This window comes from Salvia hispanica, chromosome 6 (genome assembly GCF_023119035.1).
Source record: "Salvia hispanica cultivar TCC Black 2014 chromosome 6, UniMelb_Shisp_WGS_1.0, whole genome shotgun sequence".
Classification (NCBI taxonomy): Eukaryota; Viridiplantae; Streptophyta; class Magnoliopsida; order Lamiales; family Lamiaceae; genus Salvia; species Salvia hispanica.
Genome location: NC_062970.1, coordinates 19,929,224 through 19,995,158, shown reverse-complemented (window position 1 = coordinate 19,995,158; position 65,935 = coordinate 19,929,224). Strand labels below are relative to the sequence as shown.

At 36.2% G+C, this 65,935-nt stretch overlaps 5 protein-coding genes and 2 long non-coding RNA genes across 8 annotated transcripts in view; 3 read left to right on the top strand and 4 right to left on the bottom strand.

Moving 5' to 3' along the window:
• Nucleotides 1-5,792: 5,792 nt before the first annotated feature.
• On the bottom strand, nucleotides 5,793-6,967 carry LOC125191847. Its single transcript, XR_007171264.1, has 3 exons — nucleotides 6,865-6,967; nucleotides 6,623-6,772; nucleotides 5,793-5,933 (listed from the first exon to the last, which is right to left on the bottom strand). It is a non-coding gene; the product is annotated as an uncharacterized LOC125191847 (long non-coding RNA).
• Nucleotides 6,968-12,675: 5,708 nt separating this feature from the next.
• Nucleotides 12,676-19,317, top strand: LOC125194376. 2 transcript variants are annotated; one of them, XM_048092559.1, is made up of 12 exons: nucleotides 12,676-13,081; nucleotides 13,175-13,276; nucleotides 13,367-13,447; nucleotides 15,397-15,494; nucleotides 15,656-15,791; nucleotides 15,882-15,980; nucleotides 16,988-17,096; nucleotides 17,176-17,579; nucleotides 17,659-17,835; nucleotides 17,917-18,114; nucleotides 18,552-18,878; nucleotides 18,998-19,317. In XM_048092559.1, exons 1-12 carry the CDS (start codon nucleotides 12,812-12,814, stop codon nucleotides 19,088-19,090), a joined length of 2,094 nt encoding a protein of 697 aa, XP_047948516.1. In that variant the 5' UTR covers nucleotides 12,676-12,811; the 3' UTR covers nucleotides 19,091-19,317. The 2 variants fall into 2 exon arrangements, with proteins under 2 accessions (XP_047948516.1, XP_047948515.1); XM_048092558.1 differs by having other exon boundaries at nucleotides 15,397-15,506.
• A 1,834-nt stretch (nucleotides 19,318-21,151) lies between these two features.
• LOC125197160 (heat shock factor protein HSF24) lies at nucleotides 21,152-25,784 on the bottom strand. Its single transcript, XM_048095870.1, has 2 exons — nucleotides 25,258-25,784; nucleotides 21,152-21,973 (listed from the first exon to the last, which is right to left on the bottom strand). Exons 1-2 carry the CDS (start codon nucleotides 25,459-25,461, stop codon nucleotides 21,353-21,355), a joined length of 825 nt encoding a protein of 274 aa, XP_047951827.1. The 5' UTR covers nucleotides 25,462-25,784; the 3' UTR covers nucleotides 21,152-21,352.
• A 15,216-nt stretch (nucleotides 25,785-41,000) lies between these two features.
• LOC125194878 lies at nucleotides 41,001-42,038 on the bottom strand. Its single transcript, XM_048093097.1, has 3 exons — nucleotides 42,018-42,038; nucleotides 41,439-41,664; nucleotides 41,001-41,284 (listed from the first exon to the last, which is right to left on the bottom strand). Exons 1-2 carry the CDS (start codon nucleotides 42,036-42,038, stop codon nucleotides 41,461-41,463), a joined length of 225 nt encoding a protein of 74 aa, XP_047949054.1. The 3' UTR covers nucleotides 41,001-41,284; nucleotides 41,439-41,460.
• A 4,351-nt stretch (nucleotides 42,039-46,389) lies between these two features.
• On the bottom strand, nucleotides 46,390-47,677 carry LOC125192793. Its single transcript, XM_048090446.1, has one exon. The coding sequence runs from the start codon at nucleotides 47,646-47,648 to the stop codon at nucleotides 46,506-46,508; it is 1,143 nt and encodes a 380-aa protein (XP_047946403.1). The 5' UTR covers nucleotides 47,649-47,677; the 3' UTR covers nucleotides 46,390-46,505.
• Nucleotides 47,678-52,684: 5,007 nt separating this feature from the next.
• Nucleotides 52,685-53,700, top strand: LOC125193180. Its single transcript, XR_007171542.1, has 3 exons — nucleotides 52,685-52,716; nucleotides 53,109-53,177; nucleotides 53,669-53,700. It is a non-coding gene; the product is annotated as an uncharacterized LOC125193180 (long non-coding RNA).
• Nucleotides 53,701-56,010: 2,310 nt separating this feature from the next.
• The window catches only part of LOC125194877, a 12,859-nt gene continuing 2,934 nt past the window's right edge, over nucleotides 56,011-65,935 (top strand). Inside the window, exons 1-2 of the mRNA XM_048093096.1 lie at nucleotides 56,011-58,749; nucleotides 58,843-58,988. Of these exons, the coding sequence (XP_047949053.1) occupies nucleotides 56,011-58,749; nucleotides 58,843-58,988 (2,885 nt within the window). The remainder of the gene's footprint in view (nucleotides 58,750-58,842; nucleotides 58,989-65,935) is intronic.

Below are 65,935 nucleotides of genomic sequence, written 5' to 3'. Positions count from 1 at the left end.
ACTCATGAGTAGACGAATGAGGAGTATCGTCTTATGGATCATGATGATGATTTTAACCACCAGTACTTACTTGGAGCCCCAATGTTTTTCCTCTTTCTGACAAAGAATTTGATTGACTCGTATTTCGAGAGTATTGTACCATTTTGTTCATTTCTGTATGCACCAAGTGGTGGTTCATCTTTTAGTAAGCATAAGTTTGAGTCTTGCCCTCATCTTTTCAAACACCATTGATTGATGTCAATATTCTTTGACTCGTTCCTTGTAAGAGTAGTGACTTTCATGAGTTTTACCAACAAATATCATCTCTGAAACAATTATGCTTCTCAGGCAATTAACTTTCAAAAATAGCTTATTACCCTTGAATATCTCATTGATCGTACTATTTCTCAATATATGATTCCTAAATACTTTTCTTACAAATTTAAGACATACTTTTTCCACAAGACTCTTACACGTATCGTCTCATGTTCAAATTTTTCTGCAACTCCAAGTTTAAATTTTGAATTTTACTTTCTCCCTAAGAGAGTTGATTTGATTACCTATGAAAGACTTGGAAAGCCATCAAATTTATTTTCATTATTCCATATTATGATGTGAAGAATCAATAGTCGATACAACTTCACAACAATTGTCTTTTTTTTTTCAAATTCTTCCATTAATTGGTTATGTCGGGGCTTACTCTGATAGATACATCCTCCAATGTTCTCTCAACTCTTTCAAACCTGTTTGGTCAACTGAATTGACAGTCAACTTTGAGAAGTCCTTCATAACTTATTTCATCTACCAATCTTCCAGAAGAATTTTCTACTAAGCTTTACGGATATAGCTTAGACCTTGTGAAAGTATTTGTCTTTGCTGAATAGATGTGATGAGCCCAATTGAACCTAGTTTTTGCTCTGTTATTGAAAATCAGTAGTTGCAAGCTACATGTAAGAGGTTGTTACGAAAACCCATGATCGCTTGATCAGACTAGTGACAGTCATTTTATTCTTCTAGATAACCTTGAAATTATTTCAAAATTCCAATCCCCTTTCAGTATCAATTCACTTTATCCAAGTTAAGACTGGTAAATCCCTGAGTTTCCTACATGAGGAATGCACGAAAAACAATGCTTTAAATCTTTTAAGATTCATAAAAGAAGGAAGTTCCCTTAGGCAGACATGCACAAATGTGATGCACCGACCAGAAGGATCGACATAAGTAGGACATCAAGTTTTATATATATTCCAATTCATGGCCTATTAGAAGTAAAAGGCACTCTGGTGGGATCTTCACGGACAGAAAATTGATTTAGTCCATTTGATAATGATCGAGTTGTTTCGTCGGCCCGAACCGAGGAATCCCTTAGATATGATGCAAAACGGATCTTGTTCTATCCTTAATCTAAGATTCCTTTATGAAAATTTTGAATCGGAGTTTGAAGAAGAGGAGAGGCAAGGAGCCCTTGACCTGCAATAGATAGATGAAGATTTATAATTAAGTACCACTTTCGATGACCCTCTAGAAGAGCGAAAGCACGTTATAGTACGCTTTAAAAAAAAAATGTAAAAGTCCTCATAGATCCTTACATCTCGTAGATCCCTACATGCATAAGTAGTTAATTTATCGATATGTGGATGTAAATCATGTCAAAATAAAGTTCAAATGGAAGAAATCGACAAGGTCGAAACAACCGGCACAATGCTCACAACCACAAGTAATGGAGATGCAACCTTAGCAGCCTCCCCCACAACTACCTTAACTGTCGCAGCAACAACAACCCCGATGACCGATACTACCCTTAAAGGCTCACGCACATGGTATGAGAACAAAAGAAGCCAAAATGGGGCCAATGGAAGCAAGAATGACCATACTCCTCGATGTATCCATTATTCTCTTATTTGTACGGGTGCATTCCACTTTTTCGTATCAGCACCCTGCATAGAGACTTTAAACATCCAAATGAAGCAAGCTAAACATAAAATTTGAATGTCGTTGCCAATAAGAGGAATTGTAGAAATTAAACGTGTTTGCCCGAGTGTAGAAGTCTTATGGGAGAGCTTTAGATCATGACCAACAACATGAGTGTCATGTGAATGTGGAGCACCGACATGATCCTGTGCATGATTTGACTAACCGAGGACTACGCTGCTATACTATGCAACCACGACCAATTTCTTTCCAAATCCCAGGAAAAGAACCAGCACGCTCCCATGGAATCACCAGGGATAAGCAAATATCCCTAATAACCGCGACAGTCGTGCGGATAAGTTCACTTGGGCTACCCTGTTTACCTAAACACAAAAAAAAAAAAAACGTAAGGTAAATAAGTGGAGTGTATGTTTCCAGATGTGTTTCCCGCCAATCTACTTGGCTTAGCCCTAGATTAGTCTTTGGAGTTCGCCATCGATCTTGATCCCGGACCTGCACCAGTGTCGAAAGCTCCGTATCGGATGGCTTCTAAGGAATTGGAGGAACCTAAAGCTGCAACTTCAAGAACTTACGAATCTAGGTTTCACTAGACCGAGCGTCTCACCATGTGGAACACCAGTACTTTTGGTGAAGAAGAAACATGGGTTACTAATAATGTGACTTGACTATTGAGAGTCGAACAATTGACCTTAAGGAACAAATATCCGTTGCCAAGAATTGATGACTTGTTCGACCAGCTCCGAGGAGCTAGTGTCTTCTCAAAGATGGATTTAAAGTCAGGCTACCACCAACTGAAGATTCGACAAGATGACATTCCAAAGACGGCTTTTCGAACGCGGTATGGCCACTACGAGTTTGTAGTGATGCCCTTCGGCTTGACAAATGCACCTGCGGTTTTCATGGATCTCATGAATCGAGTCTTCCACCCCTATCTTGACAAGTTCGTGTTGGTATTTATAGACGACGTGCTCATCTACTCAAAGGACAAGAAGGAACACGAGGAACACTTGCGGATCACTCTGGAAACGCTAAGGGCCGAGAAGCTATACGCCAAATTCAGCAAGTGTGAATTTTGGCTCAACGAGGTGAATTTCCTCGGTCATGTGGTGACTGCCGAAGGAATTCAAGTAGATCCAGCAAAGGTGGAGGCCGTGCAAAATTGGAAACCTCCTGGAACACCCAACGAGATACGAAGCTTCCTGGGATTGGCAGGTTATTATAGGAGATTCATCGAGGGCTTCTCAAAGATTGCAAGACCGATGACGCAACAACTCAAGAAGGGCACCAAAGTTTCGTGGACCCCAGAATGTGCAGAAAGTTTTGAGTTACTAAAGAAGAAATTGACCACCGCGCCAGTTCTGGCCGTCCCAGATCCAACGGTAGACTATGTGGTGTACACTGACGCATCAAAAAGTGGTTTGGGCTGCGTCCTCATGCAAAATGGCAGGGTGATAGCTTATGCATCACGACAGCTCAGACCGCACGAGCTTAATTATCCTACCCATGATTTGGAGTTAGCCGCAGTAGTGCACGCACTAAAGATTTGGAGGCACCATCTCTACGGAGTTCGGTGTGAGATTTTCACGGACCATAAATGCCTCAAGTATTTCTTCGAACAAAAGGACTTGAACATGAGACAGAGGAGATGGTTGGAGCTAGTGAAAGATTATGATTGCGGCATCAACTACCATCCCGGCAAGGCCAATGTGGTGGCCGATGCTCTAAGCCGAAAGACTCAGCGCTTGACAGCCATGTTCACCCACGAGGAGAAACTACTACGAGAATTTGGCAAGCTCAACATGGAAATGATAAGTGCCCCAGAAACGGTAGAAGCAAGGATAGCTACTCTAGTGGTGGAGCCAGATTTGAGGGAGCGTATCATCGCTGCACAGAGACAGGACGAAGGTCTGGAAAAGATACGAGCAAAGGTGAGGACTGACGGACATGAGACCTATCACGAGGAGGCGGACAACGCCCTCACTTTCGGAGGGAGGCTGTGTGTGCCCCAGGATGAGAAACTGAGAGATGAGATCTTGAGCGAAGCTCATGACACACCTTACACCGCACACCCTGGAAGTACCAAGATGTATCAAGACTTAAAGCGGAAATTTTGGTGGGATGGCATGAAAAGAAGTATAGTATCATTCGTGGAAAAATGTTTGGCTTGTCAACAAGTCAAGGCTCTACATCAGCGACCGTACGGAAAATTGCAACCCTTAGAAATTCCTGAATGGAAATGGAAACACATAACCATGGATTTTGTGACGGGCTTGCCAAAGACCAAGCGAGGAAACACTGCCATCTGGGTGATCGTGGATCGCCTCACTAAAAGTGCCCACTTCCTGCCAATTCCAATCACTTATGGATCTGAAAAGCTGTCTCAACTTTATGTGCGAGAAATCGTACGCTTACATGGTATCCCAGCCTCAATCACGTCAGATCGAGATGCAAAATTCACTTCAAATTTCTGGAAGAGCCTGCAAGCAGAACTTGGTACGAAATTAAATTTCAGTACCGCGTTCCACCCACAGTCTGATGGGCAATCGGAAAGGACAATTCAAACGCTGGAAGATATGCTCCGAGCCGTCATACTTGATAGAGGAGGAAGTTGGGAGACAATCCTACCCCTGATAGAATTTGCCTACAACAACAGCTATCAGGCAACCATTAATATGGCACCTTACGAGGCGCTATATGGGAGGAAGTGCAGATCGCCCCTATACTGGGATGAGGTCGGTGAAAGAAAGATGTTGGGCCCTGAAGTGGTCGATGAGATGGTCGAAATTGTGCGCCAGATCAAAGGTAGAATCAAGGAAGCACAAGATAGACAGAAGTCATATGCAGATACTCATCGGACTGACCTGCAGTTCAAGGTAGGAGACAAAATCTTCTTGAAGGTGTCCCCTTCTAAATGGATAATACGTTTTGGGGTGAAGGGGAAGCTTAGGCCTCGTTTCATTGGCCCCTACGAAATCCTGGAGGAAATTGGACCCGTCGCATATCGTTTGGCGCTGCCACCAAGTTTCGGAAGCGTGCACAACGTCTTCCATGTTTCGCAGCTGCGGAAATATGTGTACGACCCGAAACATGTGATCCACCATGAAGAGATGATGTTAAACCCGGACTTGAGTTACGAGGAGAAGCCAGAAGCAATCTTAGACCGGAAGGTGCAACAACTAAGGACAAAATCTATCACTTCGGTGAAGGTCTTGTGGAAGCATCATGGATACGAAGAAGCTACATGGGAGCTGGAAGACGAGATCAAAGAAAAATACCCGAAACTGTTTGAATAGACCCTTACAAATTTCGGGACGAAATTTTTTGTAAAGGGGAAGGAATGTAACACCCCGACTTTTTACCCTAAGGCTTAGAACAACAATCTATATATATATATATATATATATAGGGATGTACTAAGATGACAACCCTCTTTATTGTAACACCATATCACCATTTTAGGCCATTGGATCTAAAAATCGTGTGCTTGTCATGCTGCCACGTGTAAAAATACGGAGGGGTAAAATAGGAAATTTTTAATTTTACGTTACCAGATTGCAGTGTTGTTCATTGAATATTGCAGTCTTACTACAACAATGTTGCAGTTTACCACGAATGCAATATCTAATACAGTAGACTGCAAACCCGTGTTTTTTCACGAAACTTAATCCTAGGCGTCCATAGATGAGATCTAACGGACTATATTGATGGTATGATGTTATCCTATCTATGGTGGCACCCTAGTGCACCCCTATATATATATATATATATATAAGTTTCGCGACTAAATTTTTTTTTTATTACTTCTTGTTATGATTAATCGTTGTGAAGTATATTTTGAGTAGTGAACAAAAATAGTAATATTCAATATAAATGTTTGCTCTAATAAAAGTCCGTTTGTGAAGACCGAGTTTCAAATAAAAGTCCGTACACGAGTTCAACGTTTAAGTAAAGATTAATTAAAAATAAAATACTCTCCATGCCCTTCGGATCTTGCTCAATAGTCACGCCTTGAATCCCGATACCTACACGAATGGATAAGAAGCGTGTTAAATCAAGACGAGACGATCGACGAAATCAAATCACATCAAACACGCAAATCAAACGGCGGCTCACGTTTTCCAATTGACGGCTCACGTCTTTTTAAGTGACGAGACATAATATTCTTGCCATTTTAGGAAAAAGAGATGTTTGACAAGACAACTTGCCTCATTTGGCAAAAAGTCCCTACCCTTTGGACAATACATTTCCTCCTTGAATCAAGTTTATGACCAAGCATTCCCATGCACCCATTTTCTCTATAAATACCACTCCATCTCCCCTCTTGATCCTTTTGTTCAACCATAAAAATTCTCTAAACAAAATTCTATCAAAATGAGGATGCATATAAGTGTTTGAAGAAGAGGAGTCCATTTTCCTACTCACTATCATTCTTCTCTTCCTTTTCTCAAGGTAATTCTACTAATAACTATTCTTGCTACATAGCCATTTTCATAATCATCCAAGCATGAACATTAGGAAATTTACATATTAACACCATATTATTTTTGTATGCTTTTCCCCTTAATGGTTCTCCATAGCAATCATGCATATGATCTTTTTAGAATAGATTTTTGCATCAACTAATGAAAGCCAAGACATGAAATCATTTAAGGAAATGTCCAAGTTCTTAGACAACCACATCGTACAATAATAGCGATCTTGGAAAGCTTACCTCGTGAGTGAAGAAGCTGCCGGATTCCGGAGATTCTACCCGGCAGCGGCGACAGTAGTCCGGCGACTTTCCGGCAGCATTCCGGCGGCTGTCCGGCGATTCGTGACGAAATTAATCTCTTTTGACCACCTTTTCACGATCTATCCAAATCTTCACATTTCAAGACTTAATTGTTAGTCCTAAGCCTTCAATTTAAGAAAATAAAGAAGAAGAGAAAGAAGGAGAAATGGGGGAATTCCTACCTCTCTCGGTCGACGGCGATGAGACCGCCGTGTACCCAGCGGCGACGGCGGCAGCGGCCCACCAGCGACGGCAGCAGCGGCCCGGCGGCGAGGTGGTGGTTCGTGGCCGAGGGAGAGAGAGAGACCGAGAGAGAGAAAGAGAGTCGAGAGGTGTTGAGGCAGAGAGATGGAGGGACGAGGCGGCGGCCGGCGTCGCTCGCCGGCGACGCCGTGGGCGGCTGGACAGTAGGGAGAGAGAGTGAGAACGTAAGGGAAGGGGGGGAGGAAAGAGGCGCCCCTTTTGTTCAAAATCTGATCTTGAGTTTTAGGGTTTATTTGATTCAAGTTTTTGGGCCTCCCCTTTGGGCCAAGTAATTAATTTAGCAAGATGGTCTCTTATTTATTCTATTATGGGCCGAGAATTTAGAGGAAATGAGAATTTTGGGCTTTGAAGCATAAGTAATAAAATGAACCTTATCTCTTAATTTTGGATTAATATTTCTTGAAATGTTTGAAGCTTTTAAATAATTAATCTTATGATTAATTAATATCTTACCCTCCTTACTTAATTAATTTCTTGAAGTTAAGAATGTAGAAGCTAAATGAACCATCTCCCAAGTAATAAATTTTAAGGTCTCTTATGAAATAGAGATCCACTTTTTAAGTGGAATGAAGTTATATTGATCGAACCCCGAACGTAGGACGCATACTCCATGTAGGATCATTTCATGTCATGCACCTTATGTATGTTCATAAAAACTAATTTAAATCATTATACTCTTTCAAGAAGGGCGTGTTCGCGGAGTTTGATTACCCAAGGTCGAGCTTTTGTAGAGTTTTACTTGGAAGCTTTGAGGTGGGCTTTATATCCAACACATTAAGTGTGGATAAAATTATCAAATATATGAAATGATTTTTGTTTGATAAAATCGCACTTACTTTTTTTTCAAATGTTATCGTGCCATAAATTATTTGTTTTATGATGCCTATCTGCTTGGCGATGCCAAATGAATGAATGAATGAAACGAATTCGGCTCCAATAGGACCAAGATCCTATTCGAGTTAGTGTACACAAAGGAATGGACCGTGAGTCATCGTAAGGGTTGGCCGGTCAATGTGATCGTGGAAGGTGGCCACCTTCCCGACACACAATGAACTATCAGATATGGCGGATTGATGGAATGAACTTAGCTTGATCAAGCGAACTTTATGAAAATGAACTTAGTAAGCTCGGGCCTTTAAGAAAAACCCCCGCGTGTTACTGTGATGGCATGATAATAACTTTTTCTTATATGTGTATCTTTCGGCAATGTGTTCACTGAGTACCCCGTACTCAGCCCTGCATGTATTTCTAAATGTGCAGGTTGAGCAAGTGATGAACTGGTGGCTGAGTGGAGTTGGTGGTCGTCTCATCTCTTTTGTAGGATTTTCGTGGCATGTGTCTTCATACACATGACCATATGGTTACAACTCCTTCCGCTGTGCTTATGTTGTAGTATTTTGTACTAATGGGTCATAGGAACAATGATTAGTAACGAGTGACCTATGTTAAACACTCTTTTAAATCCTCATGATCTTTCGTTGTCTTGTGAACCTCTTTTATCTTATGAAGAAGTACTTGCATGTCTTATTGTAAATTCTTTCGTCCCCTTTCTATCCCCTCTTCTTAATTCCTTCCCCTGGTCATGATTTACCGAGCAATGCTATCCTTAGCAAGGTGCGGTCGTGACAAAATTGGACTCAAATAACTATTGTATGTCATAGCTAATTTCTTTTTAGGAATTTTGTGTAAAGTTGTAGAGTATACAAGAAAATCAACGTAATGATCAATAGTTAGTTGGTTGATAACATTGAAAAATTAAATATATATACATGTAGTCGTTTTTATAATTTATATTCATAAAAATTATTTAATAATAAAATATTTGAACAAGAATAACTATTATCAATTAATTTATTTTTTAATATTATACATCATATATAATTTCGTTTCAAGATTTTTACATGGAAATGTATAGTATACTAGGAAATCAGTTAATTGATCTAATTTTAAGAAGGTAAGTATATATCTATATAGTCATTTAATTTATAATTAATAATGATTTAAAATAAAATAATTGGATGTGAATTAAAATTTTAATTTTAATTTAATTTATTTTATTATACATCATATCTAATTTATTTTTAGATTTATGCGTGAAGATGTATAGTAAACATGGAAATTGACTTAATAATCATAAATTATTTAAGTGATAGTACATAGGCCTGCTTATTCGGCCGGTTTCGGTTTTAATAGGACCGGTTGACCGGTTAACCGGTTTTAAATATTCATAAATCCTAGAACCGAACCGGAACCGATCGGTTCCGGTTTGGAACCAGGCGGTTAAGAACCGGTCGATTCCGGTTTCGAACCGGAACCGATGTGTTATTTTAATTCGAATTAATTTATAATTTTAAATAGTTTAATACTTAATAAATAACAATCTAACATCTAGAAATATAACAAATAATACCTAAAAATTTAAATAAATACACAACAAATACAAACCAACAACACAATAATTTCATATATGGATAAGGGTGATGTATAGTAGGTCGGATTAGTTTATGTTAGCAATTTTTTAATACAAAAATAAGAGTTCTAAACTTTAGCAAAAATTTTTAAAAGTGAGAATTTCATTTTCCCTTTTCTGGCTAAACAAATATTCATTGGAATTTCTGATACTAATTGATCTTGTTGTGACTTTTTGGTTTATAATGAAACAGTTAATAAATTATTCACAAATAGGTTAAAATCGTATGTTAAATGAATTGTTACATAAATTTGTTATAAAGTTAAATTTCTATCATATGAAATGAATTTGTATTTGTATAAGTTCTTTTGAAAATTTAAAACAAACTTATGATGTCATATTCATTGCAGTTAGTTTATAAAAAATGGATTAGGGAAATAATTGTAGATTCAAAGTATCACGGTTTAAACATTTTAAATACATCAGAAAATAGAGCTCGCAAATCTAACAATGTTTAAATTTAAAAATCACTAAATGTTTCAAATTATTTTACTTTAATTCAAAATTAATTCAATGAATTAGATTATTAGTATATTAAATTATTAAAAATAATTGAATTATAATCCGGTTCCCGGTACGGAACCGGACCGGTTTTATTTAAAAAGTAGGAACCTGTACCGTTCCTTAATTAACCGGCCGGTTTCGGTTCCGATTCCGGTTACCCGAGAACCGGAGAACCGTTTAAGCACCCTTAATAGTACTATACACCTGTACTTCCCCCGTCCCACTTAAGATGACACGTTTTCCTTTTTAATTTGTTCCAACTAAGATGACACATTTCTTTTTTTGGTAACTTTCTCTCTCCAATTAATACACTCAACCACTTTTTCTCACTCCTATTAAAATATCTTTTTTATCTCTCTACTTTAATACATACACCCACATTCTCTCTTTCCAATTAAATACCTTAACCAATAACTCCTAAAATCTTGTGCCGACTAAGCAATGTGTCATCTTAGTCGGGACGGAAGGAGTAATTGTTTTTATAATTTACAATCTTAAAAATTACTAATTAACAATAAAATAATTACACGTGCATGAATATTATGAATTTAATTTGTTTTTATCTATTATATTATCATATCTAAAATTTTTTTTCATGTTTTTGGCATGGGTATGAAATGAAATAGATTTAATGATAATCAATTGATTGGATCATCAATCTACTCAATTGAATTGGCACTGAGAAATTAAGTACTACTCTATATAAATCTAATTTCGTTTCATTATTTTTGCGTAAAGATGTAAAGTATACGAAGAAATCGACTTAATAATCATCTATTGGTTGGATGATACTCCCTCCGTCTGTGATTAGGAGTCCCGGTCACTTTTACGCACTCGCTTTGTAAAAATGATAATAAATAGTTAAAGTGGAGAAACGGTAAAGTAAGAGAGAGAATAATGTTGAGAAGAGTCTTATCTAGGTTATTATCTCTCTTACTTTACCATTTCTTCACTTTAACTATTTATTATCACTTTTACAAAGCAAATGCGCAAAAGTGACCGAGACTCCTAATGGCTGACGGAGGGAATACTAGCAATGGAAAATTAAGTATATATACAAGTAGTTATTTTTTTTATAATTTACAACTTTAAGATTTATTTAAAAATAAAATAATTGGATCCGGATTACTATTATAAATTTAATTAGTTTTTTTTCATTATAATGGAGTATATCATATTTAAGTTCGTTTCATGGTTTTCGTGTGAAGAAGAAGATGTAGAGTATACGATGAAATCGAATATGATCATCAATTAGTTGAGTGATACCTACAGAGAAATTAAATATACATATATATAGTAATTTTTATAATTTACAATCTTAAGATTTACTTAAAAATAAAATAATTGGACACGAATGATTATTATCAATTTAATTTATTTTTCTCTATTTTTATTTCATGTTTAGTTTTGTTTCATGATTATGTGAAGATGTAGTTTATACAATGAAATTGACTTAATGATCATCGATTAATTAGGTGATACTATACATACATGTATACGTTTTTATAATTTACAATCTGAAATTTTATTTAAAAATAAAATAATTAGACATGCATAACTATTCATTTTAACACATTTTAAAATAGGAATATTGGCCCCTTATACGATGGAACTTTCAAAAGTTGGATTTTTCTCATTAACTTTGATATTGGCAAATAATATCATGAATTTTTCCTTTGGGTTTGTTATTTTCCATCAGTGAAAAAATTCCGGCTATATTAATAGTTTGAATAACAAATTTGGAGGGTGTGTTTCAAGAAAAACTAGTTGTCGAGAAATCACGAGAAAAATCATTATCATGATATATTAATTGCCGGAATTTTTTCATTGGTGGAAAATAACTAACTCGGGATAAAATTCGTGATATTATTTGCCAATTTTAAAATTCGTGGAAAAAACCTAACTTTTTGAAAGTTCCACAATATTAGTCGCCAATATCCCTTTAAAATATTACATACACTCTGTTTAGTTTGGTTTCAAACGATTGAATAGATATATATAATATATAAGTAAATTGATTTAATGATTATAATTAATCACTTGGGATAGCACTTAGAAAAATATATATATGCATGTAGTATTTTTACAATTCATACTCATAATAATTATTTGATAATAAAATAGTTAATTTTTTTATTATTGTATTACATATTTGTTTTTGTTTTATAAAATATAACAATAAGAAATGAGATTATCGAATAATGAATTAATAAAAACAAAGGCCGTTTATACTTAAAGTGAAAAATAATAATTATTTGATAATAAAATAGTTAATTTTTTTTATTAGTGTATTACATATTTGTTTTGTTTTATAAAATATAACAATAAGAAATGAGATTATCGAATAATGAATTAATAAAAACAAAGGCCGTTTATACTTAAAGTGAAAAATGCTTACACCATTCCAATGATAAATATATAATTAATCTTTTCCTAAATTTGTTCATATTCAGTTTGGAAACTTAATATTTGGCTAAATGGTCATGTAAAGGTAAATATGTAATGTAATAAATTCATGAATCATTATAAATTTATCCCAAAATAAAATACCTATAATGTCCTATTTTGTAATTTATCACTAAGAAAACTAACAATAAAAAGGACGAAATGTAATACTCCGTAAGTAGTAATTTGTGAGTGGGTTAATTCATTTTATTGAATGCCGACGTGGCACAACAATCGCCAAATTTATCCATCGGTCGGCGCCGCCTCACTGAAGCCAATTTCCAATTTCCCCCAAATCCAAATCCCAAAACCTATTTGCAGATTTCATTTCTATCTATCTATATTCAACATAAAGATCACGCCTTTCTCAATAGTCACACACACCAGAGAAAGAGAGAGAGGGCAATGATACCGCACACACACTCAATTCAATTCTACTAGATGCGATGGATTCCACGCCTGTAAATTGGGAAGCGCTCGATGCTCTCGTCATCGACTTCGCTAAATCGGAGCGATTGATCGACGACTCGCCGCCGCCGCCGCCCTCGCCGTCTTCTATCTCGTCCTCCTCCTCCTCCTACCGCTGGCGCCTCCTGATTTTCCAGATCAGGCGCTCCGTCGAGTCCGGCGACATCGACTCCGCTATCGACCTCCTCCGGAGCTACGCCCCCACCGTGCTCGACGATCACCGCCTCCTCTTCCGTATGCAGAAACAGGCACGCGCTCGCTCTCACTTTCGCTTCACTTCGGACTTTTTGCTTGCTGTTACGTTTTGTAATTCGGTTTTTTTTTTTAAATTTTGGAATTAGAAATTCATTGAGCTGTTGAGGAAGGGAACTTCCGGTGACCGTGATTCTGCGATCGACTGTGCGCGGAAATCTCTCGCGCCGTGTGCATTGGATGCCTATCCGGTACCTTTGGTTATCCGTGCTAGTGAATACTAATAAGTTGAGTAGTGAGGAGTTAGTCGGTTGCTGATTCAATTTTGTTTCTAATTGAAGGAAGCATATGAGGAATTTAAACATGCTCTTCTCGCCTTTATTTATGACAAAGATGATCAGATGTCTCCTGTGGCAAATGAGGTAACCTGAAATATTTCGTTATGATAATACTGCATCCTCTCATGTGACAGAACATGCTATTTATTTAGTTTATGTTCATAGTTGTTGGAGGACAGATTGATTTAAAGAGTTTTTATGTATAAATCTTCAAGTACTCTGCATAATCAGTGTTCCAGAATGTGGCCAGGCAGCCTCAGCCTCAGCAAATATGGCCCAGTCGGCCTTAAAATGTGGCAAGCTGCCTAGGCGGGCAAGGTGGGCTAGGCTCCCATTAGAATTTTGATTCAAATTTAATGACCGAGACAGTGTTGCTCTAAAACTTGTTTTTATTGATTGGCTGAAGCCAGAGCAATCTTATTTTGGGACATACTTTCTTTTTTTTTTGAATTAAAAGGTGTGTAATTGTATGAGATATTATGAGCTTGTGGCATGTCTCTTACGTTGGATTGCATATTTTATTTAATCAGTAAGATAATCAGTGTAAAATGTGAAAAAATGGATTACACGGAAGAATACTACATGTACTTAGATGTATGCTTGGTGTACTAGGCTTCTAAAAAGTGTGGAGAATGATTAGGAGTACTTTTTCAGCCATGAAAAAGAAAAGAAAATGTAGACAGTATTGCAGAATGCTGTTCAGGTGGCCTAGCCTTGTTATAATTGCAGTATAGAGTTTTCTGCTCCCTTGTTATCATTGGTCTGAAGTTAGGAAAATTTCTTGAATAAAGTAATACTCCCTACGTCCCAAGGTAGTTGAGTCGTTTCTTTTTTGCACCTGTTTTGAAAAAATGATAATATATAGTTAAAGTGGAAAGAGAGTAAAGTAAGAGAGATAATATTATAATATAGAAAAGATTCTTCTCTACATTATTCTCTCTCTTACATTACTCTTATTCCACTTTAACTATTTATTACTCTCTCTGTCCCAAAAGAATATGCCCTTTGGATTTGGCATGAATTTTAATGCAAAATTGGTAAAGTAAGAGAGAGGTAGAGAGAAAGAGTAATTAAAGTATTGTTAGTGGGGAATGGGTCCCACCTCATTAGAGAGAGAAGAGTTTCCAAAATTAGAAAGTGCATATTCTTGTCGGACGGACTAAAAAGGAAAGAATGCATATTCTTGTGGAACGGAGGAGTATCATTTTTTCAAAATGAGTGCAAAAAATAAACGACTCAACTACCTTGGGACGGAGGGAGTGTTTATATTGCTTTTCGGTTGCATATTTCATTTCTGTTATGATGATCTTATAGCTAAAGACAAGTAGCTGGATGAAAGTCAGGCAATTGATAAGAAAATTTATAAACAATTCTCTTGAGAAAAATCCATCATTTGAAGTTCACTTTCTGATTAGTAGTATTATTCATTACCTAAGCAGCACTTTGATAAGTTATAAACTAGTTTCTGTCTGCTCAGTGTTAGAGAATTAGTCCTTGCTACACCCTGACCCTGGCATATCTAGTTGATATACTTTCATTGTGGTTTCAAGTCCAAAACAGATTCTAATTTGAATGATCCAATATGTTTTATGAGCTTTAAACCTTTTTTTATCTAAATAATAATTTTGAATGTAAAGTTCCTCATTGCGTATTAAACTCAATAATATTGTATATGTTCAAAGTTCCTACATATTATACATCTTAGATGCTTGAAATTGAATACATGATATCTGCAAAAGCATCCAAACAATGTTCATGTATTGCCTCCAAATTGAATTTGGATGATAAACGTTGTAATATGTAGGTCATATCGTACTTAGTTAGCATGTGTAGGTCATATCACGTGCTTGTTAAACAATCACTTTTGTCACAAGCATCTGATGTTGCTGTTTGGAAAGCCAGTGATGTTTGGATCATGATTTTAAACCTGAGTAAATTCCAACGATAAGAGTTATCTGTATTATTTATTGAGCAAATATATTACATTAATATATTCTGTATAAATGCTTATGTGATTTTTGTAATTGTTTCAGTGGTCTGAGAGAAGAAGGTTTGAGATTGCAGGGCTTTTATCTTCTATATTACGGGCTCATTTACAAGCATATGATCCTATATTTACCATGACATTGAGGTATTTGATAAGGTATGCCCTTTAGTCTTTTGTTTATATAGTAATGTAGGGAGTTTGACTTAATTACACATATTGTAATTGGTTGTGTACTGCACAAATTCGTACTTGCTCATCTTATTTTGAGATTAATTTCACTTTGTTGAATGTTTGGTGATATGCAGTATACACAAAGGATTTTGCCTTCATCAAGGAGTTTCATCACCCGTAGCCAATCTTACAGAGAGGCTGCTCCTTGAGGAGCGTGACCCCCCTGCCACTCCACAAGAAAGTTTGTTTGAGGCGCCTCCATTTGATGAGGTATTGTTGCACTGAGATAGTTTGGTTTAGTAATCCAAAATCAAAGTACCACATTGTTTTGGATTTACTTATATTTGGTTTACCCACCAGGTGGACATTCAAGCCCTTGCTCATGCAGTAGAGCTAACCAGACAGGGTGCCATTGATAGCATGAGGTTTGCCAAGGGTGATCTATACAAGGCATTTCAGGTCAGTGTCATTTAAGCCACGTACTGTTTAATGGATTATTTTATTATAAAGTGCTTGGTTAGCTTAGGGCCTGAGGTCTGAGTAAAAGAAAAGCTACTTTCTTTGTGGGAAAACCCTGTTGTGCATAAAACATATTGTGATATACGTCCTTAGTCTTTACATTAAAAAGTACTATCTCAAGTTGATGGTGGTGACAAATAAAATGGATGCTATCAGTTACTTTTGAACAGGATTTTTAACCATGTGATTTACCACTGTGTTTGGGTGTTCCTTCTTGTGTGCGTCAGTATTAATGAAGTGAGGAAATAATTGAAGGCCTCTATCTTCCCCCCAACTCCCCCCTCCCCAGACCCCCCTGTCAGCGTCAAGGGCCTGATATTAGATGAAATGGAGAACTTCTGAAGTTCATTGCTGTCAAATGATAATTTTAGAAGTTCATGATTGCAAATCTGCAAGTAAAAGTGGCTTTTCCATTTTGTTGTGCAACCCTTTTTATCCCGATTCACGGAAGTAGTTTATGGTGAAGTCTTAACGCCTGGTTTTAAATGAAAAATTACATGTTAAATTATTTTTCTAAATCCCTCCACTTAGTAAGTGAATATGAGATACTCCCTCCGTCCCAAGATAAGCGAGGCATATTTCTTTTTGGGATGTCCCACTATAAGTGAGTCATTTCCCTTTTTAGCAAAAAATCCCCTCTTACTTTATTCTCCACCTACTTTATTCCATCTTTATTTCTCTACTTTTCCCACTCTCATACTTTACTCTCTCTACGTTAACTATTTAAATGTCAATTCCTTAAATCTCGTGCCCAAAAGAAGTGCTTCGCTTATAGTATCTCTCACAGTGGGTTACCAGGTTATCTTACATCTTTCCAGTTTTTAAATTGCTCGATGTAAAGTGGATGCTCAATGTGAAATGAAGTATTTTTCTTGCTTTGAGTTCATAACTCTTTATTGTTGTAATATTGCATTTGAGGCTTATGTACATTTTGTTGTTTATCACAGAATGAATTATGCCGGATGAAAGTAGACATCTCGGTGCTTGATGAACTTGTTCACGAATATTGCATTTATAGGGGTATCGTGGACCCTGATCCAACAAACCTGGGTGAAAGTAAGTTTCTTTGAAGTTGGAAGTAATATATTGAATATTCTTTTAGCAACTGTTTTAATAATTTCATTGTCAACAACAGGATTGCATGTTGCAACTGAAATGGAAACTGCGGATAAATGGGAAGCTGGCAGCAGTTTATCTGAATGTTCCATTATTACCGACAGTAAGTCGGTGAGCAGTGCTCAAATGGAAGGTTCTCATACTAAAAATGATCCAGTGAGCTCACAATATTCTGATATGGATGTGCGATATCCCTGTGAACCAAACAGTCTTAGTGAAGATTGTAGTACCACTAGAGTACGCCAGCTGGAAGACAACAGAGCTTTTCAAAGAAACAGAAGCACTGGAACTGTGGATAGGGGCAAACGTAAAAGATGGAGGGGGAGAGATGAAACTTTTGAAGTTGCTTCTGAAGCTTTCACTGGAAGCTGCTGCAAATATGGTGTTGGTGGTGCTACTGCCTTACCAGGTTGCACTAACCTGGTAAGATCTCATGATTAGGTTTCTGCTTCTATTAAAAATTACTATGTCGGAACTTCTTGTCACTGCTGTTATTGTGCAGGATCTCGAAAAGTCCATTATAAAAAATGTAAGCAGCATGGCTGACAAGTACGAGATTATTTTGGGTATGAAGGATTTAGCTAGTGAGGGAATGGCTGCAGAGGTTGTTGAAGAAATAAATGCTCTCGATCCAGAATTTTTCCCTCAGAACCCAACACTTCTTTTCCAACTGAAGCAGGTTTGTGCCTGTGTGCAGTTTTTGGGTACTTGGTACATCAGATGTAGTGGGAGGTGTTTACATGCCTGTGCTTGGTTGCAGATTGAATTCCTTAAGCTTGTCCGAGCGGGTGATCATTCCGCTGCATTGAAGGTTGCCTCATCTCATTTGGGCCCTTTGGCTGCTAATTATTCAGCCTTGCTTAAGCCCCTGAAAGAAACTTTGTTCACTTTGCTCCGGTCAAGTGAAGAACCTAGCGGCAAACATTTGCCCTTAGATGCTCTCGCAACTTCCCTTCAGGTATTGTGTGCTTTTAGTATGGGATTCCCTCGTGTGTGTTTCTTGTTTTTTTACATCCATTTTCTGTACAACTCGTGGTTATATCTTGTTGCACCTTTCTTCTTGGCCATCGCTATACTGTCCATGCCTTTTGTATTGAATCACGATCTGGAAGATGCGTACTTATTTGTTAGATTTGTATGACCTATTTGGATTGGTTTCTTGGTTGAGCATTCCCCTCCGTTGGAAAAAGAACCCTGGACCGATAAAACGAAATCATCAAGATAATAGTTTTTCCTATCTCATTCTTCTTTATTATTCTCGAACTACACCCAGATTGTATCAGGTAATCGAGCATTATTGGACAATTGTTGTTTTAGTATGAAAATATCTTTATGCCTTGGCTTATGTTGCCTTGTCTTATTTGTGAAACTTACACTTAATCACCTCGAGTGAAGGTTGCGATTGGCAAGAGGTTTGGGATCGAAGAACCCCAGCTTATGAAGATCATAAGGGCCAGCCTCCACACTCACAATGAATGGTTCAAGCTTCAAATGTGTAAAGACCAATTTGAGGGGCTCTTGTGGATCAATTCGCTTAAAGAAAACGGTGGTCCTTTGTTAGGAGATTCTGCTTCTAAGTCGACTATTGATACGTGCACTCAAGGCTCCTCTCCAGCTACAATATCCTCCAGTAACACGAGGATGCAGGAAGATGGTAGTAGTTCTAATCAGATCTCATCTAGCGATATTGGATGTGATGAAAATGCAATACTGAAAGTGATGGTGAGTTCTCGCCTTCATATGCAACGCACGGCCTCACCCACGATTTAAATCCATGATAGATCAGGCGAACTTGTGATACAGTTTCAAACAGTTATTAACACATGCTGTTACTGTTTCAGGAATTTCTTGCTCTGCCGCGAGGAGACGCAATTCATCTACTTGCCCAGTATAACGGAAATGCAGAAACAGTGATCCAACAAATATTTGCTTAGTGTAAAAAAAAAATGTATGTTAACAACTGAAAATAGTCCATTGTTATTTAATTGGACTATTTCTATACCTATTTCATCGCACCTCAATTGTGTAATTATGCAACTACACATAGGGAAAGTGCCTGGTTTGATATTGTAAATAGACTTGGAGTTGTTGGAGAATTGTATGTTGGTTTATCCTCTGGGATTTAATTTATTTATTTATGGGAATAAACAGGTATTCTGTACTCTGCATCACGTATTTGGCTACAGATGTTGCCAGTTCTGTGAAGACCACTATTAGAAGTATTTACTCTCTTATTTAAGATGAAATATATTTCTTTTTTGCTTTAGTTTATTAAAGTATTATAGTATGTTCTAATCCCTAAGATATGATTATAAAATAAGAAATGACAAGTAACATTGGTATATCGTGAAGTAATTTAAAGTTTTTCATTTATTATTCTTTATTGATTATATTTTTAGAAAATAAGTAAATAATTGAAGAAATTGTCATTATTCTACATTGTAGACTGATTGGTACACTCATGGTTATGGAAGATCTTTCATTCGATATCTTGGAGAAGTAAGTTATTGACATTCGCAATTTAAATAGATGTGGAAAATCTGTTTCAGACAGTATTATGTTGATCTATATTTACTTCTTTTCTTTGGATGGTTGATGATATTAGAGTGTGGCATATTTAATGAATCACACTGAACTAAGTAACATCGAACATAAAGTGTTGGTCAATATGCAACTTTGCTTATCATTGTGCGAGTTTTTCACCATACAATAACTATGTCATCTTTAATAGCAATGATCAACATAAAATGATGACTGACATTGTTACTTTCTAAAACCATGTCTCAACTACGCCGGATGGGTGTTGTCCACAATAGATGTTCTGATCAAGTTTATATTTTATAGAAACTAGCTATAGATAAGGTTATTTCAAAACTCTTAGCATTAAATTGAGCTTAGCAGTAACTTCGCTGGATTAATAATTACAGAATATATTAAATACGAAATATGAAATTAATTATAAAGGTGTCATGATTATGCAATCTTAATTTGAATGGTAAGTCTATAGTAATCATGATAACACTAAATTTCTTAAAAACTTTAATTAAATTAGGTTGATTTAATTAAATAGAAGTCTATTATGTTAAGGGCTAATCCCTAACCAAGTCCAACAAATGCTCTATAAAAATGAGAGGAGACTCAATCATAAGCGACTATTCCCGGTGCTTGAGATTTTAAAAAATTTCATAACCTTAATAATGAAATTTTCGAAATTCTCTTCTTCTTTCTCTTGTGATATTTTCTCTACCTTGAGTTTAGAAGTTTGAGTTATTGCTCATGCAATATTCAAACTTTTGAGTTTGGATAATTGACAAGAAGATTTAAGGTTGAATCAATTTGGGGTGACGAGAATAGCAGACCATCGTCCATAAAAAAAACAACATAAAAGATTATTCTTTATTCGTAGGAGTATGCCCTAGGGTCTATTTATCTGATCTACTGTCTATGAGATTACATTATAGATTACATATAAAATTCGTTAATTAACTTATGAATTTTCAATAATCATCATATAAGATCTAACTTTGAGAATTTTTTAAATATAGTTCCCCAACTTCAATAGAGGTTAAATTTGTAGATAGACTAAACAAAGGGTATATAGCATGGAAAAAACAGCCCAACAACTTAATTTATGAATTAACCCCGAAACAACCAAGGGTATGTAGTATTTTCTTATTTGATTTTCTCATAAAATAAACTATATAAAATCTTGTACTGAGAAAAATGCTTCATATTTAATGAGAGAGAGTATTTTATAATCATATCTTAGAATAAAAAAGTATATCAGTTACTCCTATTTTATTGGGCTTAGGCCATTAATTATTTAGTTAATTGCAAAATCTAAATAATGGAAACACAGTTGCTTAAGTGCTCACCTAATTCCACTCATGTCTTTTTTCAAATTTAACTATACTAATAATTACTTATTTTAATATTTATTATTTTTTAAACCAGTACCAACTTTTTTAGTTTTTTATTTCTATCAACATTATATATGGTACAAAAACATATATGCAGTCTACCGATTCGAGAGCTTAAGCAGAAAGAATACATGATATTGTTCATGTCTTCAACAATAGATTTACACAACCATAAACTATATGTTAAGGAAACCCCATTTTCCTTTGATCTAACTAACAACAAACAATGAAAAAAGAGTAGCTCTGTTGAAAACTACTCTTATTTTGATCTCAACATCAGTTACACACCTTATTGCTCTCCATCCATGGCCTCATCTGCTTCTTATGGGGCACACACAAATCAGCGCTACCGCCGCATCCCCGCTTCTTCTTCTCCTTCACCACAACTCCGAACAATTTCAGGCAATTCTCATTTTCATCATCATCATCATCATTATCATCATCGTCGTCGTCATCATCAGACTCAGTGTTCCCATCCCCAGTGGTATCTTCCCCGAGGTTCATAATGCGGTTGATCTGGTCAGGCGCCACCTTCACGCTCTGCTTCAAGAAGGCGATCAGCTCGTCGCATTGTTTCTTGGTCTGCGCGAGTTCGGAGCTGAGCAATTGGTTATCTTTCCGCAGCTTCTCGTTCTCACCAGATAAGTCCGAGAGCTGGGCCGTCGCCACCTGAGTCTCCAGGTTCTTGGAGTTCGGGGATGAGGTTGAGCTAGACCCTAGGTCTTCGCCCGAGGATTCTGGGGAAGCCAGATTGTCGCTGGCCGCACCTTTCCCGTTGGCCGGATTCTGGATGATAGCGGTTTTCCGGCGGCGGATTTGGACAAGGAGCTCCTTCTTCCCTCGTTTGAAGTTTTCGTTGACAAATTCCCATTTGTCAGGAACTGATTTTCGGAAACCCTGAACATATGCACGTCTAGTTAGGGGCGATTCGGTTTGCAAGATTGTATCTCGGGATTAAATACGTAGTGTGTTTGGTTCATGAGATGGAATCTCATAACTCAATTTAAGATGGATAATTATATGATTATTAGTCATAGCCAGCCTCCTTCAACTAAAATAATCTCACAACTTAATCTTAGATATTACTACTTACTATTTTATCTAAGAAATCGAACGTCACTTTAGGATACCAATTAGTCAGCTCATTTGGCTCAAATTCCACTTAGTTTTCTTTACATAAAAACTTTTAATTTGACAATGACAACTAAAGTCTAAAACCAATGTTTTAAAAACCGGACCGGACCGGCCGGTTCAACCGGTCGGACCGCGAACCGGTAGGTAGTCCGGTCCGGTTCACTCCTTTAAACCACCAATGCATTGAACCGCTTTGAACCGGCAGAACCGGCCGGCCGGACCGTGAACCGGAAACCGGTTTAGTATTGTTTTGTTTAAAATTTTTTAAAATTTGTTGTTGGTAGGAGTTGAACTCATGACCTCTCTTCTACATAAGAAGACCTCTACCACTCCACCACATGAGCTCATTGAACAATTTGAACATCAAATATTTTTATACATTAACCATTAAATTTTTATCTACAAAAACTAATAATTCATTTTAATTTTATATTCTTTAATATAATTGTTAATTATAATATAAATAATTATCATCCTCTATATTTTAATGATGCTCTACTTACCATCTATATTATTATTAGTACCATATAAGATTCATTATTTACTATAAATAAATTTTTTATATTACATACTTAATTTATATACCCTAGCTATTGACATCAATGAATATTTTTATCTAAACTTAATACCTAATTCGTATTTAATTCTAATATTATTTTACGAAATAAATTTTCTTAAATTAATAAACATCATCTATTTTAATACATAAAAATATTAAATTTCTTAACAATATTTATATATGTGTTTATTATATATTCAGGTTCAACCAATGGTTCGACCAGTGAACCGGTTGAACCAGTGAACTAGTAACGACGCCGGTTCGCCGGCCGGTCCGATTTTTAAAACATTGTCTAAAACCATTAAACATGATCATTTCCAAAATATGAATTACCATTGATGAGATTATGCTAGTTGGAAAAATATCCAATAACTGGTATTTTCAATATTCAAATAAATTCCACTTTTGTTTAGGTCATACAACCTCATAAACATTAGGTTTAACGTTTTTCAAAAACAACCCAAGGAATAAATGCAAATTCTAGAAAAGCATCTACTTCCATCACAACAAGAACTAGTCATGCATGTGCTTCTATTAATGTTTTTAGAATACTATCACCATGTCATAGATTGTGCTATCTTAATCGTATCAAGACTTGACCACACCAACTTTATGCCAAATAATAATATCAAAAAATTATGCCAAGTAATATTCTATTTGACCCGTTTTTCTTCTTCTTATCTTCTCATATTTTCCATTGACCCGTTTTTCATTATTTATTATCAACACAACATAATTTTAAAATCAAACACTAAATTACTAGCAGCCTCCAATTTAAATTAGTTTCTCATTACCAATCATAAGGCGTTTTAGATAATTGGTCGTGATTGTATCAATATACAGCTCTTCTACATGAACCAATCATTATGTGTACACTTTCAATTTATTCTATTTTTTGCAGATTATTAACCGCTCCAAATTAATGGTGAGGCGGACATCTCAAATATATACTACATGTCTTAAAAAACAAATTACAGAATAATATAGTCTACACCACTTTTGCTATTCAAGGTGGCATTAATTCATCTAAATTCAACTTACATACATTTGGAGGCAAAATCTTTAATACCTAATATAGATTAAAACTTAATGCTCCCACTTCCTCGTAAAAATATACATTACTTACAGTATGTTCCATATTAATAATCCACTTTTATTTTTAGTAATTTTTTTAAGAATCTTATTCCCGGCTAACAATATTTTAATTATTTTTCTTTCTATCTATTTCTTGCTTTATCAATTGTACAAGCTATTAATACTCCAATTAATTTTTTTATAATTGTTTTTCACTTTACCAATTATGCAATTATGCAGTACTACTATAATAGTACCAAAATATGTCTATTTTACAGAACAAAAAGTACTTATCTATTCAATACAACTACTACAAGATTATTCTAGCCCGCCGTGGAGATTATCTAGTCCTAGCATAAATTGAAGACTCTTGCACTATTTTAATTTTTAACAACCCCTTTTGACGACTTTAATTATGGTAGAAAATTTGACAACCGCCTAAATAAACAGATCCGACTTTAGATTGAGTATTTAATAATTGCTTGATATTTTTTAATTAGCAGAAGAATTCGAACCGCCTAAATAAACAGATCCGACTTTAGATTGAGTATTTAATAATTGCTTGATATTTTTTAATTAGCAGAAGAATTCGTTGGACAATTCGAGCAACACGTTTAGACTTTAGATATCCCACCAACCCATTTGAACTCATGTAGATCTCTTTACTAAAGCAATAATATTGTTGAATCCAAAAATAATAAAATAATATTCCTTCCATCTAAATTATCTAAATTAAGTTGAGTGATTTCATTTTATTAGAAAAAAAATATATCAATTACTCTTAATTTATTTGGATCATCTAATTTACTCTCCTTTTATATTTCCTACTAACTCTATTCATATCTCCTATTTAAGTTTTTATATTTCCTACTAACTCTATTCATATCTCCTATTTAAGTTGAGTGATTTCATTTTATTAGAAAAAAAAATATCAATTACTCTTAATTTATTTCGATCATCTAATTTACTCTTCTATTATATTTCCTACTAACTTTATTCATATCTCCTATTTTTCAACAAAATTTCTTAATCTTAGTGCCAAAATTTTTGACTCAATTTAATTAGTACTGAGGGAGACTATTGCTATTGCTTGATTATAGCAACAAGTTATTGTGAATAAATTGGGGGAAATTTTGGGTAACGTAACATGTTGAAACACGTTGGAGATTGATATTCAGCCTACTTTTCCACCTAAAAAGCTTAACCCTCACTTCCATCTCCATATTTTTTCCTAAAATAAACAGAATCCATTCCTAGAAATCCCGATGCTCTGAAGTTGGACTTATTAAACTAATTGAATTCCAACAATTTTGAAAACACCTAAAAACTTCAATCGCACCAAAAAGAAATGCAGAGCATCTAATTTGATGTAAAATAAAATCAATTGAAGAGTTGAGAAGGTAAACAAACTCACATAGGTGTTAAGCTGCCGAACGAAGCTGGAGAAATTGTTGTGTTTGAAATAATTAGGCAACAAATCCTTAGCGAATTCCGCAGTTTTCCAGACGACGAAGGCCGTCCCCGCTTCGTTCCACGAGACGACGTCGTCGCTCGCCGGATCGTCCACCAAATGATACGTCTTCGTCAGAAACGGCGCCGGAACTGACCGCTGCGCCATTTCCCCCAAATTGAAAAGAATAATTGGAAAAACAAAATCTAAATCTGGTGGACTGATAACAATTGGAATTGAAAGGGAAGAGAAATTGAATGAGATCAGCAACTAAAGAGCAACAAGGCGGTGAGGAATTCCCAGCCCCAGCAGTAGAATCCGAAGAGGAAAACGCGAGAATGAACGACGTCGTCAGCCGATTCCATTTGGATAGTCATATTGGAGATGGATCATTCATAATCATGCCTTCACTCTGCCGTGTAAATATTACTGTATTCGATTTTGGGGATTTTCTTGGGGGAATTTAAATCAATAAATAGTGGGAGGCAAAGAAAACATGGCGCATATATATATATATATATATATATATATTATATATATAGATAGATACACTAGTGGGGGTGGGGTGGGGTATAGAAAGTGAGGAAGAGTTCTAGAAAGTGTTAGAAACGTGGGGCCCGCTGTGTGTCGCCGGTGATTTTTAGATGTTTTGACTAAATACTTTTCTTAGATAATGAGATAGCTTCTTGCATCTACAGAAACTTTCATGAAGATGATACTGACATATAGTAATATTATGAAACTTTTTGAATATTTATTTATTTTAATGAATTTTAAACATGGCGTACTCTCTCTGCCCATTACAAGGGATAGATATCTTTTGGACACGAGAATTAAAAAAATAATATACATTGGTTAAAATTGAGAGAGTAAAGCATCAAAAAGTAAAAGAGATAAAGTGATAATAACGTAAGAAATGATTGAAGCTTTGTTTTTAGCTAAAAAAGAAAATTGATCACTTGTGGTGGAATAACTCAAAATGTAAAATTGATTACTTCTATGACAACTTAAATTGTTTAATTTTTCTATCGGTTACAAAATCCAACTAAATTAAAATGAAATGGATAATCATTTCGCTTTTAGGGACTTTGTAATCACATCACTAGTATATTTTTTTTAAGTAGTAACCATATTTAATGTGATATAAAAACAAATGAAATGTAGCTGGATTTTATCGCTTTAAAAAAAAAATTAACAACGGTTAAAATTAGTAATATTATATGGGAACTTTAAAGTTGTGCAAAAAATAAATTTTAAAAAATTTCATGATATTAGGAAGCAATATTCCTATTTTTTTAGTTAATAGTAATAAAGTGGACTCATCTTTAACTTAATATAGATCACCTCTATAATTTTACTACTGCGCCGCAAGCATTCAATTTATTTTGTACTCCCTAAGTCTCGTAATAAGAGTTTTATTTTACTTTAATCATAAATAGGAAATTGGTTTCACATACGATCAACTTATTTTATTTATATTTTATTACAAAACTAAAATATATAAGTGAGACACAAATTTCACTAACTCCCGGTTATTTTCTAAAGACTGAAAATCACGAAATATCACATGCAATTTTGTGAGTTGTTTGGTGTTTATTGTAAGTGTCAGCTTATGCAATTATGTTAACTGAGTTGATAAGTTATGGTCTTATGGATAAAGATGACATAACCTTTTAAATATACATTCTTTAATACTACAAGTTTGGTCAAGTGTATGGACAAGAAATGGAATCGTGTCTGGTAGAGCACACATGTATTGTGTTTGTCCCTTGATTAATTTGGTTATGCATCCATAACAATTTAATTTTCTAGTTGAAGAATCTCATTTCAAATTTTCATCACAAGAATTGAATAATGCCATTCTATTATTATGGATAAATGAATAAAAAATTTAAAAATCAACTCAAATTTGAAATCTTTGATTACATGCATTATCACTTTATTGCTGAACCAACTCCACACTAAACAATGCCATTTTAATTAAAATACTCCATTCGTCTTATAATAATATTACACTTCCCTTTTAGTTTGTCCCATAAAAAATGTTATATTACCATTTTTGGAAAAAATTCTCTTTCACATTAATATAAAAATTATATTTTCTCTGTTCATTTAATACACAAAACAAAACCTTCTAAAATCATGTATCGTCACACAAGCGTGACATCTTTTATAGGACGGAGGGAGTAGTATTTTGGTAAATGAAGTTGAAATTTAATGCACTTTTTGAACACCTGCACTGAGGAATAATTTCCACACTAGAAAAAAAATAATTGACCTAGATGATTTTTTTCCGCACTTTATAAACATGGCATATAGAGATTGGTGCAATTTAAATGGAAATTTAGTGGAGAGTTTCCTAGTGAAGGATATTCAAATCATGGGATGACATGCATTCACTTACTTAAAATCTATCACTACCTTTGCTCAATGTCAAAATGTGACGAAATAGATACGAACGCAATAAGGTTTGTGAAAATTGCAAAGTAGGAGTAATTTTTTTTTACCAGTTTCGAATATTTTCATGATCTATAATGTGAATCTATTGGTGAATTACACCAAATGTTTTGATAATTTTGGATCACATCCCAAATTAACATATTCTGCCTAGATGTGACACTGAAATTAACATTCATGATGTAATTTTGTCTATAATATATATCAACTTTAGTTGGTCAAAAAAATTGATACTACGTGTTATTAGGTGACAAGGGAAAAAAATTAAAATGACGTTAATAACTTTTAAAATTTTGATATGAAATTGTTAAAACGCGATAAATCAAATTATATTAAATGAATAAATTTCAAATGATTATAAATAGATGTAATGTACGAGAATAATTATACAAATATAGAATGTAGTGTTGTATATTAGTGGGATCATATTTTAAATGTTATTGCCTTTGCTCTGCTTAAATACATGCACGTGATGGATTTCTTTATGAAAACAATTTAAAAAAATGATATTTATTGAGTTAAGTGGAGAAAAATAAAGTAGGTGAGAGAATAAAATAGAAAAATAATAATAAAAAATAAAATATGAAAAATAAATGTACTCAGTGGCGGATGGAGGTAGGGTTGAGTGGGCTCGGCCGACCCCACCATCGTCCCTAGAGAATAGCCAGAAAATTCCTCTTATCGTTTCCCGACCCTACAATGTTCGGAATTTTGCCCTTGACTCTGTAAATCTGTGATACGTGAATGAGATGGGGATAATTGGGGAAGAAGACTAAAGTTGGGCTTGGGCCTTGTTCTCTACTTATATGATTAGACTTCCGTTAAAAATAAGGGGAAGAGGATTTGGAACCCTATCGCTCCCCTCACGCTGTCTCTCTCTCTCAGTATCAGGACCGCCCTTCTAGGGTAAATAAATGCGGGTGATCGCGATTTAAAAGGACTTATTGTTAGAGTTTGGATAATAGAAAATAACTGTTTCGAGTGATTGAATACTATAAAACTCTTATTTTATCTTCCAATGAATAAAACTATTTATTGAATCATGCGCGAGGTGAGTCTCGTTTGATAATGTCCTCAAGAGGAGCGCGAAACAAGGTTTTATTATTCGGAACCTAGCTAGTTGGAGTTTGATTACTCTAAGAATAATAAATAAGCGTTTCATTGTAAGTCCATCTTGGAATTAATAAGAAGTTAATTAATTAAGTCCATAGCAGACATTAATTAATAGACATTTTTATCTTAAGTGCGGGAAATGAAAGTTAAAACGGAAACCCGGATTACTTATAATTTCGGATTTGGACGGGGAGAGTTCAATATTACTTCGTAGTGGCTGCTCGTAATATTCCAATTAAAGCTTATATTAAATTGTGGGTTCAATTTAATTAGTAAAAAGTAAATTGGATGAGCCCATATCTCCAAAACCTTCCATAGATCCGTGTCTGGGCCCAAAAGGAACTTATTATAAATAGGAGAATAAAAGAGACAGAAAAAATAACAACAATTATTATTTTTCCTAAAAATTTTTGCCCCCCCCCCCTGTGTTGGTCGAATTTTTCCTCTCCTCCGTGGAGTCGAATTTCTGTCTCTTTTATTTAAGTCCTAGTATTCCAGTGGATCAGCCCACACTGATATTGGAGTACAGTTCGGGAACCAGAGAGAAGATCCGTGGTCTATGATATGCTCGGATTTTGCACGGTTTTAAGGCCATTATTTGGTCCGTTTTTTGAGTGTCAAAGTTGCATTATATGTCCATTATTCGCATATTTTATCCATTTTGGTATTTTGACGTGTTTTGTGAGATATGTGCAAAATAGAGCAAAAAAAGGGCATAAAAAGATGAATTTCCGGAAGCAGGAGCTGAAGGACGCCCGGGCCGCTGCAACATGTGCATCGATCACTGCAAAGAGTCCAGAAGGCTCTGACTCTCTCCAGCGGTCACTGGGACCTTGCCAGCGACCGCTGGGAAAACGCGGCACACGACAACTGTCTTCAAACTTGATTTGTCGGCGATCCTGAAGTCTGATCAGGGCGTTCTGCACACCATTCTCGTCATCTTGAAAAGAAATTGAAGACAGTGCAAGAATCACCTCAATCGGAGTTCTGTGGAGAGAGTTATGGCCGTTCTACCAAAGTCGTGCAAAGTTGTCAAAATGCTGGCGGGAATTTAGTCGAAAATTCAGGGAAGGAAAGAAGATATTACCTTGAAGACAAATCTTTTCCTTACACTATAGGTAACGAAATTTACCTTCTCCAAACCTTGTACATGCCTATAAATACCCTGTAACCTAATTCATATTATTCACCAATCTTAGAGCCTTAATTCCATCCCCTACCTTACACATAAATTCCTCCATCTTCTACAAGGAGCATAGAATTCAAGGGAGATCAAGCAAGAGCAAGATTAATTCTTCCGGGTTTTATCTAATTTTTGTTAGATTGAACATGTCTTATTTTGCTTATATTTATTTAGATTATCTGTCTATGGATAGCTAAATTTATAGAATCCTAGGGGATGAAAGTAATTGACTCTATGTAGTTCTTTTTATTTTGTTTAATGTTCAGAACTCGTTTTACTTTAATTATTCCTTGGTTTATATTTAACTGCTTGGTTGTTACTTTGATGATTGGTGATCTCTTATCGGTGATGACTTTGAGTGGTTTATATTTTATGTGTCAATGCAATACTTGTGACATGAGTGTTGATACACGATAGGAATAACTCCTAGTAGAGCTTGAGTCGGATGAACATAGAACTAAATAATTAGAATTACTAATGAGTTGATGAAATCACTACCCTAGGATTCCCTTGTCTCATCTGCTTTCTCAAACCAAGTTAACTGCAAACTGCGAAACTGTTTCACTGTTTTCATTTAATTGCTTTCTTTACTTGCTTTTATTTTCTGTTTTTCTTAGATTAATTAAATCTCAACTGTGTGTCCAAATAGTATATGAGACTGAGTATGTGGTAGACATTCTGTAAATTATATTCCCCGTGTTCGACAACCCGGTACTGACCTTTAGCTATACTAGATCTACCCCGTATACTTGCAACTATATTTAGTGCTAATAAAAAGTGCAAGTTTGTGCTCACAAAATTTGGATATCGTTCTCACAGCAGAAGAATACAAGTTTGTGCTCACTACTCCACAGCCTCCAGTTCCCGCAGCTAATGCAGCGGTGGGAGTTCAGAATGCGCATAAGCGGTGGCATAAGGCGAATGAGATGGCTAAGTGCTACATGTTGGCATCTACGTCTTTAGTACTCAAGAATCAGCATTCAACCATGGCGACTGCCGCCGAGATTATGCAAAATCTTGCAAATCTTTTTGGTACTTAGAATCGAACGGCTAAGTCTCAAGCTTTTCGGAGTATCATGACGAAGACGATGAAGGAAGACACATCTGTGAGGCAACATGTCCTCGAGATGATGAGCCACCTCAACCAGATTGAGGTTTTGGGAGGGACGATTGATCCCTAGTCTCAGATTACTATAATCCTTCAGAGCCTTCTCCCTAGCTTCCAGCAGTTCAAGCTCAACTTTGAGATGAACAAGCGGGATTACACTTTGGCTGAGCTGCTGACTGAGCTTCAGTCGGCGGAGGACCTCATGGTTCAGGCTAAGGTAGCTATGCTGAGTTTGGCACCTAATTCCTCTAGCCCTAGGCCTCGCGCAGGAGAGAAGAAGGCGCCAAACCAGTTGCAGCTAAGAGTGCTAAGGGAAAGAAGAAGAGGAAGGCCGACAAGAAGCCTACTTGAAAATTCTTCAAGTGTGGAGAGAAAGGTCATTGAAAGCCAGATTGTCCTAAAAAGGGCAAGGCTACAGGTATGCACCATGGTCTAGTAGTCGAGTCACTGGAGCTACTGATCATATATGTTTTTATCCTGACTTAATGTAAGTGACAAGATGGTTACATGATCGTGAGATCGAAGTCCAGTTGGGCGACGCTACAAAAGTGGCGGCCGTTGCAGTGAGAGACGTTTATTTACGTTTTAGTAGTGATAGATTTTTTATTTTGAAGAATGTTTTGTTGATACATTCTTTTAGAAGAAATTTAATTTCAGTTTCTAAATTGTCTTTTGATGGATATTCGATTTCTTTTAATGACAATTGCGTTATTAAGAAAGATGGTTCTTATATTTGTCGTGGTATCATGGAAAACAATCTGTACACAATCACTTCTACACAGTTTAATCAATGTAAATCAGAACTCAATGCTATATCGAAAGTTTCAAAGAAAAGAAAAGAACCTTCAATTTCAATGAACGAAACGTACTTATGGCACCTTAGACTTGGTCATGCCAACGAAAGAAGGATCCATGCTATGGTTGACCAAGATCTTATTAAAGGTCTTGAGAAGCAACCGTTTTCAAAATGTGAATCCTGTTTAGAAGGCAAGATGACTAAGAGACCTTTTAGGTCAAAGGGTAATAGGGCCAAGGAAGTACTTGAGCTCGTTCATACTGATGTGTGTGGACCAATGTCAACCGAGTCAAGGGGCGGTTTTCGATACTTCATCACCTTCATTGATGACTTCTCGAAAATTGGATACGTCTATTTGATGCGCTACAAGTCTGAAACTTTTGACAAGTTCAAGGAGTTTAAGGCTTATATAGAAACGCATCATGGCAAGAGTATCAAATGCCTGTGATCTGATTGAGGAGGCGAATACCTAAGTGCCGAGTTTTTGGACTACTTATTAGTGTCTGGAATTCAATCCAACTGACTGCGCCGGGCACACCCCAGCAGAATGGCGTAGCTGAAAGAAGGAATAGGACCTTGTTAAACATGGTTCGATCGATGATGAGTTATGCACGGTTACCAATTTCATTTTGGGAATATGCCTTGCTATCTGCAAGTCATATATCGATTCCTACTACCCCATATGAGTTGTGGATTGGGCGTAAGCCCAATCTGGAACATCTCAGAGTGTGGGGGTGTCCGGCTCATATATTGGAAAAGGATCCAACTACGCTGGAATCTAGGACGGATATGTGTGTTTATAGGTTACCCTAGAGGATCGAAAGCTTATGAATTCTATAGTCTACGAGATAAGAAAGTCATTGTGAGCACTCATGCCACATTCTTAGAGGAAGACTTTGTAATGAATCATAAGTCCAACAGTGAGGTAGCTCTTGAAGAGCTAACTTCAATCACAAGTTCCATTAACCAAGAACAAGTACCTAATGTAACAACAATTCCAGAAACTTCAATTATTACTCCGAATGTTGTAGTGCCGCATCGCAGTGGGAGGGTCTCACATGAGCCCGAAAGATACATTGGTTTGGGAGAGTGTATGGATCACTCCTCAGACATCAATGTACTTGATCCCTGGAATCTTGCAGAGGCGCAGTCAGATGTCGATCATTGCGTAGCAATAGATTCGGAACTACAATCAATAGTAGACAAAGACGTCTATGATTTTTCTATCCTACCCGAAGGCTGTACTGCCATTGGGAGCTAGTGGATATACAAACATAAACGTGGACCCAATGGACGAGTTAAAGTCTTTAAGGCAACACTAGTGGCTAAGGGGTATACCCAACGGGAAGGCATTGATTACGATGAGACCTTCTCCCCAGTAGCCATGCTCAAATCGATCCGTATCCTTTTTTCTATAGCAGCTTACATGGATTGGGAAGTATGGCAAATGGACGTTAAGCCTGCATTTTTAAACGGGAGTCTTGAGGAGACCATCTACATGGAACAACCCGAAGGCTATGTGGTAAAGGGCAAGGAACACATGGTTTGGAAGCTTAAGAAGACCATTTATAGCCTCAAGCAAGCATCTAGATCATGGAACCAGTGTTTTGATCAAACTGTTCAAAAGTTTGGATTCGAAAAATGCCCTAATGAAAGTTGCGTATATAAGAAGGTTGAAAAAGTAAATGTTGTGTTCTTAGTTTTATATGTAGATGACATTCTTCTAATTGGAAACAATAAAAAGATGTTGTCATCAGTATGAACTTGATTGTCAAGCCAGTTCGAGATGAAAGATATGGGTGATGCGGGACACATTCTCGGTATCAAGGTCCTTTGTGACCGAGCAAAGAGAACATTGTGCTTATCCCAAGAATCTTACATCGATACAGTACTTAGACGCATTAGCATGCAAGATGACAAGAAAGATTTCTTACCTTTTAGACATGTCATCCATTTTTCTCAAGAGATGTGTCCTAAGACATCATCTGAGATAGCAAAGATGAGAAGGATACCATATGCCTCGGTTGTTGGTAGTCTCATGTATGTTATGCTTTGTACTAGACCCGATATTTGCTTTGATGTTGGCATGGTAGCAAGATATCAATCAAATCCGGGCCAAGGACATTGGACTACCGTAAAGAACATACTCAAGTACCTTAATCGGATTCTAGTTTACAATACAGCCGAGCTCTGTCCTTTAGGATATACAGATTCAAATTTTCAAGTTGATGTAGATTCGATAAAATCTACTTCCGGATATGTGTTTACCTTAGGAGGTGGAGCTGTAATTTGGAAGAGTGTAAAGCAGAAATGCATTGCAGACTCTACCATGGAAGCCGAATATGTGGTCGCTTTAGAGGCTGCAAAAGAGGTTGTATGGCTTAAGAACTTCCTTCTGGACTTAGGTGTGGTTACGAATATTCCCAATAGCATCACCATTTATTGTGACAATTCTTGTGCTGTGGCAAATTCAAGGGAACCACGGGCTCATAAAGTGAGCAAACACATAGAGAGTAAGTATCATATCATTAGAGATATAATGCAGAGAAGAGACATACAAGTGGTCAAGATTGAGTCAGAAAACAACCAGACAGATCCTTTCACGAAGGCATTAACGGTCAAGCCGTTTGAGAGCCATGTTGAAGGAATGGGAGTTCGACTAATACAAGACCTCAATCCGATTTCAGTATAAGTGGGAGAATTAGACGTTAGCACATTTTTTTGTGTATATTCGAAAGTGTTTTGAGTATAAGTGGGAGATTGTTAGAGTTTGTATACTAGAAATCACGTTTCGAGTGATTGAATACTGTAAAACTCTTATTTTATTTTCCAAGGAATAAAAAAGATTATTTTTTTCATAATGTTGTTATGTTTTACATTTAATGGATGTTAATTGCATATTTAAATGTATAAGTTAACTTAACAAAGTCTAAGTCTTTGTTTTAGTAGACCGATTGTGGGCAACGTCCACTTTAAGGTAACACGGTCAGTCCTAAACAAAGAAAAAGAAGAATTTCACGACCTAGATGGAATTAGACTATCCATCGTGAAAGGTTGCAATGTCAGTCCGCATATTTCTAAGCCTTACTGAAATAAGATGACATTGGTGTGGTAAAGCACTGAACGGATCTAACAGCAAGACGTGTCTTTGTGCTATCTATTGAAAGACGAGGTCTTGATAAATATTTGTTTCTTAATCAATGTAGGTTAGCATTGAGCATACGGTATTAATTATGCATAACTTTGACTTATCAAATGGTGCGGGTTTTTCGTAACCCAATAATCCTGATATATTGGGTAGTGGTGATTAATATCTAGCGGTGCTAGGATTGCTATTATATTGAATCGTGCGCGAGGTGAGTCTCGTTTGATAATGTCCTCAAGAGGAGCGCGAAAGAATGTTTTATTATTCGGAACCTAGCTAGTTGGAGTTTGATTACTCTAAGAATAATAAATAAGCGTTTCATGCTAAGTCCACTCTTGGAATTAATAAGAAGTTAATTAATTAAGTCCATATCAGACATTAATTAATTAATGGACATTTTTATCTTAAGCGCGGGAAATGAAAGTTAAAACAGAAACCCGGATTACTTATACTTTCAGATTTGGATGGTGAGAGTTCAATATTACTTCTGTAGTGGCTGCTCGTAATATTCCAATTAAAGCTTATACTCCCTCTGTCCCACGTTATTTGAGTCACTTCTTTTTCGCACTCGTTTTGAAAAAATAATAATAAATAGTTAAAGTGGAGAAAAAATAAAGTAAAAAAGAGAATACTAAGTTAAGAATCTTCTCTACATCACTCTCTATCTTACTTTTCTTTCTCTTCACTTTAACTATTTATTATTATTTTTTCAAAACGTGTGCAAAAAAAAGAAATGACTCAGGTAACGTGGGACAGAGGGAGTATTAAATTGTGGGTTCAATTTAATTAGTAAAAAGTAAATTGGTTGAGCTCATATCCAAAACCTTCCATAGATCCTTGTTTGGGCCCAAAGGGAACTTAATATAAATAGGAGAATAAAGGAGACAGAAAAAAGAACAACAATTATTAGTTTTCCTAAAAGATTTCGCCCTCCCCTGTGTTGGTCGAATTTTTCCTCTCTTCCGTAGAGTTGAATTTCTGTCTCTTTTATTTAAGTCCTACTATTATGGTGAGATCAGCCCACACTGATATTGGAGTACAGTTCGGGAACCAGAGAGAAGATCCGTGGTTTAGTATCAAAGTGTCACGTGGAGAAGTCGCTAGCTATCGTCAATTCTTTATTATTTCTGCTCCGTAGAAAAGCATGTTTTAGGTTTCAATTAATACTTAAAGCATGATCAATTCAAGTTATGAGCATGATACATGTGAGAATTATGCGAATAGAATTTGTCTAAATAATCTGCTAAATAGATCTGATTATTATGTGATTTATTTGTTCGATTAAATTAACGATCGCTTCTGCTACCAGTTCCATCACTTATATGCAAATGAAGACCAGATCTAGGGTTTCATAGAAGAGTTTGACCAATATTTAATATTTGAAAACGACAACGGTTTAGCATCATCCCAAAATACACCAAGGTCTTAAATCAAATAAGGAAATAGGTTCAGAGTCAAACAAGTAACAAGTAAAAACAATATTCCAGCTGAAAACGTTCAAGAGAAAGAGTGACGTCATGTGTGAAGACACGACACTCGAAGTTCAAGACAACCATGTCAGACATTAATTAAACTGCTCAACACCACCAACTGCTCGTCGCCGCTCAACCTGCACATAGTGAAAGCACATGCAGGGCTGAGTATTTTGAAATACCCAGTGGACTTATGCCGAAAACAAGTTATTCAAAATAGTATTTTTCATGCCATCAACCTGTAATCATCGGGGTTTAACTTTAGAAAGGCCCGAGATACTCAAAATAGTTTCCATTTCAAAAGTCGACTGATCAGTCTTTTTCCCATAGACGTTTACCATATATGCTCATACATGACTTGGAATGTGGCCACAAACCAAGCCACTAGACCGGCCAACCCGTACGCTAGCACACGGTCTACCATAGGTGTACACTAATCCAAGTAGGGTTTGCGGCCCTACGAGGACCCGAAATCGATTTAAATAATAATGGCAAAAGCCACATCAGATAGGCACGTTAAAATCCAAATCATAGCATAATAAATACAGTTTCACTTCCATCGATAAAATATTTAGGACTTCGTCCTTATTTAAAAGGAAGCTCACCTTGACTGCTTAATTCTCAAGTACTTTCTTCCCCTTTGGATCGCGCTTCGCGTGCGAGTTATCACCTTTAGATAATATGTATTATCAATCAGTCTCAATCAACTAACCCAAAATCATGCATGCCCCAAGCATTCCTTTCACCACTTATTTGTTTTATTTTAACACTCACCACCAAGGCATGCGCATCATATTAATTTTAGTCATACTTCGAACTTCAGATCTATAATCAAAACATAGTTACGCACAAGTATTATCACACAACACACAACACACACCCACACACCCACACACACTGATGCGCGCGCGCACACACACATATCCACATGCTTTCCACCAATCAAATTCCCTTTTCGCTCGATCTATATGCATGAGGGTTTCAAGAATACCGATTACTCGGTTAGATAAGAAAATATGGATCTCAAGTAAATGGTAGAACAAAGTATTAGCTTTTGATTCTTCAACAATTCTTGAGTTTCAACTTCAATTCTATGAAATAGAATGAAGAGATCTTGAATATCAATAGAAAACAAGTTGAAGGAGAGTAGAAGAGGAAGTAGGCGAGTGGGAGAGAGGGAGAAAACGTGTAGTAGTGGGGCTAAGGTTTGTTTTCTCTCTTGTATTTATAGAGATCAAGAATTAAATCCCACAATTAAATAAATAAGAGATTTTTGAAGATATGGGGGAGGAGTTGGCGTAAATTCTGGGGAGAAATAAGGGGATTTCGAATTCTATGCTGATTAATCAGCATATGGAATTTACTTGGAATATCACGGAATAGAATAAAATATCACGGAGTGTAATAAAATAATAAACCCCACTATTAAAATAGGAAGTAGGTGATTTCTATGCTTCTCCCCCAAGGATTTAAATTTTAAATCCTAATTTAAATAGGATATGGCAAGATTTACCTAGATATGGTAAGATTTGCTAGGATTATTTGAATTTAATTTCACGGAAGGGAGTGAACACGAAATCAATTAAAATTACAAAATAATTCCTCCTCCAAATTAATAGGAGATTTTCAAAATCTCCTAGAAACAAACATAGGGGTCGAATTTTTCAATAGAAATAATCGGGTTTGGATTTAATTTGGATAATCATCCCAAGCAATTAATTAAATCCAAGAAAATAGAATTCTTCTCCAAATAATAATAATGGTCGAAATTTCCAAAGAAAAATGGGTAACATAGTTATTGATGGACCTATTAAATCTCACTCACCCTTAGGAAATTAAATCACCACCATTAATTTCACCTCGCACCAATTATTCGAACAATCACGTTAGCAATTCAAAGGAATTGACTATTCAACAACCACGTCACATATTCAACGATATTGACTATTCAGCAGCCACATCACATATTCAACAATATTGACTATTCAACAGCCACGTCACATATTCAATGATATTGACTCAGTCAACAACTCCAAATAAAACTTAGGTCACCAAATAGAATCATTTAATAATTTCGCTCGTCCTTTAATCCACAGACTTCACAGCATTTAAAAGCATTTAATGCAAAATTTTAGGGTTCGAAAATCAGGGCGTTACACTCAGTCTCACTCTTACTCTCATGTCGTCCACGCCTCCACGGTCCATCTCCGGCGACAAGAAGAAGGGTTTGGTGTTTAAGAATCAAGATCAAGACTACTAGATTTTGCTAATTATTGTGATGGAGTTTGTTCTAACTTTATTGTGTTTTTTTTGTACTTGGTTGTGTTGTATTATGATTATATCTCAGAACACTATTTATTTTATTGTGTTGAAGTTTTATTAAATTTTTGTGTTATTTTTTAGTTTTGAAATTATATTATTCGATACACAGGTATTCGATACGATAACAATATTTCGATATATCGTATCGATCTTTGATATATCGCTCTTAACGATATATCGAAATATCGATACGATAATGATATTGATATTATTCATATCGAAAGTTCGATATATCGAAACTTTCGATACGATAACGATATGGAATTCTTTCATATCGATATTTCGATACAATACACGATACAACTTTTTCGATACGATATATCGTATCGCCCATCCTCTCACACTCCCACTAACTCATTTCACTCACATTTCATTTAAAATTTATATACAAGTGGGACCCTTATTCCACTAATTTTTTTTTATTTTTCTTAAAACTTGTGCCGCTAAGAAATGAGACTCTTAATGACGGACGGAGGGAGTATCTCGTTCGACTCCACGATTTTTTATTCCGGATCCGCCATTGAATTTACTGTTTTTTGCTAAAAATGAAATTATTACTTGTAATGAGACAACAAATATCAATCACATATATTGGATTGGATGGAGTACATTTCTAGGTTCGTTGCTAATCAAAGTGTAGTGTAAAAATTGTTATCCAGAATAGATGATGCTTACAAGCCATTTTTAGTTTCTAACTAAGAATCACCAAATTTTATATGCAGAAGAATATAATCAAATGAAAATGTTAAACAATATTAAAATATTTTTTAATAGTTTAAGTAACACTATTTTCTATGCACAATAGTAAATTCTACTACTCCCTCTATGGACCTCTATTCCATAGTAGTAGAGTCATTTTGTCATTTTGATACATCCAATAGTAGTGAGTCATTTCTCTTTTTAGTAAAAGTCTGCACATTTCTTCTCATTTACTTTCTTCTCTCTCACTTCATTCTTTCTTCATCTCTCTTCCTTTTTTCATTTCCTACTTTATTTTTCCTTTACTTAACCAACTTAGCATAATTTTTCTTAAATCACGTGCCGAAAAGAAACGCTTCCACTACTGCGGAACGAAGGGAGTAGTATTCATATCTAGAAAATAGCTCTAAATTAATTCACCAAAAATAGTAGTGAACTTTTTTCTTTCGATGTGTACCACCAATTGGCAACAGATAATTCCGCTAGTAAAAATAATTAAGTTGACAATGGATTAGCAACAGATTTACACCTTTGTGAAATTGTTTGGTGCTAAACTTTAGCAACATAATAAATTACGCTACTGATAGTTTAGTGACAGATTAGCAACGGATTGAGTCCTCGGATAATTATTGGCATAGAAAATGGATAAAAAAAACTTAAGCAATAAACTTAGTCATTTACTAAATGTAAGTGGAAGATTAGTAGCACACCCAATCCGCCCCTAAATTGTTGACATCGAAAAGGGATCTAAAACTTTAGCAACATAATTAATCATCTGCTAATTATTAGTAGCGGATTAGTCCCGCTCAATCCGCCTCTAATGTACTCCCTCCGTCCCAGCTAGTATGACACATTTTCCTTTTTTGTTTGTCTCAAATAATATGGTACATTTCTATTTTTTGAAACAATAAAATTGATAACAACATCAAAGTTCGTGATAGTTACGATCACATTTAAAATTTTTTGGGAAAATTAGAAATTATACCAAAGTTTGTGATATTAGCAACCAATTGTCCAAATATATAATTGACACTTAAATATTAGCCACATCAATATCAATATCCTATTTTGGGTCATCAGACTTTGTCCACCAAATATATCTGTTGCTTGCCATTCACAGGCCATGCTTAACTACATAGCCTCTGTTTTGCAATTTTGAATGCCACATCCCGGAAGGAAGAAGCAGCCAATCAGGGAAGGTTTAGGAGCGAATCACATCCAAACTTCCCACAAGTGTCGATAACTATACCGACGTCGTCACCTCAGGTGAGACTCTTCCCTTGTTGAAGAACCACGAGTTTTCCTTTACGCCTCACATTCTCAATGAAAAAAGAATGCCTGCATCTAAAATGCCCTCTCATATGGAGTAAGTTACAAAGACGAGCGTTTTCACCCACCCTAGCTCATTCTCATAAAAGAAGAGTAACACTCAAACTCAAACTCAAACTCAAAAGTATTAGTACAATTATACTATATATCTTCATTGTTCCCTTAATAGCCCAAATTGATACCTACTATATCTTAGGCATAAATCATATAAACATGAAATGCTTTATACTTTACATGCTGAAAAACAAATGAATTGAAAGATATAAAGTGTTATCTGTGATCAATTCTTAGACGGCTAATCATGTTTCTATAGCACCGTGCCTCGCCTCAGCTGCCTACTCGTTTCGTCCTCCCCATTCATTTCCTCCTAAACCATAAAGAAATGCCATAGAGAAAATATAAAATAAGCAATTTATAGTTTTCCTAAATAAACATGAAACATCGAAGGAGTAGGAGTAACTAACTTGTGATAAAATCATTCAAGTCAAAACAAAAAAGGAAATAGAGTAGAAAGGCAATACCACAAACAGTTGGTAGGCATATTTATTTATCGTCATCGCGTGGCTTGGGCTTGCGGTAATTGTGCTCGATTTGCTTAGCTTTGTTAATGGCGGCGTTGAAGAGGCTGCGAAGATTAGGAAGGTTGTAATTCTGGGCTATGTAAATTCCACAGGCTGTGCCCATTATGAATGACAAGCTGCTCTTGATCATTCCACTTCCCTTTTTTTCCCTCTCTCTTGATTTCTTCTAGAGGATGGACGAACCCCTTACGCAACACGGAATTAAATATTCACATAGGAGCTATCACTTTTTTCTATTTTTTCCTAATCTCTTACTTTATTATCTCCATTTAACTCATAAAATAACATTGCATAAAATCTCGTCCAAAAAAAAAAAATTAATTTGCTTAGAATGAGACTGAGGAAATATGTAAAATAAATGAGAGAAAAAAAAAATTATTGAACGCAGCGTTAATTGATTATGAAGTCCACATTATTAATGACATAAGTTAAAAGTATATTAATCCTTACGGGTAACTTGTAATTCAAAAATTTCTTAAAATAAAAGATTTATAAAATTTTTATTTTTAAGAGACATACCAAAATAGAAATAGTTACCATTTTATGGTATGGAGGCAGTATACTTTACTGTATTCCTCCGTCCACCGTCAATAATCTATATAGTGATTGGGCAACATGAGTATTAATATATAACAATGAATATAATTAAACAAATAGAAAAAATAATTAAAGTAATATTCGTAAAAGTGTGGTTCATAAAGGCTAAAGCTGTTCCCTTTGTCCTCCAAAAATAGAAAATTTTTGAAGCGTCACAGGTGTTAATCCAAAATTGGTAAAGTAAGAGAGAGATAGAAAAAACAGTGTGTTAGTGGAAAAGAGATCCCACCTAACTAGAGAGAAAGAACTTATATCAAATAGAAATTTTTTATTTTAAAGGGATGAACTAAAACTTAAAAGAATTTCTATTTTTAGGAGACAAATTGGAGTAATATATTTGTCAAAAATTTTCAAAGGAGCATAAATAATCTTTGTATGAATGCTTAGGTTGATTTATAGTTCGATGGGCCAGAATTATTTATTTGGGCTGGGTTAATTTTATAGTTTGATGGGCCAGAATTGTATATTTGGGCTTTAAATATTTGGGTTGAGAATTTTATGCTAAATTTAAAATTTTAATTGTAAATTTGTGATGCACTTAAATTTTCGGTCAAAAATTTAGTTTAAAATTATAGCCGCGTTAAAAATAAAATTATGTTTGATATCGTTTTTTAGTGAACAGATTATTATGTTGATGTTTTCAAAGAAATTTTTTTGACAGACTTCTTTACTACTTTGAAAGGAAAGGATGTTAAGTACTCTGTGAAAAGTTGTTGAATCGAAGTCATTACTACTTGTTTCCTTTTTTCATTCATCATTATTTATTTTATTTCATTTTTATTGTACTCCTAGTAAGTAAATTTAATGTTTTATTCGTTCATATTTTATTACTATCTTCGTCCCATAAAAGATGTCTCATTTTTCTGATGTCATATTTCACAATTTTTAATATAGTTTGCATTATTGACATTTAAAACGAGCCAAATATAAACCCTAAAAACTCGTAAAATCCGTGTTTATCACAGTCCCATGTCGAGACGTTGCACCAGCCGATTCCACCGTCCATATCAATTATCAGCCTCTCCAGTACGACTTTTCACCAAATCACAAACAAATTTTCATTTTATGTAAAACACCATAAACTATCCCTAATATTTATTAAAATCAAGAACTATCCCATAATGTTGACATGATTCGTCTGATGCTACATGTAATTTACGTGGGATTATGTATATTTTAAAATAATATCATGGACTCCACGTCATTAAACAAAAAAAAGTAAAAAATCATTCCTTAAAACCCCTATTCTCAATTTTCATATTATAGATTTTACAAATAATTTAATTTTTAAATTACCAGACGTTGATTGTAATGTATAAATATTAGATTTAATCGTTATAAGCAGATAGTACTACATACATCACTATAATCTTTACTAGGGGAAAATTACTATTGCCAATGAAAAAAGCTGGAAAACTGGGATCGAGGGTCAATAAAATTTGGCTTGAAATTTCAAGTTATCAAACAAGTAAGTTGGTAGCAGAGAAAAAGTATGATGAGTCAAAAGTAGAAACTTAGTTCAAAATGTGTATTGAAATAATGATTACTATTAAGAGGAGCCGATGCAATCGTCTGGCTTCAATTTCAAGAAAATGTTGTTCTACCATAAGACGATGGAATCTTTGATTGTTTATATTGATAAAAATTAATTATAAAAAATAAATAAATTTGATTGTTTAAATACTACAATAGAAGGACATTAGATTCCTACCAGGCTACCACTACATTTTGGATTATATCTATGCCAATAATACTTAATTTCCAAGTTTTACCATACCAAGAGACTTCTAATTTTAAGTTCGTTTTATGATTAAAGCATTTTAATTTTGTAAGTACTATTTTAAGTTATTATTTGCTCAACTAGAACATTAGTTAATTATCGAAATGTATGTGTTCTAAATTATGTGACTTATTTGTCGTTATTCAGGTGCTCTTATTTTTCCGTTCTATAAAAGGGGTGGGATCTTCTGCTGTGCTATTTAGCACAGCAGCCCCTGCTGTTCTTAATACAATATTAAAATAATGTATAAATACTTAATTTATTTTATATTATTTTGTAAGTACTATTTTAAGTTATTATTCGCTCAACTAGAACATTAGTTAATTATCGAAATGTATGTGTTCTAAATTATGTGACTTATTTGTCGTTATTCAGGTGCTCTTATTTTTCCGTTCTATAAAAGGGGTGGGATCCTCTGCCGTGCTATTTAGCACAGCAGCCCCTGCTGTTTTTAATACAACATTAAAATAATGTATAAATACTTAATTTATTTTATATTATTTACTTGAATTTTTTATTATCATGTGTGCAACAGCAGGAGCTGCTATACTAAATAGCACAGCAGAGGATCCCCGTCCTCTATAAAATCTAGTATGTACTCATTTTACCTCAAAAAAGGAACACTAAGGTATTGGCTGCATCACATAGGAGAATCTATATAAGAATTTGCTTGTAAAATAGCAAAATGAAGACAAGGTATTGGCTGCATCACATAGGAGAATCCTAGTAGTAATATTCTGGAATACATATATATGAAAGCAAATGTATTTAATAGTGAAATTCAGTTGCAGGATTTATTTTTGTCCAGCTATAGAAGCATACATAGAGTAATTAAACAAATAAATTAAAGGGCTAGTTTTCTGTAAAATCATAAAGTTTGACAAAATTCTTATTTACGTCAAGTTTGATTAAGAAATCACTAAGTTTTAAAAAATTCAATCATCTCATTTGATCAAATTTATTTTATTTTATTTTACATTTATAATTTCTTATGCTCGAAGCAATGTATTCATGTCAATCACATTAATGACATTTACATCATTATTCATTGATAAAATCAAAATCGTACACGTGTGAATTGATTTAGAATCAAATTTCCTTTAAAATCACCTAACACAATTAAAATTTCCTAAAATTTCTTAATTTATCATTCAAATTTTGAAAAATATAATTGAACTAGAATTTGAACCAAATTCATACTTTTATAAGTAATTAACTTTAAATATAAAACTCTAAATCAAAAATAAATATAAGACCTCATGATTAAAATAAGATGCTAATAAAACACTTAACCACAACATTCTCAATCAATATAAAAATATTGGAAGTTCGCAAATGTAGCGTAGTTGATTTCGGAGGACAAAGCTGCTAGAATGAGCAAGCATCAATTGTCACTATTATCATGTAGTTGCAACATCTCTCAGTGTGAGACTTTGGGGGTGGACTTCTGATAGGACAGTGGGTTAATAGCCTTCTCCCTTAGTAGGCAGTCCCTCATTTAATACTCTATAGTACTTTTAAGTCGGAACGTGGAAATCCTTGGAGGTGGGGTTTTAAAATTATTTTTTTAAATAAGAATATAAAAATATTGGATAATTTGAGAGAGAGAGACGAAAAATCGCTTTCAAACACAAATTGAATAGTGGAAAAAGTCGAGTGAGAGCACCAAGTTGTTTTGTCTCTAAAAAGCTTAGCTTGAATAAACTTTGGGGTTGGAGTGTCAGATTTTTCCAAATACCAAGAATCCATTAGATAGCAACAAACAACTTCTAATCCTAATATCCTATCCCTCTCTTTTTTATATGGAATAAAGCATTTATAGTATTTTACCCAAAAACACCACATCTTTCCTTGCAATCTAAAGTCTCTACGCATAAGCATAGCGACACAGCCCAGTACGACGTCGTAAAAGCCGTTCCCATCACTTCCCCATAGGCAGTGAGTGTGAAAGTGGCCCACCTCCAACGGTGCATTGGGACCCACACAAAGTACGCACACGTGTGCGCTCCCTGGCTCGATTGCTGTGTCACCCGTCAAATAATGTTTATTTTTTTTTTTTATGTTTTAGAAACGTTACAGCATTGATATACTACAAAGTAATTATTACACACCACTACAACTTGCAGCTCTCAAATTCTTTGAATACAATATGCAATGAAAATCTATGCATTAATTTACTTATTAGGCACACTAAACATAAATTAGCTGAATGCCAAATAAAATTTTTTAGAGACATGTAGAGCGTAGCAATTATGCTTTCACACCATAATTATTCATCACCTTTACAAAACTTGTTCTTTAATTAATTTAAGAATAATGGCGAGGAATAATTTAAAAGTTAGCAATCTCTAAATTAAAATTTCTCCTTTAGAAGTAGGACCATTTAAATCAAACCTTTTACATTCTTGTATAATCAAGACAAAAGTTTGAAATTTTCGTCGGTTTATTGCGAAATTAGAGTGGAATTGATATGTTTACCTCCAAAAAAATGAATAATCGTACAAATAATAAGAATTCACAAAGGGGAGTACTATCATATCATCGCTCCATTTGAATAAGTATTTATGAGTATATACTAATTTTAAAAATAAAACAAAAAAGAAACCGATTTCCTAAACCAAAATCTGAAATCACCCAACCAACTTCTCAATCTTGTGGGCCAGCTCAGGCGACAGCTTCACCGGCGGCTTCGGCTCCTTCTCCGCCCTAAAATCAAACCCCAACGCATCGGAGACCTCTTCGGAGCTCCATCCGGCTCTCCGGAGCGTATCCGAGAACCGATCCGCTTTCACCAGCAACGCATCCAGCACCGCCTGATTGTCCAGCATCACCATCCCCTCCTCGAAGAACCCCGCCGCCGACACTTCCACGATCTCCGCCACCTCCGCTTCCCCCCACCCACCCTCCCTCAGCACCGCCCCGATCTGCGCCACGTAATCCCCCACCCACTCCGGCTCCTCCGATCTCGATCTCTCCGGCGAGGAAGTCGACGAATTCGAGCTCCTCCGCCGCCGATCCGCCGCCGCATCGCTCCAGAACTCCACCCACCGCGCCGTCCTACCACCGGCGTCGAGGCTCCTCCGATTGTTTAAATTCAAAAACACAGCCGATTTCTCGATCTCTACGGATTGGTTAATTGAGATTTGATCGCGAAATAAACTGGATTCGCGATCGAAGAAATCGGAGAGGTCGAATCCGCAGCAGAAGATCCGATTCTCGTCGACGTAGAAGATGGGGTTTCCGGCGAGGGAAGGAGTGCAGGGGATGTAGCAGCGGTTGAAGATCGGGATGAGCAGCGGGGCCCGCTTGAGAGCGGCTCGGGCTAATTTGAGCGCCTTCTCGGGGGAGGGCGGGCGCGGGCCCCACGATTTGGACCAGAGGGAATTGCGTGCGACGTGGAAGGAGGCGGAGGCGGTGGGGAGGTCGATGGAGGCGCGGAGGCTGGGGCGGGCGGAGGGGGAGCGCCAGTCGGGGAAGCCGGGGGCGATGGGGAGGCCGGCGGAGAGGACGGCTCTGAGGTCGGGCGGGAAGGAGAAGCCGAATTCGGCCTCGGCGACGGCGAATTCGGCGGCGGTGAGGCCAGGGAGGACGGGGACGCCGGAGGATTTGAGGTGGGAGATGAGCTTGTCGGCGAGGGAGCGGAAGGAGAAGAGGCTGTGGCGAGGGGGGAGGGGGGTGGAGGGGGCGGAGGAGGAGGCGCGGGCGGAGAGGCGGCGAAGGCCGGCGAGATGGGCCGGGTTGAGGCCGGACATGCGACAGTCGACGTCGACCATTGTTAATGGAATTGGGGATTAAATGGAGTGAAGAGTAGAAGTGGAAATGTGGGGAAGGAGATGGTGGAGGGATTTATAGGATGGAGGGAAGGGCCCACAACTGGATTTTCGTGGGATTATTAAATTTGAGGGGTTTCTTTTTCCAAGGAAAGTGGGATTTAGTATTCATGGCTTGCCCGCGTATAAATCTTGTTAATTACGTTTATATGTTATTCCCACCCTTTTATTCCATGAGTAATTTCATTTTATGCACTTATTTTTAAAAAAATATAATATTTAAATAATTAAAATAGAGAAACAAAATAAAATAAAAGAAAATAATTATTCAATCCATCCCTCATAATTTGTCACCATTTGATCCGACACGGATTTTAAAAAATATAATAAAATGTGGATTGAAAAAGTTAGTGGTACGTGGGTCCTACTTTTAAATATTAATTTTATAATAAAATGTGAGTGAGAATGAGTTAGTATTGTGGTTCACTGTCAAAAATAGTAAAAGTGAAAGGTGACAAATTGTTAGGGACGGACGAAAAAGGAAATAGATGACAAATTTTCAGGGACGGCGGGAGTACTTTAATTTTTCTTCCAAATAGTATGAACAATGAGTTCAACACGAGTTTTAATAAATAAGTAGAATAGTAAGAGAGAGAGAAAAGATAGTGAAAATAATGTTAGTAGAGAATGAGGTTCATATTATTATAATGATATAAGTTGTTAATGGTAATGATATAAATTGTAAATAAAATGATGGGTATGCGTAGTATGTTGTTTGACTTTTACTAATTTAGAAAGTTCATACTCTATAGGGACGGACGAAAAAGGAAATAGTCCATACTCTTTGGGGACGGAGAGAGTATCATTTTTTTTAAAATGAGTACAAAAAATGAAATAACTCAACTACTACGGAATCGATGAAGTATTAGAATTGATCTACTGAGCGCTAGCATAAATGCCTCTGCAAATTATCTCTTTTTTGTGTGAATTTCTCACTTAACTAAGTTGGAATAACCTAAATATAAATATGACTAAATTAAGTTTGGATTAAATGAGTATATGTTTTCTAATTTAAGTGAAGAGAGAATAACATAGACTAAATAAGAGAAAATAAAGTACTTCCTTTATCCCACATAGATTATAATTTACACGTTATTTTAGGAGTTGTTGGTTAATGTATTTAACTGGAAGGACAAAACGTGAATGTAAGTATTAAATGAATAAAGAAATAAATTTGAATATTTTAATTGGAGAAAGAAAAAATAGTTGATATATTAATTGTAGAGAAAAAGTTACTTTATCATTTCACGTAGAAATGTGTAATCTTATTTGATTCAAATTAAAAAAGTGATTGGTTAATGAAATTTTTTTGTAATTGAAACTAAATGAAAAGATATAACTATTTTTCATTTACATGTGAAGTATACTTTAGTAAGAGCAACTCCAAAGGAGGAGGTAAATGAAAAGGTAAATAATGATAACCGCCAAATTTATCTTCTTTTTATGGAAAAACACTCTCCAAGGGAGGAGGTAAATGAGAAGGTAAAATACCTTTTCCCATATTGAGGAGGTATCTTTACCTCTCCATAGAAGAGAAGGTAAAATAGAAAAAACTGATTTTGAGATTAGCGGGAGAGAGAAGCGGCAAAATCTCAACAATAAAATGCTGGCGGGAGATAGAAGTAGCAAAATCTCAACAATATTAATTCCACCAACAAAAAACCATTAAATTCTAACCCTAATTTTTGAAATAAAAAGACATCAAGAATAGACATTCACCTCATTCACTTCTACTCCCAAAGCCAAGCAATCCCTTTTCAATATCAGGCAAAAGAAAATCGAAGGTACAAATCTAGAAATCCCTTTTCAATATCAGGCAAAAGAAAATCAAAGGTATAAATCTAGAAAAGTAGATAGGAGAAAGAAATTTGTATTTGAGAGTTTATGTTGATTTCATCAAAGTCAGTATCACCTGACCCTCCTTTATCCTCAATTATCATATCATGCATTATAATACAAGCTTTCATGATATTTGATAGTGTCTCTACCACGATGGCCTCTCATCCGCCTCTCATTATGCATTATAATACAAGCTTTCATGACCTTCTTGCCTACCACGATGAATCACTCGATGTCCCAAAATGGAGCCGCGATGGCCTCTCATCCGCCGACGACTCATCTCTTCCTCTTGCGCGGCCGTTATAATGGCGTCAAATTCATCATCCGAATTATTATTCATATAATCTAAAATATTTGAAAAAGGAAACATTTGAGCAGAGAATGAATTATCCATTAACTCATCTTGTTGCTGCCATATACTCTTAAATACCCATTTTAGTTAAAATAGTACCGTTGGAGAATTCTAGTTCCTTTGATGCATAGTAGTATAATATAGAATTTAGAATAGTACCGATGCATTCACTCTAGCAACTAACATTTGAAAAAATAACAACTTTACCTATTTACCTTTTCAATATACATTTCATCCTTGGAGTTGATTGCTTTTTGAGAAGGTATATTACACTTTTTGAGAAGGTATAAACATGATATACCATTTTCATTTACCTTCTCTATTTGGAGTTACTCTGAGACCATATCTAATGATACTCTAAAATCTAAAATGGAGTAGGTAATTAGCTCTAATGATACTCCAAAATCATTTCTCTTTTTTGTTTTTGAGATCATCTACAACAATTTACACCGAAGTCAAACTCATTTTAATATAAATGTCATGTCAAATCGCGATTTTAATAACCATTTACACTAAATTCAAACCTAAAAGAATATTCTATATATTGTACTTTTATTACTCACAAAATTTAAAATACTAATTTAACTACACTAAAAAAAAACCTTAATTTTTTATCTAAAATGAAAATTGCGAATAACATGAAACGATGGAAGTATATATTAGCATAGATAATTATTATCTTGACATACCTATATTGTTTTGAGATCATTGTTTAAGAAATTAATACTCTTTACAACACCTAAAAATAATCATATTTTTAATTTTGATTTTACCAATCAAAGTTAATTTTGATCTTTCCAATCAAAGTTAGTTCTTCTATTTATGAAATTAACTTACTATGTATTAGAGTTCTAAATATATTTGATTACTTTCTCTCTCTCTTTAACTTTTACTAATATAACTTTTACTAATTATGTATTAAAATTTACAAATTAAACATTTTATATTTAAAATGTAAAACTCAACAATAAAAATGCAGTCTGCCTATAACTAAAATACAATTTGCTGAAATCCATCTATTACTTCTACAAATATATATTGCATTTTAGTATTTGCAATATTGTATGTTTCATGCCACGTGACAACATGAGATTGGATGTATATTAGCACTTTAAAATGAATTTACATATTAATATATCCTTCTTACTTTTTTTATTTACCTTTATTTAATTTATTTAATGCTCCCTATTTTTTAACTTTTGTGCAAAAAAAATTTAAAATTTGAATCAAACTTAGCCGAGATAGGTGAGTAATATACAAGTGGCTGATGAGCACGAGTATGGTAATGGAACTATATTTCATTCAATTTATTAATTTTTGCTAATATTTTTGTGATAAAGTATTTAGAATCCCAATGAATTTAGATGACGAAAGAAATGTATATGAACAGTTTGTTTTGTCAGTAAATTTCATCTATTTCAACAATATACTTCCTTCGTCCCTTAAATTTAAGAAATCCTATAATATCCCTTGGTCCCTTAAATTTAAGAAATACTCCCTCCGTCCCCATTAAGATTCACACTTCCGTTTTTGCACTCGTTTTATAAAAATGATAATAAATAGTTAAAGTGGAGAAATGGTAAAGTAAGAGAGAGAATAATGTGGAGAAATTTATAAAACGGGTGCAGAAACGGAAGTGTGACTCCTAATGAGGGACGAAGGGAGTACTACTATTGTAACTTCCCGCTTTTTCGAACCCTAATTTTTGTGACGTGGAAATTTTTGCATTAAATGCTTTTAATGCTATGATATGTGGAATTAAATGATAAGTGATTTATTGCAATATTCTATGTGACCTAATTGCGATTTTGAGTTGAGATTGAGTTGAATAGTCAACTTGTTGAATATGTGACGTGGCTATTGAATAGTCAACATTGTGGAAAATATGACATGGCCGTGGAATGGTCAAAGTCGTTTGAAAATGTGAAGTGGAGGTGAATTTCGAAAAATGTGGATATTTTGACGTGGGAGGAAATAATATTTGTGGTGAATTATTATCCTAAGGGATGAGTGAGAATTTAATAGGAGCATTATTTAATCATGTGGAATTTTCGACCCTCCTATTTATTGAAGAAGAAATCCTATTTTCTTGGATTTAATTATTGCTTGGGATAATTATCCAAATTAAATCCAAAGTCCGATTATTCCTATTTAATTGATGAAAATTTCGAAACCTATGATTGGTCTAGAGGGATTTTCGAAATTCCCTTATTATGGGAGAATGGATTATTTTTATTATATTATTAGATCCCTTATTGACTCTCTTCCATAATTAAATTCAAATATCCTAGCATATCTTGCCAAATCTAAGAAGATCTTGCTATATCCTAATTAAATTAGGATTTGATTTTTATTCCTTGTGAGAAGAGGCAAAAATCGCCTATTTCCTTTTATTTGGAGGGGATTTAATTATTTATTTTCTTGCTCCGTGATATATTATTCTACTCCGTGAAATATTTGAATTAATTATAGGCTATTAAAATAGCCTATAATTTTCGAAAATCCCCTTACTTCTCAACTAAATCAACGCCATTCTCTACTATCAAATCTCACCAAATCTTCCAAATCTTAATTTATTTAATTATTGGATATTATTTTGGCACTCTATAAATACATGTGAGAAACCTAACCCTAGCACTACAGAAAACCGCCCCCACTCCCAAAAATCTCGACATCTCTCTTTCTCCCACTCTCTCAAATTTTTCTTCTACTTTCTCCATTAATTCTTCATCTTTTGGAGAAGAATTGAAGCTGCAATTCAAGAATTCATTGAAGAATCAAGATTCTACTTGTTTCTACCGTTTGTTTTTGCAAGAAAAGGTACTTCTATTATTAATCTTTTCTTCCTCTACCGATTAATCGGTGTTCTTGAGTCCACATGCATTTAGAACGAGTGAAGGGGAAAATTAATCGGTGAATTTGGATGCATGTGTGTGTGTGTGTGTGTGTGGCCGAGAGTGTGTGTGTGTATGTGCATGCCTCGGTAGGCGTGTATGTGTGTGGTGTGTGTGCGTGTGTTGTGTGTGGGAAACACTCATGCGTGACACGATTTGATGATAAATCTGGAGTTGTTGTGTGATAAAAACGATATGATAATCGTACTTTGATTCTGATTGTTGATTTTGGAAATAATCGAAGGGAAAAGGGAAACGTGAGATCATGCATAATTTTAATCCATGATTTGAGACTTATTTGAAAAATATGAACTAAAGGTGATAGTTCGCGTTCCCGGTGGGATATCAAGAAGAAGTGCATTTTTGTTGAACTCGAAAGAAATCGAGGTGGGCTTTATTCTAAACTCTCTTCTATGTGCAAATTTATGATGTTGGAGAAATAAGGGTGGATTGAACTGTTATGCCATGCCTATAAATTATTTTGGATATTGTGATTGCCTGATGCCTAGATTGTGAGTACGCTCCATTAGGCTACAGCGGCTATAAAAACGAATTCGGGTCTGAGTAGGGCCGCAAACCCTATCAGGCTAGTGTACACGGGGGATCGGGAGCCGTCCTTGCTAGTCGGCCGATCTCGTGGGCGAATAGTGTGGCCACACTTTCGTCGCACTATGAAATGATGATTGATGAGAAAATGGGAGGTATTATTTGACTGGCCAGTCCATGATATATTTTTGTGATACTCGATGCTTATCTTTAAATAAATGCAAACTTCGAGTTCACTATGGTAAGGGTGGCATAACTATAAAATATTTTGGCATGAGTCCACTGAGTATGTTTAAAATACTCAGCCCTGCATGTGTTTTCCCTATGTGCAGGTTGAGCGGCGATGGGCGGTCGGTGGTGTTGAGAAGATTGAGTCGAATAAAATGGATGTTTGAAACTATAAGTGTAGTCGTGTCTTCATACATGGCTCCGCTTTCTCTTGATATGCTTCCGCTGAATATTTTTGGAAAACTTATTATCTTTGGTTGTGGTGAACTTAATTTTTGTTTTGGAATGAGGGGAATTATTGCGTCTTGTTGGATTATGCTAAACCTTTTACTTTTGAGCCTAATCTATTAAGTCTTGTTTCTCGTGAGTTAGCCATTGACTTTTTCCTTGATACTTCATTAAATGATAGGGTCAAATCTCTTTAAATGAAACCCTAGTCTACATTTTTGTCGCCTTAAGCTCGCCTAGTTAACAGTCGCCGTATTTATTATACCCTAGAAATGCCGGGCTGTTACAGTTGGTATCAGAGCGTCGTTTCTTTCCGCTCTGGACCCAAGAGTCTTGTTGTCTTAAAATCTGAAATTTGTTGGAATTGATTAAATAATAATTGTTGAAGACTCAACACCACGACTCGTCTCCGCTCAACCACGAAGAAAGAGGTAACCCGTATCTTGAATATTGATTTGAATCATGAAATGTTGAAAGATGAAGTGAAGGGAAGTCGTTGTGATATATGGAAATTTGTGTTGGAATATGAAATGATGATATGCATGCAATTGAAATTGCTAATTGTGATTATGCAAAAATAAAAGATGAATGCTGTTATGCAAGTGATTTGCGACCAAGATCGCTATGAATTGAATAAATGAAATTCTATATGATTTGTGATTGCGTGATTGTTCGATGAACAACGTTATGAGTTGAACTTGAGCATGCTATGCTTAGTTGAAAATCGTGTTGTGATTGGAAAATTTGTATGACGATATCGAACTTGGAGGCATAAAAACGCCGAATGCGAGGCGAACGAACTTTCGAGAACGAAATTGCGAACTATCGAAATGCGAAAAATATATATGTATATATACGAGCCTTTTGCCTCGGAAATGAAATTCCGTTCATTCTTGATATGATATTATCTTCACACCTCTATCGTTCGACCTATATATATATATATCCCTCGTATACTCTCAGCATCATTCGAAATACACTATTGATATTTTCTTCGATCCTTGTTCTGATGCTGAGATTTCTTTTATAGATGCCTAATCAGTATTACGCACCGATGCGCGACCGTTACACGAAGAACAAGGTTTTCCCTGTCGAGACCTATCAGGAGTTTGAGTGGGATGGAAAGTCCTTTCTCCTAACCTACGTCACTGAATTCTACGATCGCTGGATGGATGCATACGCGTATGGAGGAGTTACCCATCACGCGGGGATCTCGAGATTGATCCACAGCCTGCCTTCTCCATGGAGTGAATGGACTGCTCAAGCTGCGATACCGTTTACGTGGTTCAGTCCGCCCGAGTACAAGCCTCGAGGCGATATGATCGGCTTGATTGGAGTGCTACTCCCAGCCATGGCAGCTGCAAGGGATGGACCGCCGCTTAGTCCCCCAGCGCACAAGTATCCGCCGAGTCAAGCCCGTCGATGGAGATATCGTCGTGATAAGGAGCCGCACGTTGATCGTGTCCCTACTAAACCAAGGCTTAGGACTCGTACGTCTAACCCGTTGGTCATAAATGGGAACGTGGAGGACATGCGTGCGATAACCCCTCCGCCCCCGGATGTTGGTGGATCAAGCGAGGACGAGGAACCTTACGAGGAAGGGCACGACTTGGACATGGGAAATGTCGATGAGGATGAGGACCCCGAAGAGGACATGAACGGTATCGACTAGGAGTGATAGTCGTGGAAAACATTGTTTTGCTTCCCCCATATTTTTGGAATATTTTTGCTAAACTTTTGCCGTACCTTCTTACTTTTGCTCTTTTGAATTCCGTTGATACTAAGACCTCATTGAGGCAATGTTTTTGATTAATATGCTATGGGGAGAATTTTTATTTTTCATTCCGATCTCGCTACCTTATGATGCAATGGATTTCCATATTGTTTCCATGCCATTGAGAAAATTTTCTATCACTATGTTATCATGCCATCATATCATCACACCACTATCTTTGAATATCTTATTGCGCCCTATACTTGCCACTTGAATTGCATAAGTGCCTCTTGATTACAGTTACCTTGTTGATAAGGACCAATGATTCTTTTGATACCCTATGGTGCAACCGATTTTGTGATGCGTTGACACTACTTGTGAAACCCATCTATGTGATGAACTTTTGCTTGGCCATATACACCAAAACAAGTGTCCTATGCATCTTGTTATACCACGCGACTGTTGTTAGAATTTTGAGAATAATCCGTGTATTGATAAATCAGAATGCCGCCGAGACGCCATAACCGTCAACCGACACCTCCGCCTTCGAGCGAGGAAAGTGTGACGCAGTCAGTTCAGACACCGCCGCCTCCCCCACCCCCGGTTGATCGGGAAATAGTGAAGCTGTTCTTGGAACAGAAACCACCTGTTTTTGATGGACTTGGAGAACCGGCCAAGGCCGAATCTTGGATCCGCGCGATAGAGCGTATCTTCGCGATCTTGGGATGCAATGATAGGGAACGGATGAGTTGCGTTACTCACCAACTAATCGAAGCAGCCGACTTTTGGTGGGATACTAGAACGAAGACCTTGACGCGAGACCAAGTAGAAGCGATGACGTGGGAAGATTTCAAGACTGAATTGTACAACAAGTATGTGCCGAAGAGCTATCGGAAAGCGAAGGCATCCGAGTTCCATAATCTGACTCAAGGACGCATGACCGTGACCGAGTATGATCGAGCGCTCAACAGCATGACCCGATACGCCCCCGATCAAGTCGACACTAACGAGAAGCTGTCCGACAAGTTCCGTGAGGGACTAAGGTCCGAGATAAAGATGTCGTTGGCCAGTCGAGGGAGACTCACTTACGCTAAAGCTTTGGCACTCGCGTTGGATATTGAAGCCGCAATGCCTAAAGAAAGAGCCAAGGAGAACTCTACACCGTCCCTGCCCCCATCACATCACTCCCGAGAGAAGAGAAAGTGGGAGGATTCTAGGAATTTCTACGATGGGAAACGACACCAGTCGAATCAGCATCGATCCCAGCACGGAGGAAGGCAACATACGTCTAGCCAGAGAGGAGAGTATCGACCCAGGGCACCGCAGTGCAATGTGTGCTCTAAGTACCATTTCGGAGAATGCCGATATCAGAACGTCGTCAAGTGCTACACCTGCGGAGGAAACGGCCACTACTCTAGGGAGTGTGCGAATAACAAGGTAGGATCGGGATCAAGGCAGAACGATCAAGGATCCCGTCAGCCATCGAGGGCACCGCAAGCTGAATCGAGAGGAAATCGCGACCAATCGTCGCGGCAGCAACAACCTCACCGCCCAAGACTTCCTCCACAAGCTAGAGCGTTCGCGTTGGAGCAAAAGAAGCCGAAGAAAGAACAAGATGAACGCGAGAAAGGAAACTTGACAGGTATGGGCGAAATTCTCAACACCCCTGTTGTTGTGTTGTTTGATACGGGCGCGTCGCACTCGTTTATATCTGAGTTATGTGTGCACACTTTGGGCTTGTCTACTAGCGAATCTGAACATAGAATGATGGTGTCCTCACCAGTAGGAGGAACGATAGAAATATCTCGAACGTGCTCGAACATAGAAATCGTGCTAGGAGAACTTAAGATAGTCGCTCACGATTTACAAGTTATGGCGATGAAAGATACCGACGTGATCCTAGGAATGGATTGGTTGGCCGCGAATTACGCAACGATTCGATGTAAGGAGAGGCAAATATCCCTACAAGCTCCGGGAAAGGAACCTATCGTGTATCATGGAATCTCGAGGAACCGACGAACCGCGATAATCTCTGCACTGCAAGCTACCGCGATGATGAGAAAGGGGCGACCTGCCTATCTCGTCTATCTTCACGGCGATGAGAATGATGAAAGAAGAGTGGAAGACGTCGCTGTTGTGCGGGAATTTCCAGATGTTTTTCCCGAAGTGTTACCTGGACCACCGCCAGATCGACAATTGGAGTTTACGATCGATCTCGAGCCGGGAGCAGCACCCGTATCCAAAGCACCATATCGAATGGCGCCTAAGGAGTTGGAAGAACTCAAGATACAACTCCAAGAGCTCATGGACCTAGGTTTCGTTAGACCTAGTGTTTCGCCATGGGGCGCACCAGTACTTTTCGTAAAGAAGAAGGATGGATCGATGAGGATGTGCATCGACTATAGGGAGCTAAACAAGTTGACTCTTAAGAACAAGTATCCACTGCCGAGGATAGATGACTTGTTCGATCAGCTTCGAGGAGCCGGAGTGTTTTCAAAGATGGACTTGAGGTCCGGATATCACCAGCTACGAGTTCGAAGGGAGGATATACCGAAGACTGCATTTCGCACAAGATATGGCCACTACGAGTTTGTGGTGATGCCATTTGGATTAACGAATGCCCCAGCGGTATTTATGGATTTGATGAATCGGGTTTTCCACCCGTACTTGGATAAATTCATCTTAGTATTTATCGATGACGTTTTAGTCTACTCGAGGAACGAGAAGGAGCACGAGGAGCATCTACGGATCGCTTTAGAGACTTTGAGAAACGAGAAGTTATACGCCAAATTCAGCAAGTTTTGGCTGAAAGAAGTAAACATTGTATCGGCAGAAGGAATCAGAGTGGACCCCGCCAAAGTTGAAGCGGTGCAACAATGGAAGTCACCATCAACCCCAAACGAGATTCGGAGTTTCCTAGGCTTGGCAGGATACTACCGAAGGTTTATAGAAGGGTTCTCCAAGATAGCGAGACCAATGACGCAACAACTTAAGAAGGGAGTCAAGGTGAATTGGACCCCAGAGTGTGAAGCAAGCTTTCAACTCTTGAAGGAGAAGTTGACTACCGCGCCAGTTCTAGCTGTGCCAGAGACTGGAGTGAATTACGTAGTCTACACCGATGCTTCGAAGGTTGGACTAGGATGCGTGTTGATGCAAAACAATAAGGTGATCGCCTACGCGTCACGACAGTTGAGACCACACGAGTTGAATTACCCAACACACGATTTGGAGTTAGCAGCAGTGGTACATGCCCTAAAGATTTGGAGGCATCATCTCTACGGAGTTCGATGTGAAATCTTTACGGACCACAAGAGCTTGAAATATTTCTTCGAGCAGAAGGACTTGAACATGAGACAACGAAGGTGGCTCGAACTAGTGAAGGACTACGATTGTGGTATCAATTACCACCCCGGCAAAGCAAATGTGGTGGCAGATGCTTTGAGCCGAAAGGACCATTCGCAACTAGCTTTCCTTGTAGAGCCGCAAACTCTACTTGGGTTAGTGTACACCAATGTTAGACCGTGTGCCAGCGTACGGGTTGGCCGGTCTAGTGACCTGGATTGCGGCCGCATTCCTTGTCATGTAGAATGAGGATATGGTAAACGTCGATGAGAAAAATGATTGCGCGACCGTGATTTTGGATAAAGGAAATATTTTGGTGCCTCGGGCATTTCTAAAGATAAAACCCCGATGGACACTTGAGAATGACATGATAACTATATTTGTGATAAAACTGTTTTCGGCATGAGTCCACTGAGTATGTGTAATAGCCCGCTTTCCTAGGGTACAATAAATGCGGCGACTGCTACCAAAACGGACTCAAGAAATGAACAAAGGCTAGGGTTTTCATTTAAAGAGCTTTGACCAAAGGTATTAAAAGAACTATCAGAGCATTAAAGCAGCAACTTAACCTAGAAGCTTAATTAAGAAAAAGGAAGGTATCATAAATTACGATCAAGAATCTCAAGAGTACGACATAGTTTCCAAGATAAAAACCACAAGATAGTCTAAGGCCTCTAAACCGAAAGGAGAGTGCAAAATATTCAAAGTTATCGTAAGTGTATCAAAACTCAGCGGAAAGCGACCAAGAGAAAGAGTAGCTATGTATGGAGACACAACTAAGCTTGAAGTTCAAAACAACCATCTTAATTAATTATCATGCTCAACACCCGCCATCGCTCGTCATCGTTCAACCTGCATATAAGGAAAACACATGCAGGGCTGAGTATTTTGAAATACTCAGTGAGCTCATTGCCAAAACGTTTTATAAGTTATGCCACCCTTACCAAGTGAACTCGAGTTTTAAGCAGTTATAAGAGAATATCACGAGTATCACAAAATATATTTTCCATAGACTGGCCAGTCAAAATAACTCCCCATTTTTCCTCAACAATTCAATAATCACAATCATTCCATGGTGCGACGAAAGTGTGGCCACACTTTTCGCCCACGAGACCGGCCGACTAGCAAGGACGGCTCCCGATCCCCTCGTGTACACAGCCTGGTAGGGTTTGCGGCCCATACTCAGACCCGAATTCGTTAAACATATCCATAGCCCTATAGCCCAATGGAGCGAACTCTCAAACTGGGCATCAGGCGCACAATATCACAACAAAACAGACATAGGCATGACATAACAGTTAAACCACCCTTATTTCTCCACATTCATATATTTGCACATAAAAGAGTTTAAGAGTAAAGCCCACCTCGACTGCTTAGGTTTCAAGTATGTTCTTTCCTTTGTTATCCGGCTTCGCAACTGAGGTTTCACCTTTTTAATCACATAGGCACATATCACAAATCAGATTCTAAACAAACTCCTAATTCATTCATGTCTCAACGCTTTTTCCCTTTTCCCATCGATTCATCTTATTATCACTAATCAAACTTAAGTCATGATCATCATATAAATTCCATTCGTATCTCAACTCTAGATCTAACACCAACATAAATTACACAAGAGTATTTAGCCATCAAGCACACACCACACAACACAACACACACACACGACACGCACACACACACGCACACACACCGCGCACACGCCACACACACACACCACATGCATACATATTTACATATCCCTTTTATCCCACTTTCACTCAAACAAGATGCATGAGGGTTCAAGAATACCGATTAATCGGTTAGAAAGAAGAGGAATCGAGTAGAAACGAAGAAGATGGATATAAAAATACCTTAAGAGAAAAACGAACGGTAGAAATTAAGTATTAGACTCGGTTCTTCAAGATTCTTGGATCAAACTTCAATTCTTCACAAAGGATGAAGGATTAATGGAGTAAAGTAGAAGAAAATTGAGAGAGAGTGGAGAGATGAGAGGGGGCGAAAATTTGGGTAGGGGGCGAAAATTATGTGATGGCTAGGGTTAGGTTTTTGGCTCCTTATTTATAGAGTTCAATAAAATCTTTAGGTAAATAAATAGAATATTTGGTAAGATCTTATTCTCCACAATTAAATAAATAAATATTGTGAAGTAGGGAAGAAGAATTAACAAAATAGACTCTAGGGCAAAATCCCATGTTTTTCAAAAATTAGGCTCTTAATTAGCCAAGATTTCGTTTTGAATATTTTACGGAGTAGAATAAAATATCACGGAGCAAAATAAAATAAAATCCTCCAAGTATATAGGGTAGTAGGCGTGTATTTTGGGGTTCTCCCATAAGGAATATATTTTGAATATTAACTAAAATAAGATAAGGCAAAATCTCTTGAGGTATGGAAAGATTTGGTAGAATATTTAAATTCTAGGTATGGAAGGAAATCAAATAAGGGATTAACTAAAATAAAATAATTCTTTCCTTCCCACAATAGGTGATTTTCGAAAATCACCAAGACACAAGGGGGCTCGATTTTTCTCCATAAAAATAAGGAATAATTGGGTTTTGGATTTAATTTGGATAAATATCCCAAGAATTAAATTAAATCCGGAAAAATTATAATTCCTCCTCCAAAAGGCCAAGGGGGTCGAAAATCACAAGAATTGGGTGGCAAGTATTTATGGAAATTTTCTCTAATATTCTCACTCACCCTTAAACAAATAATTCATCTCATAAATTAATAAATCACATGCCACATCATATAATCAACAAGTTTGACTTTTCAAACTTCCAATGCAAACCCTAGACTCGACTCGGCCATAGCATCTCATGCAATAAATGCATTCATAAATATTTCACGTCTCCACGTCATCAAAATAAATTCTAGGGCTCTAAAATTAGGGTTCGGGAAATCGAGATGTTACAGTATGTTTATAGTACTCAGCCCTGCATGTGTTTTCCCTATGTGCAGTTGAGCGGTGAGGAGCGGTTGGCGGTGTTGAGCAAAGGAAATAATAATAATATGATCAGTTTGAAACTTCGAGTGTAGTTGTGTCTTCATACATAGCTTCTCCCTTCTCTTGGTTGCTTCCGCTGAAACATGAAACTTATGATTGTTTGGTTGAATTTGAACTATTTTATTTTGTTGGATTGTTGAGACATGATACAGTTGGGATTATTTCGAAACCTTGTCATTTTGGGAATATTAATTGTGATAGCCCTTTTATCATTGAATTTCATTGCTAAGGCATTATTCTTCTCTTACTTATTGTTCATTAAATACTTTGGTAAAATCCCTTTAAATGAAACTCTAGCCTATGATCTTTGTTGCATTTAAGTCCGCCTAGGTAGCGATCGCTGTATTTATTACACCCTAGAAGGGCGGGTCGTTACAGTGACGGTCTTCACAATTTGAAATAAAGGGTGGTATACTGTTCAGCCATGCGCTCTTCGCTCTCAGCCACAACATGCATCTGCACCACTCGCGAGGCACATAAAACTCATTTTGGACTGTTTTAAAGTAATCGTTAGTATTTTTTATTCAAATAAATTGAGTTTTCCTTTAAAAATATTTTTCATCCAACAAAATTTGCCTATTCTTTTCATTTTCTATTCCTTCAACAGATTCTATTCTATACTATAAATACCACATTCACTTCATACTTTATTCACAGCGAAATATTCTCTTTTTATATGAACTTTCGCTATTATCTTTTTATTTGAACTTTCTTTCTAAATGTATATCTTAATTAGATTATGTCTACAAAGACGAATGACAACAGTCTTACACTACCTCATTTGTGGCGGGCACTCCCGATTCTCTTAGATCTTCAACTCCCTACCCTTGCACATTCCAAAGTGTCTATAATCCCCACATGTCCGACATCACTACATAGTTGTTGGACAAAATTCAACTTTTCGACGACAGATTCAATGTTCATATTTTCAACGTTAAGTGGTTCGTCACATTAACATGTGGCACATAGAGTCGATAATGAGCTTAGGGATGAAGCGCACAAAGCACACCGAGGAGGGCCAATATTCAACAAGCGGCCGCCATCCAGTAGGTGCGAGCGAGTGAGTGAACTAAAACTCGAAGCACCGTTCGATTGAAACGAAGTTGGTGAAGAGCCGACCGCGAAGAGAATTGCGGTACAACTGCCCCATAAGTCAATAACACCGTGAGGTGTGTAACCTGTTAGGTTTGGTATACTGAAAAGCATGTTCCGAGCAAGTTTCTCTCGAATAGAATCTTGCTTGTATACGTAAAACTCTATAATCCACTTTTAACCCGATTCAGTATTATTTGAGTAGTTTCGCAAGAATAGAATCAGTATATTATTACATTGTGTTTGCTTGTGCACTTATAAGATGTTTTATAAACATTTAAATGTATAAGAAACAAACAAAGTCTAAGTCTTTTGCTTATTAGACTGGTTGTGGGCGACGTCCACTTTAAGGTAACACGGTCGGTTCTATGCAATGCTTTGCAAAAGAAAAGGAAGAATTTCACAACCCGAGATAGGCTTAGACTACCTATCGTGAAAGGTTGCAATGTCAGTCCGATTATTTCTAAGCCTTACTGAAATAAGATAACGTAGGCGTGGTATAGCACTGAATGGATCTAAGCCTTACTGAAATAAGATGACGTTGGTGTCTTTATGCTATATACTGTAAGACTAGGTCTTGATAAATAACTATTTCTTAATCTACATACGTTAACATTGAGCATACGGTATTGATTATGCACTACTTTGACTTATCAAATGGTGCGGGTTTTTCGCAACCCAATAATCCTGATATATTGGGTAGTGGTGATTAATATCTAGCGGTGCTAGGATTGCTATTATGTTGAATCGCACGCGAGGTGAGTCTCGTTTGATAATGTCCTCAAGAGAAGCTCGAACAAGGTTTTATTATTCGGAAAACTGGCCAGTTGGAGTTTTATTACTCTATGAATAATAAATAAGTGTTTCTTGCTAAGTCCACTCTTGGAATTAATAAGATGATAATTAATTAAGTCCATAGCAGACATTAATTAATTAATAGACATTTATATCTTAAGCGCGAGAAATAAATAATATAAATAACGGAAACCCGGATTACTTGTAATTTCAGATTTGGATGAGGAGTGCAATATTACTTCTGTAGTGGCTGCTCGTAATATTCCAATTAAAAGCTTATATTAAATTTGGGTTCAATTTAATTAGTAAAAAGCTAATTGGAGGAGCCCATATCCAAAACCTTTCATAGATCCCTGACTGGGCCCAATATGAACTTAATATAAATAGGAGAATAAAGGAGACAGAAAACACACTTATTTTCATTGATAATTTTCGTTCCTCTCCTCTCTTTAGTAGGAGACGAAATTTTCATGATTTTCTCCTCCGTGAGATTTTCAGCCCTCCTCTGTGGAAATTTTCTATCTTCTTTATTCGAGTCCTAATATTTTGATAAGATCAGCCCACCCTGATATCGAGATACAGTTCGGGAACCAGTCAGAAGATCTGTGGTCTAGTATTGAAGATCATCGTGGAGAAGGTGCAAGCAATCATCGATTCTTTGAATAATCAAATCGGTAACTCTAAACCTTAATATTCATGTTTAGGATTTACTTTCTTTAAGCATGAATTATTTGCGTTCTAGCATGCAATTATCTGTTTAACATGTGAATTGATTAATCGCATAATCGTCAAATAGATCATTATCTGATTTATTTGTTTTGTATAAGTCTTCCACTGTACAAGGTCACCAAACCCATCATAACCTAGGTAGAAACATCAACTTTAAGATTTTGCAATAACCATTGTGCACTGAAACGAGTGCAATGAAATCACAGCAAGCAGTTGTACATAATGCAAGATGATTAAGCAACTCTAGAATTGTCTCAATTCTAGGGTTTGTAGTTATTTTATTTTTAATCTTTGTTGTTTAGGATATGAATTATGTAAATTTCCAGTTTTTGAAAGATTTTGATAATATAAATTTTTGGTTTTACTATAATTTTAATTAAATAATTTAATCCAATGATATAATAAAAATAAATTACTACGAATAGAGGATATAAAAAATACTTAAGAATAGTTAAGAAAAAAATTGTGAGTTGTGGAAATATTTTAATGTAAGAAATAAAGTGGTACTAGTAAAAAATTATTCTCAAGGCCATGAGTAATGAATGAAGAGATAACGACATGCAATAGATATAGTAATATAATAATATTCAAATAGGTGACATGTGACTTGACAGAATATGTATTTCGCAATAAGTGTCACAATACGTTGTAAAATACAATTGATGTTTGCTTTAACTCCACCGGCCGGAAGGTAAAAGTAGGAAATCATTTATTGCAGTCATATACCTTCCATATCCATATCAGACTTGGGTTTGCTTTCGAAAACAGAATAAAAAGGATGGTACAACAAATTCAAACCGAATAAATTTTTTATTTTTACTTTTTTAACTAAAAACACAGATGTTCCATGATTGTTTGGACGGAATTATGTGTTTAATAATAGTAGAAACAGATTTCTATAATTTGCATTCTCAAGTACAGAAATTAATTTGGAGTGCTTTAAATGTGTGTGTTTTACGAACGAATTTTGTTATCCAATAGTGACGTTTGTTATATTATTATATGGAGTACTTACTATGTACATAATTTAAGGGTAATAGTCTATATATGATCTCAGATTCTCAATCGTTATTAATGTAAAAGTGGGTATTTTAAAAATCTCGGTTTTGATAATACATACTCCATTCGTCCCACCACATTCTTGATTGACATGAAATTTTAGAAAGTGTTGTTAGGTGGAATAAAGTAGAGAGGAAAAAGGTAGTTGAATATTTTAATAAGGAGAGATGAGAGAAGAGGTTATTTCCAAAATTGGAAAGTGGCCATCTTAATTTGAACAAATAAAAAAGGAAATATGGTCATCTTGAATAGAACGGGGGAGTATATTGATACGTAGTATAGTTGTTTAGGAGTGATCGTGTTTGATATACAATGTGAACAAATTTTGTATCTAAATTTACCCTAAATTGCAATATATATTTTGTATCTAAATTACCCTAAGATGTGATATATTATTAAGAT

What these genes read in the sequence shown, in the direction of transcription:
- LOC125194376 (XM_048092558.1), top strand. Translation starts at nt 12,812, where the DNA reads ATGGATTCCACGCCTGTAAATTGGGAAGCGCTCGATGCTCTCGTCATC. An exon ending in TACCAGGTTGCACTAACCTG is followed by an intron (nt 17,580 to 17,658) that starts GTAAGATCTCAT and finishes GTTATTGTGCAG; the next exon opens with GATCTCGAAAAGTCCATTAT. An exon ending in TTCTTTTCCAACTGAAGCAG is followed by an intron (nt 17,836 to 17,916) that starts GTTTGTGCCTGT and finishes GCTTGGTTGCAG; the next exon opens with ATTGAATTCCTTAAGCTTGT.
- LOC125197160 (XM_048095870.1), bottom strand. Translation starts at nt 25,461, where the DNA reads ATGGCGCAGCGGTCAGTTCCGGCGCCGTTTCTGACGAAGACGTATCAT. An exon ending in TTCGGCAGCTTAACACCTAT is followed by an intron (nt 21,974 to 25,257) that starts GTGAGTTTGTTT and finishes GCATATGTTCAG; the next exon opens with GGTTTCCGAAAATCAGTTCC.
- LOC125194878 (XM_048093097.1), bottom strand. Translation starts at nt 42,038, where the DNA reads ATGGTAACTATTTCTATTTTG. An exon ending in TGGTAACTATTTCTATTTTG is followed by an intron (nt 41,665 to 42,017) that starts GTATGTCTCTTA and finishes TCCATCCTCTAG; the next exon opens with AAGAAATCAAGAGAGAGGGA.
- LOC125192793 (XM_048090446.1), bottom strand. Translation starts at nt 47,648, where the DNA reads ATGGTCGACGTCGACTGTCGCATGTCCGGCCTCAACCCGGCCCATCTC.